We start from the raw sequence: 60948 nt of genomic DNA on the forward strand, positions 1-60948 counted from the left end.
GACGAAAAATTTTAAGGAATTCTGTAAAGTTTTATTCATGACCTCACTAATCCTATATCCTGATTGAAAGCAGGGCAGAACTTAAATTCAAAATTATATATTTCTGCTAATTTTTGAAGTGTCTACGTTCTGTGGACTGGGTGTTTGTCCAGATGAAGGAAACGAAAGGCGCCAAGTCTTAAAATAATTTCTTCCAGTAAGAATTGTTCAATTATATCTGCCTTGATGCTATTAACAGCTTTCGTCACTATATAATGAGTGCTTGTTTCAATGGTAAGTAAAACGTATTTTGGTTTCCCTTCTTCGTGTGGATAAGGTTCTAAACCGTCAAACATCCATCGTTCACCTATAAGGCCTGGCGGGTGATGAAGTTCTCCTTGTGGCTTCTTCGGGAGTTTCTTTAGGATCTGACACTGCAGTTCTTGATTCTAAATGCTAAGTATGATATCACGTTTGGCATGTAGTACTTATTGAGGACGGTCTTATGTCTTCGAAAACCCGAAATTAGGCGCTGACGGGTCGTTGTGAATAGATTCGAACCATAGTCTTGCCAAACTTTTCAGGATACACAAAATATAAATTAATCCAAGTTCTGGATGTTTTTGTGTACGATACAGTAGGTTGTCTTTTAAGCGATAGCTGCTCTCATGGTAGATTTTTTGTCGGTTCTCTTCCAAAACTTCTATTATGTCAGTGTATGCGTCATCTTTGCGCTGTTCTTCCCGTAAGTTCTGCATAGATCTTGGTTGTTGTATTTGAAAAATGGGTTCTTCTAGAGAATTGGATCTGTATGCATGCAAATCCTCGGTTGCCTGACGTGGGTTCGTGGATTCTGGAGTATCATTGCTATTTTGTTCTAAGCGGCTGATGATATCGACCGGGTGCTACTTTCCTTCAATATGGCAGATATCAAAATTATAGCGAGCTAAGAAGTCTATAGCGTGTATATTTTCCTACCCAGTCCGGGTGCGTACGCAGAGAAGTTAGACATTTTGCGTCTGTAAACAATTTAAATTTACGATTAAGTAGGAAATATCTGAGTTTACGCAGAGCATAAATAATAGCGTATAGTTCTTTTTGCCAGACTGAACTTTTGATTTGTCTTTTGTAAGGCGACGACTGCAGTACGAAACAATTCTTTCTTCGTTAGTTTTAGGGTTATAACAGGCCAATAACCCTCCCAATTGATGTGAGCTCGCATCTGTATAGAGCCTTATCTCTAGCTTTTCGTCGAAATGGTAGAGAGATGGAGCATTCAAAATGTCTTCTTTCAGCTTCTCAAATAATTCGTGTTTTTCGGTCCATTTGAATTTAGCATTTTTAGTAAGGAGCTGTTGAAACGGTTCTACCTTGGTCGTGAAGTCCTTAGTATGACTTCGAAGATAAGAGTAAAGGTCTAAAAAGCTCTTGAGTATTCGTTTAGTGGTTGGCTTCTTAAAATTCTTGATTTTATTTGCTATTTTCAGTGAGACGCTTATCTTTTCTCCAGATACAAGGAATCCTAATACTGGGAGTTCTCTGTATAGCAAGTGAGTCTTCTTGGAATTGGCTCTAAAATCATGCTTTCGTAATTTTTGGAATAAAAGCTCCAAATCTGAGAGTTGTTGTTCTCACGTATATGAACCAATCACGATGTCATCTGCAAAATTGGCAATGCGTTTTGGTAAGCCGTCTAATAGCATTTTAATTACGATAGTCAAAGATTGGGAGCTTGAGGAATGGCCCATTACGCATCTAAGGAATTTATAGCTTTTGCGTGTATGGTTCACCTCAAAAGTCATGTATTTAGTGCTTTTCGGATGCAATAAGATTTGGAAGTACGATTGAGAAATGTCCAGGGTTGAAATTAGGGTTTTCCCTTTTAAAACCTGCAAAACGTCTTCTGTAGACTGGAATGGTATGCTTAAATATTTGGTGTAACTATTACATGCGTGGAGATTCAACACAAGTCTGAATTCTGAACTGTTTGGCTTTATAATCGCAATTAGAGGCGAAGAGTAATTACTCGTCTGTGTCTCAGTTATGGTTTTGGCACCTAACAGTTGTTGTATCTGCCTATCAATGTGTTCTCTTATTCCTAATGGAATAGGTGAGGAGCGGTGATGGAATGACGCGCTTTTATCTATGCGTATTTTGTGCTCTTATCCCCTAAAATAACCTATATCCTCTGGATTGTATAAAAAAAACATCTCTGTATTTGTATAGTAAGTTACCTACAGCTATTCGTTGGTATTCCGGTAAATCAGGATTTATATTAAAAAGGTCAATGTTGAAAGTTTTAGCGGTTTTAATCTTTCCTTATCTCTTCTTGTGCTCTAAATTGATGTTTTTTTCTTGTCTTCTATTTTGAAACAAAATTCTTACACGTCCTCCTGTAGACGCCACTGGTGTGCCTTTATTTAAAGTTATTATGCGTGCTGTAGGATTTGAGATTAATAAGGTAAGGTCGTTACTCGGTATTTTCATGGTCATTGCCGCCAATCCATATCGTTCTAACAATGATTCCAGTGGAGTAATGGTGTAAAATGCTGCGTCATGATTTTTTTTCGGGATTGAAATAGGGAAGTAGAAATGTGATTTCGCTGGGATCGTAATCTTACTAGCTGGGATTACGTTTGCATTTCTCTGCAAGTGCAAAGAATGAGTTGTCTCTTGTGACATTTCTTCCGTTTCTTTTTTCATTAGGAAAAGTAGGCTTCCTAGGTTTTCTATATAACATGGAATTATTCTCAAGGTCTATTTAAGAAAAAAGTGTAGTGAGAATGTAATTCCCAAAAATCGGACTGAAGTCCGCATCTATAATGCGAAAATAATGTAAAAAAGTTGTGGTGCCAATTTTAAATCTAATTAGAGCTATTTCTTTCAAAGTCAGAACTTTGTTAACGATGCCTTTGATGCGAGTTTGAAATGGTATTAATTTGCAATTTGGGGGTACGTCTCGTCTAGACCATAAACTAAGGCTGGAGCCAGTGTCTATTATTACTGGTAGACTGCTTCAATTTACACCAGTATTAAGCAATAATTTATTTTCTGGCCCCAGCTTAACATGTTCTTGGTGATCGTTGTAGGTCGCCTGGGCGAAAAAATTGCCGTCCGTCTCCTTAAGTTTCCTCTGTTGGCTGCTCTCCTTGAATGTGATTATTTTTTGATTGTGGTGGTTTCTGTGTGGCCCGCGGCGACTTTTGTAGAATGGCCCGCGAGGCTTGACTTTGGCCTGCGAGCCCATCTATGCGTTTCCCTGGTTGGATTTTTAAAATTATTCCAACACGTAGATGCACCGTGGTACTTATAACATATTGCACACACAGATACTTTATCGCCTTTTACAAAATTTTCATTTTTCCTACCGTGATTCCCTTTGTTGGTATTCTTTGCACCCGCTTTTTCTCCGTTTCTTTGACGATGTCTTTCCTCGTCATTACGTCTAGAATTAGTTTTCGTAGCATTCTGTGCCACCATTAGTGATAATTCGGCCATTTGATTGGCTAGTTTAGTGAGATTCGTGTGGGGGTTTGTGAGGCGGGTTTTGACATTGGTGGGGGTGCGGATTTGAAACTTCAGGTGGAGTGGAAATTGACTGTGGAGGGGAAATATTCTGCGATGGAGGTGCAGAAGGTAACGATTGCGAATAACAAGGAGCAGGTTGGGTGTGATGCACAGTAGAAGTTGGTTGTTGTACATAGTTTGGCAAATATGAATTATGATTCGTTTGGTTATGAAAGTCGTACAAAGGAAATGTTGAGGGGCGGTTAGGTTGGCCGATTAAAGAATGAATTCCCTGTGACAATTACACATAATTCCTCTTCTGCATGAGGTCGTGAGAATTTTCCAATTCATGAATTCGATCCTGCAGCCGCTGGGCTGTTTGAAAGGATTCCAACGCTATCTTCTGTAGTAAATTTTTTTGTAACCCCAATGAAAGAAAATAGATTTTCTGTTCCTCCGAAGCCTCTGGCATTAGCTGTCTAATGGCCTTTAATTTCCTTAATAAATATGAATCGACCGACTCATTTTCGCTTTGCTGTATTTGGAAAAGTTCTAATTCCGCGTTATACGCTGGTAAGTTTGGACGAGACCAAATTAATTTGGTTTTAAGCCGATCGTAATTTAGAGTGTCAAATTGATTTTGATGTTGTAACTGTAAAACTAAATCGAGAGCTACATCCTGTAAATACATCAGGAGAATTTCCTTCTTTTCAGGGGTCCATGTCTGGAGTAAAGCCAAATGAACAAATAACATGAAAAATCGATCCGGGTCGTCTGTACTGTGACCAGAATATCTAGTTAGATGAAGAATATTAACAGGTATACGGGAGCCTGATTCTGCCATATTACTATCACTTTCTTTATACGTATTTTTTCCAGATCTAGTTGTCGGCATAAATACCTGCCAGCTTAAAACGAATCAATTTACCGCTAATACTAATGAGAGTGCATATAACAATATGGATATTATCTTTATATAATCCTCCTTTAGTAACACCAACACTAATACTGTACCTTTAAAAGTTTCCGTTTTTCCATTAATAAAAAGAGCGTTCCATAGGAAAGTCCTTTTAATGTCTGTAAATAGACGCCGACGCATTTACTATGTAAAGTCTTTCAGTCTAAAGAGGTAGAGCAATTACTGTACACGGGAATTTGGACTTTTCCATCACCTTTTATTATAAAATTGTCTTCTTAATACAAAAGGTATACAAAAAGTAGTTCCACTAATAATTTGGGTAAGATAAAGAAAGGAACCCAATGACCAAGAGTCTTAGGGCTTTTGCAGGTGAGGTTCCTCTCGGTGACCAGGCGTCGTGAGAGGGGTTAAGCTTAGGTGTCTCTCTCGGTGACCGGGCGTCGTGAGAGTGGATAGGAACCCAATGACCGTGCGTCTTAGGACTTAAGGATAGGTACCTCTCGGTGACCAAGCGTCGTGAGAGAGGTTTAGGTGGTTTGATCAACCTGGGTAGATTGATGCTTGTTGATGCGTGCTGCTCTCTTTTGTCCTGAAGTGTCGGCTACCCTCGGTGATCTTAGTCTTGCCGACTGCTGGCGAATGTGGGCGACTCCTCTTCGGGTTCGTCGTCTGCGTTGTTTTTGTTTACTATTGGCACGTGTAGTACACATACGGTTATCACATGTTATGGAGACATGCGAAACCTTACAGTATTTAATAACAATGTTGCATGTTCTTATTGGGTTTCATTTACTTTTAATATAGTCAGGAAACGAATAAAGAACACTTATAGTGCTATGTCTTGTATTTGAGAAGAAAATCATCACAAGAATTTTGGAGTGTACAGAGTGGTGCTATTCAGCCGGTTCGCATCGGCTCGTTTCGCAGAACCGTTTGTTATACCCAGGAGTAGTAAAGTTTAAATATTTTTGTTTTTAGAAACTTACAGCTACAGGGTTAAACATGGTCTCTCAGAACAAGATATAAGCGTTTACTTCTTAATCTCAAATGCTCAGATATCAAGAATGAGAACTGGGATCACATTAGTGTAGTGTTGATAATTATTTATATTTGAAACGCATACATACCATTATCAACAACTGCCTAACTATTGCTGTATTAAGGTCTTTCCAATACTTTTTGACAACCATCTATCTTAGATAATTTATTTCGAAGATATTCGCAGTGTTATCTAATTTCGTCACACCACCTTGTATTAGGGTGCTGTGAAGGTCTACTTGTCACTTGTGGTAACCAGTAAAAATTTACTTTTGTCTATCTTGTGTGGTTTGTTTCTTTGTTTCCTAAAGAGAGTTCTATATAGAGAAGTCTCTCTCTCTCTCTCTCTCTCTCTCTCTCTCTATATATATATATATATATATATATATATATATATATATATATATATATATATATATATATATATATATATATATATATATATATTTACAGAGTGTTAATGAACTATACCGACAAACTGTAAGAGGTGATTCCTCATATCAAAATAAGAGAAAAAGTTCATATTGACCTACGGCAAAAAGTGCACAGTTTCAGAGTATGGGCTGTGCAAAATCGAGAAAAACCTGAATTTCAACAGCCCCTATTTCGAATTCGAGAAACTGTGGATGGTGGTCCTTAACACCGTATACGAAGCCATGCATACACAATCTAAAAATGCATATTTCGTAAATTTTCAATAGGTATACAGGGTATTCCTTACAAGGTGTAATTATCAGATATGCTCTGACTAGAGTTTTCAGATGTACCCTGGTTTCAAGGAGGGTCCAAAGTAGGCAGAAGGTAAGCCTTGACAACAATGGATATCCAATGCTTTGGAGGGAAGTCGGAAGTGTTAGGAACCGGCAGCTCCATGTTTTTTTTGTGTTCGGAATATGTGATGCGATGTATTTCGTCACGGTATATTTCATGCTTTCTTCACTTATAAGCGTGAAAGAAAACATTGCAGCATGGGTTTTCCCGAATATGAGAAACCGTGTTGCTGAGGATCCTTAACACTTCCGACATCGCGTCAAAGGATTCTGTATTCACTGCTATCAAGGCTTACTTTGGACCAATCATAAAGTCAGAGCATATCTCAAAATTAGGTTGATGGCAGGTCTGGAAATTTCACCCTGCAAGGAATACTTTGTACACCCATTAAACATCAATGAAATGTGAATTTTTGGATTGCGTATGCATGGGTTCCTTTACCCTGATAAGGACCACCATCCAGTTTCTCGAATTCGAAATAGGGCCTGTTGAAATTTGGCTCTTTCGCGATTTTGGACAGCCCTAGCTCTGAAACTATGCACTTTTCCTCACATGTCCATAGGAACATTTTCTCTTATTTTGATGTAAGGAATAACCTCTCTGTTTGTCGGTTTAGTTCATTAACACCCTGTATTATATATATATATATATATATATATATATATATATATATATATATATATATATATATATATATATATATATATATATATATATATACAGTTATTAGTGTCGAATCCATAGTTTTCGGGGTAGCTGAAATGAAGAACCGATGCTGTCCGTCCTGGATCCGCCCCTGAAGGAAACCTTCACTTTGCTTTCGGGAAAGAACCGTGTCCGCATCAAACTATTGACGATTTCTTCAGGGGCGTCATTTAGGGGGCAATTGCCCCCCCCCCAAACGGTTTGAGGAATACATATACTTTAATCGATTGTCTACTAATATACTAGTACAAAACGTGAAAGTCATATGTCGGTGGTGGTCTTGCCTCCCTCAAGTGAAGCCCCCTGAATCTCGGCCTTAGCAACTTGTCCCTCTTCTTTCGAGGGAGGTATGGGAAAACACACATCGACAGCAGCGCCACAGTTGAAATGAAAAGGCTCTAGCATCAGGCGAGAAAACCATTATATTTTCCAGTTTTTGCCAAAATTTCCGAACAAATCATTTTTTTCTAATGGGTTAAAACTTAACGGAAATTTTCCATAGCACAAGGAATATATCTCTATAAAATATATGTTCGGTTTAACATATTAACTAAAATGATTCTAGCCCCGTTATTTTAACACTTCCCTGCATCAATCGAGAACTTCGTAACATTAAGATAATTTAAATGCGTCTTTATTAATTAAGCAAACTATACGATTATATTTTAGTTTCTTTTGTAACCATAACTCTATTCTATGACGGTGCTAACCTTAAAATGTTTGGATTACTGGTGCACTTGAGCGCCCGAAAGGGAGGGCTGGGTAGGGCCCTCCTCTGGATGCGCACGAGACGAGTCGATACAGAATTTTCCTGACAAAATTGGAGTCGAGACACAGCTCTTCAATAAAAAAAAATATTTTTCGAGTCGAGACATCACTTTTACACATTTTCGAGACGAGACAGTCTCAAATGTTGTCTCGTGTTCATCCATAGGCCCTCCCCCCTTGGCTCACGAAAATATATTTACGTAATATAGCAAACCACGCATACTAATTACCAGAAATTCAAGATGTAATCTAGCATCAATGGAGATGGGTCCCTTCCTAGATAATTTTCTTCGGGCGCCCCTGGTGGTGCACATATGTTTATTTACTACAAAATTCCTCTATTCTAATACAAGAAACGTAAGTACTCAATTATCTTAACTCTAAACTAGTAAATATAAAATAGTTTTCATTTTAAAAGGATAATACAGTAAAATATTCGAAAATTCCCAATTTTTGTTTTTTTCCAAGCTCGGGAAAAACCCCTAAAAAGCTGTTTTTAACCCAAAATTTTCGTTTTTTTTTTTCTAGACCTTCACAACACTACTCATACCTATCCCCAGTTTCGTTTCACATTTTGAAACTATGATAGACTTCTAAACTATGCTCTCTCTTTTTAGTGTAACGACTCAGGGTTATGCAATTTCCGGTTGCAATAAAGGGGATCTTCTCTTCATACGCCCATTGCATACGAAATCAGTTTTTTGCTATCTCTTTCAAAAATGGAATTTCTAGTTTAATATCCCACGATTATGCTTCGCGGGTGAGGGAGACGGTGCTGATGATAATGAATGAAATGTTGTAATGAAGATAGTGGAAGAAAACAAGAGGACCCCGCAAATGGTGTTTGTCCAATACAAAGTTCACTTGATCGGATCGAACCAGGGACTTCATGCATTCGACGTGAGCACTCTACCACTGAGCTACCGCGGTGCCCTATCTCTTAGAGCTATTAATATAAGCGGATATTGTACTATTTTTACTACTTTCTGTTGCAGCAGAGGAATAATAGCTGAGATGAAATCAATTCTTGGAACCCTGATTCCATATATATGAAAAAGAAACGAAATCTTTGTTTTACTTCACACGCATATGCCGGTTAGGCTAAAGGAGACAATGATGATGAGAAATGAATGAAATGGTAGAATGAAGAAAGTGGGAGAAAACCCACGAGCACGGTGCTTGTTCACCAGAAAGTCCACATGGCGCGAGCTGGGATCGAACCAGGGACCCCAAACACTGGGGGTGAACGCTCTAGCATTGAGCCACTGCGCCTTCATACATGAAAAAGAATGTTGATGCCTCTTATTACAGTTCTCACTCTATACGAATCAATATTGAAACCGGAAGTAGTTGTTCATCCCTATCACTTTCGATTCGAATAACAGAATAAATTCGGAGGTGGAACCTATCCGTACAGGGCAGAATTCATAGGGAAAAAAAAAAAAAACTACTTCTCACTATCTGTTACAGCTCTTTTCCTGTCAAAAATGTTGAAGCTAGAAATCGTAAGTTTCCACCACTTCCGTATTGAATACGGCAAAAACTGTAGTGAAGCTTATGTTTGACATTGAATCCATATAAAATGTATATTTCTCGTTGACTTACAGTTTTTGCTCTTTGGTCAACATTGAAACCTGAAGTGATGTTAATTTCTATCGCTCCCGATTGTAATACAGGAACAATCAGAGATGAAAACAATCCACGCAAGACATTGAATCTATAAAAGAGAACTTTTTGCTATCTGTTCGCAGCCCTTCCCTTTGGTCTAGTGGCTAGCGCATGAAGTCCTAACACATTACAAAGATTGAGATTCCGCCTTAAACTGTAGGTTCATGTCTCGTAAAGCCTTGGTACTGAAATAGGACGCTAAACTCCAACTAACCAATTAAAGGGTAACTTTAGATTACTGTTTTTTCTTCTTTATTATTGCGATTGGTGTTAAAACCGACGGTCATTGATTTCTAAAACTCCTCGTTTGAGTAGATATAAAGGTCAAAATATAACTTATTCTTGGGATACTGAAGCCATATACAGATGGTGATCAGAAAAATGGAAATACCTGTAGTTGGCAACACGTCAGATGTATGGGTTGGCAGTGGTGTCCTGGCGCCTGCAGCCGGTGGTGGTGTGTTAGGTCGGTCTCCATACTACGTCAGGCGCAGTGGAACAGCAGTGTCCAGTGGTTGCAGCAGACGGAGGTAGTGTAAAATGGGAGATATCTCAGAGTTTCAAAGAGGGCAAATTGTTGGTGCGCGGTTATGTGGAGTGAGTGTGACGGCAGTGGCTACTGTGTTAGATGTGTCGCGTGGGACAGTGTCGAAGGTGATGACGGCCTACACAACACACTGGAAAACCACATCGGGGAAGTGGAACAGTGGGCGGAAGAAAATCATGAGTGACAGGTCACGCCAGGTATTAAAGCGCATTGTCACGCAGAACCGTCGTGCCACTGCGGAGCAAGTGACGGAGGAACTCAATCAGCACCTCCCCCACCCTGTTTCAACAATCACAGTCCATCGCGAATTACATGACATGAGCTTACGGGGTCGTGTTGCACGGGCCAAACCGCTCATCAGGGACCATAACGCTTTCGCACGCCGCAAATAGTGCCGCGACCATGCAACTTGGAGCGTTGAGGACTGGAAACGTGTGATATGGTCGGATGAGTCATCCTTCACCCTATTCCCAACAACGGGCTGTGTTTATGTGTGGAGAACGGCCAAAGAAGCCTATGATCTGCAGTGTCTCCGCCCAACCGTGAAACATGGCGGCGGCTCGGTGATGCTGTGGGCCGCCATATCATGGTTTTCATTGGGTCCTGTGGTCACACTTAGCGGACGAATCACTGCCAACGATTATGTCGCAATTTTAGGAGACCACTTGCATCCTATGATCCGGATGTTGTTCCCGGACAATGACGCCATCTTCCAAGATGATAATGCACCCATTCACACAGCTGGCGTTGTTGCAGCGTGGTTTGAGGAACATCGGGATGAAGTTCAACACCTCCCCTGGCCCGCCCAATCCCCAGATCTCAACATAATTGAACATATGTGATCCGTCTTGGAAACACGACTCCGGCGACGATTTCCACCTCCATCCTCTCTCACAGAACTGGCCGATGCCCTGCACGAGGAATGGTGTAAAATTCCACTTGCTACCATTTATGACCTCTATGCCTCCATCCCACGTCGCATCAAGGCTGTTCTGAAGGCGAAAGGTGGCCCGACACCATATTAATCTGGTAAGTTGCAATTTCGTTCAGGTGTTTCCATTTTTCTGATCTTCATCTGTATCTCTGGAAGTCCATACTGAAACCGAAAAGATAGATTTCTACTACTTAGGGAAGAGACCAGGATCGTGATCAAGATGTTAGTTTATAGATCGAGACAAGCACTTGTAATACGAGACGAGGCAAAATCCAGTCTTGAAAGTCTTCCATGACCATGGTATCCAACGCTAAGATACTTTCGATGTGCATTACCCTGTCCATCTCCGTTGTGCTGTGTGTTATAATAGAGGCTTCCAAACCTCGGACATTTGTGATACTATAACATGCTTAGTTTGCAACAGTGAATAATAAATGTGGTATATAAGTTTTCGTTTGAAATGTTAACTTGATATATGTAATAATATGACGTAGTGCCATTTGAAAAAGATAGACTAACTTTATATTGGGTTGGCAACACAGTTCATCCAGTGGTTATAAAATACCTAGGGTGTTGTCCCCTCTCTATAGTTTCTTGGAGCAAATTTTCGCTTCTCTGTCTTTTACGATTTCTGAGATATTTACTACTAACCTATATACCGACACTGATCGTTGCATTTAGGGACAATATTAAATCTAATTGTAATGGATTTTTCCAAAGACAAATTTATTTACTAGAAAACGAATGGAAAAAATATACGAAATGATAGCCTGGTTCCTCAAACTGCAATTCTTGTTCCATAAAATAATTTGAATAACATGTAATGAAATATGAAATTACATATCTTCGTTCCTAACTTGAAATATATTTATAAAATTATTACAATTCTCATTATGTTAAAAATATAATGAGTCCTTGAGACGACCATCGACCAAATCAAACAAAATTCAATTCTACAAAAGAAGTACATAATACATTAAAATTACCCAGATGTAGAAACAGTAGATAGACGTCTTCAACATACTACAGTATTGGCTTTTCACCTACGTGTGTATGGGACAAGGTTCCAAATTTCGAAACTAAAAATAAATTTCATACACAAAAACATATATGAACCTTTCGCTAACTTGTTTTATTGCTGTATTCAATTATTTCATATATGCAAAATGGCTTCACTAGGAGAGAGAAAAATTAAAAAAAAAAAAAGAACCTACAAAATTCAGGTCGTCTGTAAATGGCATGTTCCCTGGTATATCCTGTCCTGGGATGAGCAACTTCCTCTATTATATTATTCCTCCTCCTTTTGTAATGTAATTGCAGATATTAGCCACTACAAACTTAAAATGTAAGAAATTACGGACAATTGGCAACATCAAACTATTATTCTCCTTTTTAATACGTTAAAACTAGATAAGTGTAATTCCTTATTTTTAATTTTTCCAAAGTTCATATCTTTAACTTGAGTGAATCTGCACATTCTTGATTTTCTGAAGTACATAAATTTGAATACTATAGAAATGTCTCCCCCAACCACCTCCCGTTTTAATAAAGTTTATATGCCGTGTTTCATCTCTTCAGGGATTTGTGAGGTGCTCAATTCTTGACAAAACTGGAGCCTTCTTTTACCCTCTTTAGAACATGTTTGAAAAAAAAAATCCTTTCTTATCTTTTGTCTCCGTGACAAAGAAGTGTTCTGTCGAAATTTCACGATTCTAGCTGCAGTATTATGGTCTGCGCGATGATGAGTCACTTCTACTTTTCTATATAAGAGTACAGAATTGATATAAATGGTGTAAACCTACGCCTCATATGTTCTAAAAATGTTAATGAATACATGAAATAAGGTAATATACGCATATAAATTAATCTTTTAGAAACCATATTACAGAAATTTCATATTTTGATTTTCATATTTACTCATTTTATTCTTCATAGTCTGCCTCTCTTTATTCATATTAGAAAGGAATCAACATACGAGGTGTGTTCAAAAAAGTATCGAACCTTACTTTTTTCCGCGTAAAGCAATGAAGCACTTTCTTCAAGTGTAGATGTAAAGGGGACCCTCATGCGCAGTCATGATCTTTTCTCCGCCTGTGAAAGCGTCAGTGGTTGGCATTCGGTCAATAAGTGAAAACATGTAGGGAGCGGTCGTCGGATTTGCTTTTGTAAAATAAGAGAATTAGAGCAGTGATATAGTATTAAATTTTGCCAAAAGCTTGGCGATACAAAAGTGGAAAACATTCGCAAGATTCAACAGACTTTCGGAGACGATGCCATGAGCACCTCACGCATGAGAGAGTGGAACAACCACTTTCAACGATGGCCACACATCAGCGGACACTGAACCTGGTTCAGACAGGCCCTCAACAAGCCAGAATGACAATGTCACTGAGCAAGTCGGAATGTGACCTTGCAGGACCGTCCTATAGTCCGAGAAATTGCGAATATAGGGATAAGCATCGGAGCGGTTTATTCAATTTTGAACGGGAATTAGGGCATGAAGAGAGTGTCCGCGAAATTTGTACCGAAGCTGCTAATGGACCTCATTCTGTGCATTTGATTCACGCTTTCATAACTAAACACAACATTCCTTGTGTCGTCAGGCTACCTACTCACTCAACATGGCTCCGAGTGACTTTTGGTTATTGCCACTAAAAGACACCCAATTTGAGTCAAGGGATGACGGCATGGTTACTCACCATTCCAAAAACTGCGCTCCAGAAATGTTTCCAACAATGGTGAGAAATATGGGAGAAATGTGTGCATTACCAAGGAGACTATTTTGAAGGGAATTATTGTTTCGGATTTCTAAAATTAACAAATGTATTTTTCCCCAACCAAAGGTTCGATACTTTTTTAACACACCTTGTATACACATAAGGTTTCATACACAAGCCAGGAAAACAATTCCTTTAAGAAAGAAAAAAAAAAAAAAAAAAAACTAGGCAGTTCACTTAAATGAATTCGTGCGAATCCCCAAACTTGAAGTATAATTTATTAGATGTAGAAAAATTTATTTCGTACTCAAATTCTTTCGTTTATTTCCAGTAATGTGACTGCCGAATCCATTTTAGATTTACTGTTACCTTGTTAAAATTCACTTGCATAGAGAAAAATGTGGTCGTTCCATGCTCCATAATAGTTGTAATGCCTTTTAAACATAGGATGATGTTTAGAAAATTTCACGTTACACAAGTTGTACGGAAACTCTTGGTTTTGAATTTTGACAGAACAAGCTAAGCTTAACAAAGTGTATTATTAATACTATGGATTTTGTATTCGATTAACTTGAAAGAAGTCCGAAATGTATTATTCTTGTAAAAAGTGTATTATTCTTGTCCATGAGAAATCCAGATTTCTTATTCATTTTGAATAAAAATACCTTTTCTACCTACCTAGTTTGCTTCCAATATCATCCAACTTCTATTCCAAGGAATCTGAATAAATCAGGCATTAAAATCTTCAAAGTAAATAAGTATAAAAAAAAGAAAGAAAAGAAAGGAAAATAATGATGTTTGTACCAATTAGATTTATTTCCAAGAGAAAATTAAAATACAACCAATTACGTTTATTTTATTTTATTATGCCATATGAATTGTGCTTAGTCTTCTTTCTATGGAAGGAATAAGTTGTTTTTTTTTTTTTAAAAAAAAAAAGCATAAATATACTATTACTTGTAAATTCTTAACGTAAGTTAAACAGAAGTGATATATGATATATGATTGTAGTACTTCCCACTAGAAAAATCAATTGTTTAGAAAGGATAAAAAAATATTATTTTATTAAGAACATTAAATCGAAGTTAGCCACTTCAACTGACGTGTAAAAGCTATGAAAAAACTTATTTGAAATACAAAAAATATTAGCATCCACGTAGTATACGGAATTAGTTCCTTAGTAATTACTATTTGAACGAAGGAGTCTCTCACTGGAATGTAGAGACAAATATAACAAAACTGGTTCAATAGAACTAGCCTTTAAATGTAGTCATACAAGGAATTCACTAATGTAAAGATTTTTGCTTGAACTAGGAACTTGTCATACAATCTTATATTAACTCATATTTCAGGTTGTTGAAACATCTCTCGTTAGAGGACCTCATATAGAACGGAAATTAGATATAGTTCTTGTATTATTTACAAGACAATGTTGTTGATAGTTTAAAAAAATCGTACAGCCCTATATTACAAATAGCTTTTGAACTATTATCACGTACCAATATTAGTTCAGAGACTTTTTATCTAAACCACAGAACCCCAAAGAAACAACTTCACACCAAAGCTCATCATTATCATGGGCTTGTGCAAAGGCGCAACTGGAACATGGGAAAACAAAGATACAACATATTATTCCTGATCACCAACACACAACGTGCGAATTGATCAGAATTTCATTGACAAATATTAAAAGAAACACACGACAGATAAAAGTAATAACTATATCCGTTGTAAGAATGCGATACGAATTATGCGATAAAAACCAAAAGGAACCTGAATAAACATGGTAACAATAATTACAATCAAGATTTTTCACACTTCAAGTCTATTTGAAGAGTATGTTATTTAAGTATTATATAAAACAAACACTGTTTGAACAGTTACGTTCATAGAGAATTATAACGATCTCTGTATTCCCATGTTCCGTACAAGCTTAAATTTAACAATAAATTAAGTACATTTCATACAATTACACTACGCCAATTTACACAGCACTGATATGTATTAATACAAAATGTTATTGCTGCGTATGTTGAAAAATTACACAATCAAATTTATTTGTTTGATCCCTTATCGTCATAAGAAGCCTTTTGAAGTGTGACCAAGAAGATGAAAGCCTATTTCACGTATGATTTGATAGTCAATATTATTTAAATTTTCTAAGCATTCTCGCTGCCTGGCGGATGAAGGCGCATCTGAAAATAAACGAGACAAACATGACAACATATTTCGATTTGTTTTTCTGAAACCAAATTACTACTACCAACGCTCAATTCCTGAGATGTAATACCCTGCAATTTTTGGTAGGTATATACTATACTGTTTTAAAAAAATATAGCATATACTACCCCTATATAGCTCGTTCTTTCTTAAATTTAAAATGGGTATACGGTCGACTATAAAAATATTAAATAGGTATACACTGTATACTTCCGTATACGCCCCATTACACCCCACTTTTAAAACAACCAGTTATTGAGAAAATACAAAAATGAATATTACACGATTTTCTTCCTCTTCCTAAAGCTTTAAGAATATTAGAAAGAATCATAAAAAGTTAAAATTCCGACGTTTGGTACTTCAAAGAATAAAGGAGTGCTACATGTTCACAACTCAATATATATCCAATAGAGCAATAATAATATCGCTGCCTATTTGTAAGTAAACCAATTAAATTAATATACGATTAATTAAATGTATTTTTAATAAAAATTATTACAAAGCATTATAATGTGAACATAACCACGAATATGAAGATTTCGTAGTGGATGACCCTAATTTCTACATTTAGATACAAGATCTCATGAATTTAATCTATTCATAGTCACTGATATGAACAGTATTGGGGAATGAGGATCAAGGAACTACCTACAAACTCTACGAAGACAGTTGTGTCCTGATAAATGAACCACCCTATTATTAGCTTACAAGAGCATGGTTCAACAACAATACACATACAATATTATTGCCGAACCAAGTGTTTACTGTCAACTGCTATATAAAAAAAATACTATTTGCGCCACTACTATATATATATAAAAAAAAAACAAGGGAAAATATCCATGGTTTAAGAAAACCTGATTTCTTCTGGTAGTACGAGGGTCACTACGAAAGTTTTGAGATACGCATTGTTGTGGCACAGTATTTGAATTCCAACAATTGCGTTCGGTAGTGGTATCCAGAGCGAAGAAGCGAAGCAAGTTTCAATTCGCCTCGCTTATGGGTGTGGCCGTATCGCCTTCCTTTGTTTGTCGATGTGAGCAGTATTCGGCAGTCTAGAATGGAGCTCGAAAGGGAACATTTTCGGGCAATGATCCTTTACGATTTCAAAAGTGGTTTGAACGAGACACAAAGCCTTGACCGTTTGCAGGCGGCATTTGGGAACCTTGCTCCTTCCCGTGTTACAATTTTTCGGTGGTTTGGTGAATTCAGAGAAGGCCGGACATCGCTTAAAGATGAAGAGAGAGCTGCCGCTGTGGAACAAATGATTCGAGGAAATCCTCGAACAAGGACATTGAATCTACAGTGAACATTGGATCGCCAGCAGTAACAAAAATTCTTCATGATCATCTTCGGCTCAGGAAGATTTCATCTCGTTGGGTGTCTCACACTTTGACTGAACAGCAGAAGCGCATGCGTGTGGAATGGTGTGAAGAAATGCTTGCAAGATTTGATGAAGGCAATTCTCGACGCGTCTCTGACATTGTTACTAGTGATGAGATTTGGAACTATCAATTTGACCCTGAAAATAAACGCCAGTCTACAGTTTGGATCTTTCCAGACGAAAATCCACCCACGAAAGTGAAGCGACCGCGAACTGTGGAGAAGATGGTCGCAACTTTCTTCTCCAAATTTGGCCATGTTGCAACTCTTCCACTTGAAGAACAAAGGACTGTTACTGCTCAGTGGTACATTAATGTTTGCCTAACAAAAGTGTTCCAGAAGCTTCGGGAACGGCGTCCAAGAACTGGATTGCGTGGGATCCTGCTTCATCATGACGCGTCCGCACACACGGCTAACATCACAATTCAGTTTTTAGAATCTACGGAGGTCAAACTTATGACTCATCCGCCGTATAGCCCTGACCTGGCCCCGTGTGATTTTTTCTCTTCCCCAGGATCAAAGATCGCATGAGTGGGAAGAGATTTTGCAGTCCTGAAGAAGCTGTAGTGGCTTACAAGAATGAACTTTCAACACTTGAAGAAAAAGACTGGCAACACTGCTTCCAAGTGTTTTTCGAGGATGCAAAAGTGTGTACAGTGTAATGCTGAATACTTTGAGAAAATGTGTTAAATTGATTTTACGTATGTATGTTATTTCACATCTCAAAACTTTCGTAGTGACCGTACATGGGCCAATTTCAGGGTTAAAAAAAAATGAAGCTCTCAGGCTTTAACATTTGACTACAGTTATCTCATGGACATATTAACTTTAAATGTTTTACTCCAATCCAAAAGTAGATTATGAAAGAATTGATGGCATGATAATGTGTAAGCAACCCGGAAACCCTATGCACTGAATGTCGTCCACCACAAACTCACATAGCCAGGGAACGAACAAGAGGGTTGTCCGCCTCAGAGTTGAAGATGAGATAGACGTTTAAGGAGAGAAACAATGTATGTTAAATTAAATGGTGTCCAACTTATAGAAACAAGTACAGTACATGAGGTTTCTTGTTAAACGCTTTAAACACAGACATGCATACTGTGCTTTCACAACACCAATCAACGTCATCTAACATAATTGGTTTTAGCAGAAGCCAATCGGAGCGATTATAATAAATTACAGTTAACAGCTAGCGGAGTTTATGCATATTGTTACTAAATTGATAGTAGTAATCTTTTTCTTCGTTATTCTTCACTTTTTTTTTTCTTAATTATTGTCCTCACATTCACCGCACTACCGATACAATTTTGTTTAAAAAAATCACTCCCAATCACCTTTCTGTAGCAGCCCATAATGTTAGGGACATACACAGGACAATTAATTATATCATATCGTTTCAATTGAGAATATATCTTAGAGACTGCTTTTCAAGTTTACGAATACATTATTGTTCGTTATGGAAGTTGCTAATTAGGAGCAACAACATCTTTTAGGCAGCAGACAAAAACAAAGCACTATTTGTGTTTAAAAACATTAATTCACAGAATCCTTGTTTCTATGACTGACTAGACTGCTGTTATGCAACGCAAAGATTATAAACAACAGGCACTGAAGCTTAGACTTTTATTCGAACAACTATTCTGAGTAATATCTGACTAATTTGTTTTCACAGGGATCGATTCCATAACCAGACCACTAATCTTTGGCTATGATTCTTTCCAATACGTACATATCAATTACGTATTTTATTATACGTACTTCAAGAATTGGTTTAACAATAAGCCATGAATTTCACGCTAAACACATTTTATTAAAACCATCGAGTAATTTGGAACTACTTAAAACTACAAATACGCAAATAGACGGAACATCCGGATTCTTTCGATGGCTCTACGATTTACTTGACGTACAAACTGGATATCTAAGTTTAAAATTTGTAGCCAAAATCCTAGTGGCCCTAACTGTATAGCAATCGAAGTTATGGAAGAAATTAATCAGTTGTCTCCCTGGTCTTCCTTTTCAAAACCTTTACAACGAATGCACAAATTTCAAAACCAACTACTAATACCATAAAACAATGATTACTATATTTTGCAGTGGAATACTGTAGCGCTGTACGAGGAAGAAAAATAACTTATTACAGGGATATGAAATAACTTAAAACGCTTCATCCAGTGCAAACTTTTACTGTTTCAGGAAAGTTTAAATCCTCCCTCTTTTTTTAAAAAAAAAAAAAAATCTTAAAAAATTGGTATGGGTTTGGAATAAAAGCAATAAATGTGCAATTGATATAAGTCTATCTTACTGCTATAGTTTTACTTTTCTTAACGTGTTAGTTGGTATAATTGTCTCTACATAACTTAAAAAAGCTGCCTGCAGAGCAAGTTCTCAAGAAACCTCAGATGCTATAACCTTTACGTTTTTAGTAAGTTGTCCGTTTCTGACGCAAACTATTTAGTTAAGAAATGGGAATTAATTACTCAGTAAATAGATTTACTTTACGAAGTTTAGTTGAAATATAGATTGTTCAAAGCTAGCTTCCTTTTTAGAAACATAGCTGGAGTGTAATATTCTTTCTCCTTTTTCAGTTAATTATTTATGTACGAAATGAATATGACTACTCGTATCATTTGTCTTCTTCATAGGTCACCATCTACTTTCCCATTCTCTGATTTTAGTAGGTTTTGTACCCTTACAGAAAACTCAGATAAATAAAATTTCCTCCAGATAACAAAATGTTTAAGTTATTTATATACTTATTTTCAGGAAAATAATAAAGACACTAGTCCTCCAATACATGATTATGACAAATAGTCTAGTTTCTCAAAGACTTCAGCACCTTGCCGTTTTCCTGACTCTCCATATTTTTTTCGGCACAGTTCTAGAATCGTAGCAGTGCAACAACTGTTGTCCCTACATGACTTTAAAAACTGCTCACAGCATGTTGTTAGGAAAATTCACATGCTATACAGTTTCCAGTTTTTCAGTTAAACAAATCTGGGATTGTTTTGTGTACATACATAAAACAATTTACAAAAGAACATTAGTTATTAAAAAAAAAAAACTACTCAACAAATGTTTCAAGTAGAGTATTTTACAATGTGAAATGAACATTATGCAAACAAAATGTGAAACAAATAGACGCCTTCGAAATGTAGATATGGAGAAGACTGAGAAAGAAAAAGAGTAGAGTGGAAAACCAACGAGCAAATTTAACAAACATTAATTAACAAAAAAATAAATAAATAAATAAACTGCAACTAAACTTTAACATCCTGCATTAAGTTATAATAGGACTAACGAAGACAGATGATAACCGCATTGAATAAAGTCAGAACGGTGAAACTGACAAGTAAACCTTACGTTTGGGTGAATCGAGTTGCTGACGGAGACACATATGAGAAAGTAGTACTAAATGTGGTCAGTATTTCAGTGAAGTTATAGGTGCGAAGCTCCAGGGGTTTAGGAGATATAGCTACCAGAACATTACATGGAAGTACAGAATAGTCTTCATACAGTTGGAGGTAAAAGCTCTATAAGACCTCTTGTAACGACAAAAGATGAATAACAAATATATGGGTACGTATTAGGACTAGGGAGAAGTCATATAGTAAGGGTATACCTGGCGGCGGCCATCTTGAAATCCGCCATTTTGAATTAAGGTTAAGTTTTTAAAATAGGAATAGGGTCATGTGATACATGATTTAAGACTCGAATTTAATCAGAAGAATAATGGTGACGTTAATTTTGGTTTACGCGCAATTGATAAAAAGTTACAGGGAAATTAAATATTGTTGCAGCATATATATTAGTCCTTTACCCCGCCTTGTAAATTTTGTGTTAATGATAATAATTAAATAAAAAGCAGATGGATAAATATTAGGTCTATGGTAAGAGTTGCCTTGATGGCGGCCATGTTCAAATCCGCCATTTTGAATCAGACAAAAGTTTTAAACAAAACGCATAACAGTGACATCTTATTAATAGCAAATTTGCCATAAATCCAACGGTATAACCATTTTTGCTTTATCATTATTCAGCACAAAATTAAATGGGAATAGAGTAATGCAATAGATGACTTCGGGCTAGAAGTTAATCAAAAATAGAATGTTGGCGTTACAATGTTAGTTGTTTGATGCTGTACTTGCACGTCATTTCGTTGTTTTTCTTGTATCCTGTTCACATCTATTTCTCGTTCGCTATTTAAAACTTTGTCTGATTCAAAATGGCGGATTTGAACATGGCCGCCATCAAGGCAACTCTTACCATAGACCTAATATTTATCCACCTGCTTTTTATTTGGTTATTATCATTAACAAAAAAATTTACAAGGTGGGGTAAAGGACTAATACATATGCTGCAACAATATTTAATTTCCCTATAACTTTTTATCAATTGCCCGTAAATCAAAATTAACGTCACCACTGTTCTTCTGATTAAATTTGCGCCTTAAATCATGTATCACATGACCCTATTCCTATTTTAAAAACTTAACCTTAATTCAAAATGGCGGATTTCAAGATGGCCGCCGTCAGATATATCCTTACTATATGACTTCTCTCTAATCCTAATATGTATCCATATATTTGCTATTCACCTTTTGTCGCTACAAGAGGTCTTATAGAGCTTTTACCTCCAACTGTATGAAGACTATTCTGTACTTCCATGTGATGTTCTGGTAGCTGTATCTCCTAAACCCCTGGAGCTTCGCACCTATAACTTCACTGAAATACTGACCACATTTAGTACTACTTTCTCATATGTGTCTCCGTCAGCAACTCGATTCACCCAAACGTAAGGTTTACTTGTGAGATAGTGGGGAAACAAACTAAGAACTCAGAGAAAATGCACAAGCACTCTTGTCATATTATATATAATATACAACATAGTCGGAGCATCGTTTACGAAGAGTACGATAGACAATGGGTAAGAGGAAAAAGAGGGAGAAGACGGCAGTTCACATAATGAAGCAATCGGCGGCGGGTTTTAAAACTTCCAAAGGACCAGTCAATAAAGGCAGAATAATTATGGAGATGGAAGACACAAAAGAAACCAATGCAACTGTGTATCAAACAGATTTGTTTTGATTCTTTGAATGCTCTCAACTTTGATTATTGATGGAGTTGTGGTATTTTTATAGATCATGACTGGTATATACAAACCTATCTACATGATTTATAAAATGTTAATACATTAAAAAACCTAGTAGAACTACATTACACAAATTATTATTTTTAAATAAGAGTTCTTTGAGGCTAAATGATTAGTGTTATCACTGTTGGTAGGAAACGCTCTGGTTCCGTTCTCAGTGGAAGTATATGTAGTACCAATACCATCTTAACCTTAGATCAAAACTCACGCAATCTCGATGGTGAACAGTAGTCGCTAACGCTCTTGCCTTTGGTGCGAGAGGTCCCGGGTTTGATTCCCGGTGAGGCCACTAGGTCGAAAAAGTGTAAAACGCTTTTTCAGGCCAGCCACCCTGAATGACGTTTTTCCTGGGTTTTCCTTATTCACACCAGGCAAATGCCGGGGTGGTACCTAACTTATACGTCCCAGGCCGCTTCCTTCCTTTCCCAATCCTTTCTTCCTTCCCCTTCCCCGGATTGTGTGCTCGTCGAGGGACGTCATCCCTCAAAAACGTGAAGGGCTAAATGGCCTTTGATGCCGAAAGCCCAGAAATCTAAAATCCTATCCTATCTTCGATGATGGACAGGAACGTTATCAAACTAATTAAAAGACTAAAATATATGTATTTTATCCCAATTTTTTTTACATTAAAATAGAATTAAATAAAATTAATCAAATACTTATATCACTGTGAGAAACACAAATAATTTAAACTTAATATTGATAATATATTAATTATCTTGAAAACATGAAAGTTTCTACAGAAATTCACGTGATTTTTAAACTTGATTTTTTTTTTTTTTCAAAAATTCTAACCTTCAGGTTTAAATCAACTTCAAACTCTCAGATAAAGTTTCAGTATAAACTTGTGTACAGTACCAGATGACAAATTAATGAAATATGAAAAATAACTACTAACTACCTGCTATAAACTAAGAATGTCATATGTCATAATAAAACAAAAGCGTCCACAGTCCACATAAAAGGCATAAGCAACATGAAAGACAAAAGAAACAAAACATAAAACATGAAATGCGTCAGAAAAGTCCAACAGTCCGTCGAAAGCTCTGTAAAGAAAACACGTGCTAAGCAATAATACATTTCTAAGTAGACAATATAAAGCAGATAAGAATCCATTCAAAAGTTGCTGATGACAGATTTCTTTCTTTAAACACTAAAAGATCACCAAACATACACTAGCATATAGAAGCACAGTAGAGGTCAGTACAAGAAGTTACCTTTCTTCTGGAATTTCGGATACTCTCATGAAAAAAATTAAACAATAAAACACGTCCTTTCTTTATTTAGGGTAAGATTTACTCGGAGGGTATTTTTACTTATGTATGTTTGTTTTTACTATGATTACTGTGAATCAGCGTAAGAAAACTCATCGTTAAATACACATCTAAGATAATTCTAGAAAATTATTTCCAGGTATCGTTCCATGAGATTCCAGTTTCAGGTATATGGCTATTTTAAATGTGAGAATATAACCTAGTGAACAATGCCACAAGATTAAGTGACAAACTGTCCAGTAAAAATCTTACAGACGCTTCCAACGGAATTAGTGTTTCCACTCATCGTTTTTATAATTTAGTAGCTTACTACATAATCAACCATGAACATAAAAATGCTGATTATGTTCAGTATACCAGATTAACACGTATTACACTAAATAAAATGGTATGTTGTAGAATTATATGAATTAAAGAAGTGATCCGAAATTCCAAGTGAACTTCTGTACTAATATAACCGGACTCCGAAGGAGAAAATACACATATGCAACGGCTGAAACAGAAAAGAGAAAAAGACATAAAGCTATCAGAAATAGATCCAATGGATTTGGAAAACTCCAAATTCACTACACTAAATAACAGAAAAACATTGAAGAATTAACATATGAAAAGAGAGGATGAAGCCTGCAAAAGAAACGCTGAAAAATTAAATATGAGAAAAGAAGTTCCTGACACATAAATGGTATTAAGAATGAAATCTCACTCATACAATACACACACACACAAACACACAGATAAATCTGAAAACATCTCTTTTATGATCCAAACAGTTTTCATTTGAACATTAAAAGTCGTCATATACTCAACCAAAATTTAATGCCGCTCTTTATCTTCTGTAATAAGAAAGAAAAAAATACAGGAGTTCGTAGAGTTGTGGAACATTTACAGAACGTTTATGGATTACTGAAGATTCGCAAGTGGTAATGTTTTCTAAGCACGGACCATGTCATGACTAGCACCTACAATCTTAATCTCGACAAAAGTTATTTAATTTTTAAACAATAATACCGTCTTCAAGATTGCGTTATTTCTTTGGAACATATATAAGTATAAATTTACTTTTTATTTCCGATAGCAGTAGCAAGAATATACCAGGTGTATGCGCAAAAAGGAATACACCGACGATCGACAGGGATGAACATCACCTGATGTTGCTTTAATTCAATGTATTTATTTATTTATTCTTTTTATGTATTTATTTATTTCGGATTCAATGCTAGTGCCGCTTGAGTAAATAGAATATAGCATATATTGGGAGCCAAGGGCTTTGGCTGTTATGTATCACCACTACTGTTAACAGAAAGTAATGCTGTTTACCTGCACTGTGCCATAGAACATCGATATTGTCCCAAAACGGAAAAGGTTTTCAGCTTTATTTCGCAGATAGGAAAGTTCGCGGGAGAAGCAGTTAAATCGAAGCAATGGATTCATTCTGTCAAGTTACGCAAATTCTTGGTGGTTTGTTACGGTTTGAAGGCCTTCTTCCGAGCTTCGAAAAGTTTGACGTACGGATACTTGATCCCCTTTATAGCGTTAACCTTTACCTTAATAGAGACGATATATACCTAGGTACAAGCATGGCAACGCACAAGCAAAACTAATCTGATCCAATGAAAATCGGCACTTGATGTTTTTAAGATCTTAAATATGCACACAAAATCATTCAATATTTTGCAGTTACCACCACCAAATAGCAGATTCAGGACTGACACTGAATGAATATGTGTGCATACCACATAGAATGCATCATATATATTCTGCCACATGAAGTAAGCACTGTTATTTGAACGGAAGAAATTGTGCATTATATTATTTTGACATATCTGTTTATATCACATGAACATGGAGAGTAGCAATCATGAGTACGAATCAATGACAAAAGAAATGCTATCAGACATGCATACAGAAAGGAACATCACAACACACCATACACACAAAAACTAATCTCAGACGCACAATGGAAACTGGGGTTCTCACTTATAAAAGCTCACAAATAAACGAATTACGACTTTTTACTTAGTTTTTTCCGTCAAAGAAATCTTTACGAGGAGCCACAATTGTTTGTAAAACCATCATATTCAGTAAGTTTTAAGTCCATATTTTTCCGACATTGTTTAAATTACAAAATTGCTTTAGCTTCTAATATATTGTCCAAATACTTTTTACAGAAATTTTTTTTTCCACATTCATAACTATTTCTCTTTTTTGCAAATTTTATACTCATAAAAATAACGAAGCTGTAAATCCGACTACTGTCCTAGGAGTATTTTCTCGCAACAGAAACATTTTGAGTAATGTGTTTATGACACGTTCTGTAAAAATCTAATTGATTTATTAACAAACGGAACTAACGAATGATGAGAACCCACGGTAGAAGAGTCAGGATCTAAGGTGACTTGAGATTCTAAAGGAAACATAACGTCTACTGATAACAGAGACATGCAACGCTAGGTTTGGTCAATTGTCAGTGGGTAATGGTTTGATATAGTACGGTATAGCTAACCATTCAAACAGGGTCAAACAAACAAAATTTGAGGTGATGTGGAAGCATCATAAATCCTGGGCGAACATTTCTGTGGTCACATCCGTTTCGTTGTCTGGAACCAGCCTCTTCTGTAAAAAAGAAGGTTATTTCCAAAAATCATAATATGCTCTCTAACAATGACAAATCTATATCAATGACACGAATGATCAAAAGAACGATAGGATTTAAATAATTTTATCCATACAAATTCGAAATGTACAAATACTTTTTTGGCGCTCAAAACATAACCTTATGACGATTATATTAATATAGACGTCCGTATTCTCAAGCCCACAATTTCACGAGGACAGAACATTTTATGCTTATTGTGTGAAGCGCCATTATGTTACTAATCCCATCAAACTACAACAAGCTAGGAACTGAATATATGCATAATATTATCTCTGAAATATGGTGTTTCCGTTTCACTGCTTTCAGCGAACATGTAAACGTTCGCAAAACGGTTCTTTGACTTTAAATATTAAAATTACATCGTTCACACTTCAATCAAAAATATTATAATATATTACTGTTAGTTCTCTGTAATATCTAGCGTTAAAGAAGAAAGGAAAAACTACCTGCAAAAATAATTCTATTCTAATTATACATATACTTGAAACAGTTTAAGTCAAAAGGAGGTATCAAATGTAATTTCAATAATACTGTAAGATACTTAGAAAACCCCAATTCTATCGGTAAAAAGAAATATGTAACTTGCTTTGCTTTCCTTTCATAAAACTATATTTCTTTTCGAAGACTATTCCATCACACAGGTAAGAGACGAACATGTGCTTGTAGAAAGATGCACACAATTTATTTCATTTTCATAAGTTATGTTTGTATTAAGTTGTAAACAAAAGTATAATAAAGATCTGCTCAGTACACAAAATAGCTGATACTCAAAATATGCACAAGAGCTGAAATACTTACCAATATTAGCAGTACCAAACAGCTTCCAAGCAGAGTAATGAGAATAAATGTTATTTATTTCATGAACTATTTCCATTATTTTCCTTTTAAAAACTGAAAACTGTTTGAGACTGATGATGTATTAATTTCACTTCAGTCTTTCTTGTTGTCACAAAGTTTAATTTAATCTCTTCTCTCACACGAATACAGGAAGCAACAACACAAAGTATAAATGTATCTCGCAATGTACTTAATATAATAATAATTTAAAAAATGCACAAAACACCCATAGTGTAGTCTTTTCAATAAGTCACACAAAAATATGAATACGTAACACAATATAGTAACTCCAACCCAAGAAAAGTGTTGCAATGAAGGCTGTCAGACGAATGTACTTGTATAATATTTTCTACATACTGCTATATACCCGGAAGTGGTCTTTCCATGTTTATCCGATATAAATTATTCTTTACATACGAAAGGAAAGCAATACTAATTAATTAAAAGAAAATTAAATGATACTACAGGTGCAAGAATCCTGAGCTGTTCCATTTATAGCGTACATGTTGGTCATAGGTAAATATCTCGAAGAAATAATGCATAAAACAAGGCAAGAATAATAATATTTTGACTGTGCAACCCAACGAATGGGCTTAATAAATTTGGTATTCTCTCTAGGTTAATGACTCCTTCACTTACTACTGAAGAAATGCATACCTGACAAATCAGGACGAAATATATTTTTAACAACAAATACCGAACATCATAAATATATGGATACTACACCACTTGCACTTTAAACTAAAGTTATGGCTTTTGTTTTCAAGGAACATGGGAAGACAGCCACGAAAATCATATAACACTTTCTTTTTCTTCTTTAAACTTACTTTCTCTTTAAAGTAGCATAATATGTTTCATTATTATTAGAGTATTTACCTACTTAGTTATTGTTTTAAAGTCTCCAATTTAATTAAAATAAAGTGGCATAGTTATGTTTATAAAAACACTTCCATTTTGTTACCTAGTAAAATAGAAAATAAACCAATTACATTTTTACTCTGTTATTTCTATCGGATAAACATGGTATAGTGAGTGCCATACGGTTACGATCTGTTGAAAACTTAGGAGGAAGACGGGGACGAAAGCGACATTATGTCCGCTGGAAAAGCGCACTACTTTACTCATTTCCAATATAGAAGCGTAGACCAACTAGGAGTAGGCATACACTTAAAAGTATTTGAATTAAAAGGATTTGCTTTCCACAGTACAACCACAAAAAGCGCAGTTGTTGCTACAAACACTATTACTTTCTTAGGTTTTCCCGAATTCGCAGTTTTCTTAGTCACAATATCTGCAGGTTGAAACATGTTGTTCTTTTCAAGCCTCTTCAAATAAGTATAAAAACACTTTATTTCCTTAAACAGTTTCTCAGCATTCTCTTGAGCTTCTGATGTTAAAGAGCACAAAGAATGGGCATGAGATATCTCCTGCCCCAACTCCAAACACTTCGGATTGTCTTGAATACGATATCTAACATAAGACATGGCTGCCAAAAGCACTCGCAAATGTTTCGCAGTGTTTCCCAGCAACAATGACGCTTCACTGTTAGTTAACGGTGATTCCGAATTTACATCCAGAGGAATTGAGTTCCTACTCCATTTTCTTAAATGGAATTTGCGAATTCCCTTCAGAAGTATTTTCCTTTTAAATTCGGTTAAATGCATGTCTTTTAAGTCATTTTCTGTTAGAGACAAAAATTCTTCTAACTTTATCTTTTTCTGTGCAAACAAAGGTATAAGGTCATTCAAGTTCATTCCCATCAGCATAAGCTGAACATCATTATCTAAATCATTAACACAAACACTAGGTTCATTTACCCCTCCATTTGCATGGTTTTCCTTCGATTTGACTGAATCTGTATCACCCTCAAGAAGAGCAGCAATATCTGGAAAGTCCTTCTGCATAGCCAGATCCCAAGCAGTACGTCCGCTTCTGTCACGTAATTTTAAATTAATACCAGCCTCTTTGAGAAGCATTGCGGTGCGTCCATATCCCTTATTCACAGCCCAAAACAACGCCGTCCAACCCTGACTGTCTTGCTGATTGAGATTGGGAAACGCTGCAAGCAATCTCTCTACTATCTGTTCACGGCCTTCCTTGCAAGCAAACATTAACGCTGAAGTCCTATGTCGTTCAGTGACGCTAACTGTGGCTCCGTATTCTAATAACAGATCAACACACTTCACTAAATCAGATTCTGGTTCCTTTCTAGACGAACAAGCCGCCATTAAAGGAGTGAATAATTCTTTATGAAAATTTGGATTGGCCTTCTGTTCCAAAAGATACTTTACAATTGTATGGTGACCCTCAGAAGCAGCGTACATCAACGCAGTCCAACCACCTTTTAACACCTGATCGACACTTACTCCTTTCTTGAGAACTTCTTTAACCATCTCTAAATTACCTCTAGTAGCACCGAGTTGCAGATTTTCTATGTCTTGTAACCGATCATGTCCGTGCAACGATGACCCTGACGTACTAGACAGCGAATGGTTGGAATTGCTGCTTGAATGGGTTACTGGCTTGGCCCATTGCCTCACTCGCGAACTTGTAGATGATTCCATTTCAAAACAATCATCGTCTGACTCTTCGCTGGACATTCCAGCGGGTCTCATATTCAACATCATGTTGTTCTTAACTTAACTGACGGATCCAAAAATCTTTGCCATCAACGAGGATTCTGAAATAATAACAAAAGTGTATAATTAGAACAAAACTATTACCTGCAATAAAATGTTCATTATATATATACAACTATTATATACAGACAGTTCCCGAGTTACGTAAATACATTGTAAGAAATTTCCGATGTAAGTGAAATTTACGAACGGTACTTACATATGAAGTAAGAAACATTATTAAATTTCCAAATCCTATTTTATGAGGCACCTAGTAAGGATGACATGATTTAAGTGCTAATTTGGTAACGCTGCACTTGTCAAACTGTGCGAAACAAGCTGAACTCCGTATCCCATTTGTAAAGCATACTAGCAGCGTTCACCCCGGAACGCAATAAACTTTGTTACTTAGATAATTTTTACTTTTTCGCTTTCAAGTGATATGATAAAAACCATAGAAGATTGCAGTAAATCTTAACATTATATCGCCTGTCATTTATGTTAACCCGCCCCGCTTCGCTGCGGTCATCCCGGTGCTGGCATATTGTAAAAGTGTCTGTAAAAATAAGCAAATCAATTAAAAAATTTTAAACAGAAGATTCAAGCTATTTTCCGCTGTATATCGCCTGTCATTTATGTTAACCCGCCGAGTGACACGGTCATGCGGGTTGCATATAAATACGTTTATTTTTACCTATGATGAACTAATAACAAAGGATTTGTACGTTATGGACATTTGAATGGTCAATTATCTCAAGACACTGGTAATTAAAAATTAAAGTGATATGATAAAAACCATCTAGGGTCCAAATCCTAATAACCCCCCAAAAATGAAAGAAATTGGTTCAGCCGTATTAGCGTGATGAGCGGACAAAGGATTTTGTACGTTCTCTTTTATATATATAGATTATGTAACTGAGTTTTTGCATTGCAGTGATATTACACAGTAATTTTTCGATTTTTTTCTTGTATTTTTTCAGACGCTTTTGCGACAAATTTTAGGTTATGTTAGAAATTCGACTTGCGTCTGAAGCGAACTATTTACGTAAGACGAGAACTATATATATATATATATATATATATATATATATATATATAATAGATAGAGTTTAACTTAATAAATAAATACCATACAAGTTATTCTCTTCAAAAGTAACACAGTATAACATAAAAATGAAATTATAGTTTTACTTTAACATTCCTGTACGCTGAATGAGAGTGAATAATAAAGTGATTATGATGACTGAGATAAAACGATAACCATGCCTAGTGTGCTGTATGGTGCGAAACATGATCGCTTACTCTGAGAGAAAACGTAGACAAAGCATTTGAGAACAGATTCTGAGGCGAATATTGAGACCCAAGAGAGAGAGAGAGGAATGAGGAATGGCGGAAACTTCATAATGAGGAACTACATAATTTATACCGTTTACCAAACATTGTTAGGGTCGTCAAGTCTAGGAGGCTCAGATAGGCAGGTCATGTAGCCAGAATGAAAGAAAGCAGGTACCCTTTCAAAATTTTAACCGGAAATCCAATCGGAAAACGACCATGAAGAAGACCGAAGCGCAGTTGGGAGGACAATATTAAGTTGAGTTGATTTTAGTTTAGCGTCCCGTTCAGCATCGATGCTATATGAGACGTGGACCTACTGATTAACGTGGAACAGGGTTGATATGTTTAAAACAAAATGTTTAAAACAAGTGTTTAAAACATGTTTAAAACGAGGGCTGTTGTTTTATTCAGTTTGTTTTAAACGTTTTAAACAAAATGTTTTAAACGTGTTTTTTTTCGATGGTGGTTGAACATGTTTAAAACAACTAAAATATCAGATTGAGTAAGCTAATTTAATTTTCTATCAAACAACCCATTCTCCGCAGGATTTGTGCATGGAGTAAATTACAAGCAGAGTTATATTCTTATTATAACAGCAATTACTGAACAAAATTCTGCACATCAATGTGCGTATAACTAAACCAACAGAAATTCAAATGAAGTATTTCAACATTTCTTAATTTCCAAGAATAACGGAGGTTAAACACACTATACACTATTCTAAGATCCAAATTCACAAATTCAAAACTTGTGGTATTTTTTGATCACTATCGTTTCCATAATAATGAAGAGTTCTCACATCATAAGCTAGAAGAAATGCTCTGACAAATACAATACAACTCATAGAAAAGAGCAGTGACTAGCCTACAAGGAGCAAATTACATATTTTAACTAAACAGTTTTCAAGATACATCTCTATTTGCAACATGGATAGGTAACAATGATTAGTGCCTATGGCATAACAACACAATTAACTTTTAGACGCCCCGCCAGGGATTTTAACAAAATGGTAGACTCTCACGTTCGGGGCTCTGGTGACCTCCCTAATTATCACAAAGTCATGAGTTATACACTATTGGAAAGCTTATAGACCACAAATTCCAATTAACATTCGTGAAATTCCCGCCGTATTCGTAGTAAAAAAAAAACAGACATAAAAAACATTAACAATATGAAAATATTGACTTTGCGGGGCCCTGGCAACCCTTGCAGGCCACCCTACGCTGACAAAATGATGAATGCGTAGGCCACATACTTGTGACAATAATGTAAGAAATGGTAGCCATTGCTGCCATTGCGTAATGAATTCGTTTTATGTAGGAAATATTTTCAAAAAAAATATATATATAGGCCTATATATATGCGCAGAAAACATTCATTGAATTAGACATTCTCTCCCCTCCCCCACTAGTACCACGTCCATATGCAAATCATTTTTGCTGCACACATCATGTGTACGAACAAGAATTATGCTTCTAGACCACTTCAGTGAAATATATCTTGTGTTATATGGGACCGTCCCGAAAATAAATGTAAATTAACCAAATTTGACTCCCTCTTCCTCTATAAACAACAAATACACATACAGGTTACTATCATGTAGGGGACTACCTCATTGCTTCACATACCAATTTTTATGGATGTACCACAAAGGGGGAAGGAATACCCGCCAAAACCTGATGAAAAAAAATTTGATGAAAAATTAAAAAACGAACTTAATCCTCCCTTTCACGGCCGTACATACGTACCCCCTATATACATAAAATGCAACTGAATGAAAGCTTCATCCCTCAAAAATACTTTGGTGCCAAATCATCTTTCTAGCTTAATTATAGGCTGAGCTATTGATGTTTGTTTTAAAAATAAATGTAATTTACATAAAAAAACTTAAACTCCAAAAATTGGCTAACTTTGCCCCCTCCCTTCTCCCCCCATATAAGCAAGAAGTACAAATACACGATATTACCATGTAGTGGCCTACTTGATTGCTTCACGTAACAATTTTTATGAATCTATCCCCCAAGAGGGGGAACGGCCCCCCAAAAAACTGTTGAAAAAAACACACAAAAAAACACGATATTTACCCTCCTTTCATATACATAAAATGCACAACAGCAAAGCTGCATTTTACAGGAATAAATTGGTACTAAAACCATCTTCCAGCCTTAATTTGAGGTTTAAGACTGAGCCATTGAGGTTTAAAGCCCTGACATAGCAGTTGCGTCAATGGGCGTTTAAAGATTAAGAATGCAGACGACCAGTAGAACGTAACACAAGGAAACTAAACTACACATTCCGTGAACGGAGATCGGGAAAATCCCGATTTCTTTATCCGGAATTGAACATTTGGGCGGATTGAGATTAGGGAAGTTCCCGAAATTTGATCTAGCGGTTGAATATAGATGGCAAGCAATACGTAAGAGCGTAAAAATGTAATATATATGCATACTTAGATTATTGTTTTAAACAAAATAAACATTTTAAACATGTTTTTTTTTTTGTTTAAAACAAAGTACTTCGTTTTAAACGTTTAAAACGTTTTAAACAAAAAAAACATGTTTTAAACATAAAAAACGTTCTTTTTGATTTTTTCAAAAAAAATCATGTTTTTTTCAACCCTGACGTGGAATCCGAACCACATGAGCTCCCGCCGGGAATCGAACCCGGGTCTCCCACGCCAAAGAGAGGACAATATTAAGATGGATCTTTCAGAAATAGAATACAAAGTAGACACTGGATCCAGTTGGGTAAGGACAAAAGTCAATGGAGAGCTTTTATGAACGCGACATTGAACGTCTGGGTTTTACAGGCCATAGCTAGTTAGTTATGACAAATGCGGAATAAGAACGTGGACGGAAATAGGACACACAAGATGTTGCGCACAACTAGTTCACATAATCCGAGATCGAACTTACATTGCAGTTAAGTAATAGAGTGCTCACTTCTGGTAAAAGAGGTCCGTAAGTCCAATCCAAGGTAAATGGTGAGCATAGTGTTCGCGGATTTTCTCAAGATTCTACTGTTTCCTCCGGCCTTTCACATTCTCATTACACCAATTATTTCATAAACACATATTGATCACATATTAAATTTTACATAATACTAAACTTTTATGTGTTTCTGTAGGGATGATCAATTTACTCTTAACTTCTCATCAATATTTCCAGCATAATGAACGAATGCCCTTTATCAAGATTTTTTCTGAGCTGAGCAACATAGAAAACATCCTGATGGAGGGAATTCGTTCATTATGCCGGAAATATTGATGAGAATATATTGATCATTTCAGGAACACAAAGATTAGTATTGTATAGATATTTTATAATGATTCACTTTCATTAATTATCCGTCTTCTTTAGCCTACAGGGCATAATTGTAAGATGTTAAATTAAAAAATCTTTACTCAACTACACGATCTTACCGTTGCCTAGCAAATGCGCCATTAGAAGAAAAAGTATTCTTCACTAAGCTGTTATAGGGTGTTAATTTTGGATGTTTTAGTTTACAGATGCCCTCCGAAGTACCTAGTCAGTCTCGCACTTAATTATATTATACACATGCATACAAAAGTCGTTACATTAACGATCGTTCTTAACTTTGATATTCCCTCATACTTCTGACGCACTATCAGTACCTATACTTTATCAGCAACTTCGTATCCATCCCTACATTACCTTCCATGAAAATCGAACACTGCTTTTACGCGTTTTGCGAGAGTTAAGGCCATTCACTTAAGTCTTGAAACAATGAAATGGTAATATCAATTAAACTATTGAAAGGTATTAAAAAAAATAACGAAAGATAGCAAGTTTTGTATGGGAGGTTCATTTATCTTAAAAAATGACAACATTCCGGCTCAGAAGACACAACTATTACTTAATCTTTAATATAATAAAATAAGCTTTTGTATAGAAAAGAGCCACCAAATTTTGTACGCAGACACATCTTTACCTGATGTAATTGAGTACGAAGATTATTTCGATTTACATCTTGGGGGACACGCGGGGCGTCAAACTGTATGACTTAAAAGTAGGGCATGAATATCCCGGACGATGGATATTCGTAGTGATAAGTTAGAGTTTAGCTTCTATTTCACACGCGAGACTATATGAGACATGGAGTTACTTCTCAACGGGATCCGAACAACATGAGTATCTCCCGTGAATCGAACCGAGAACTCCCGCGCTGAAGTCGCGTGTGCTAATAGTATAGCTATGAGGGAGCTTCCCATCGATATTAGTGTCAAATCCATAATTTTCAGGGCCGCTGAGATGAATGGAGATACTCCCGAAACCGTGCAAAGCCCAGGCTTAGCTTCCATTGTCATGAAGAGTAAAACAATATGTCTAAAATGACCGACACTAATGTCGAATGCACAGTTTTCGGGATCGTTAAGCTGATTACTGACGCTCCCAATGAAATTTAAGCCCAAGGTTAGGCAAGAAGACACATGCCAGCTGGCCTGGGAATTGACAGGAGCAAGCTGCTCTTCCTTATTTATTTATTTTACTCATTCCTTTACTTTAAAGCATGATATATTACATGAACCTTCTCCCTCCCTTGAGAAGAACGGATGTTTCAGCTAGTATGTAATATTTTCCACCAAGTAATCAATCAGTAACTCCGTAGCTGTAACTTTCTCGTATGAAATGTTGCACGACACAATGAAAGATATCAAATTCCAATGACACTGTACACTCTTCTAGTTAACTGAAATACAATTTCTAACTAGCGAACATGAAAGAAGAAAATTCAGCCAGTGAGTTATGAGACAAGGATCAGTTTATGGGTTCACTTCTTGGCTACAGCATGAACAGTTGTTACTTAAAATAACAGTTGTTACTTGACTGTAGGTGCATTCACCCCACATTCATATTCATATTCATATTTCCTGTTTAAAATTTAGTATATGCACATATAGTAATAATATAGTAATGAACCGTTTTATAAATTCAGTAATATGTAATAATTATTTTTTTTTCTAGAATTCATCTCTCTAATTAGTCCTTTGTACGGGCTTTTCACGACATACATAGCAATGATCTGCTAATCTGTGTATCTCGAATTTCAGAAGGTAAGTATATGAGAAAGGCTCTGAAGTTTTAGTATATACACATAAGAGACGAAAATGAAACACACTTAGTCTTAAAAAAAAAGAAAAAGAAAAAAATGGCACTCTATTGTTTTAAACATTAATGCCATTAAAGTAATGCATGTTACTTTTTTTTCAGCTGTGTGTAAATAATAATAATAAAGGCTGCCTAGGAACAAAGAAGTTAGAGAATGAAACTAGCCATCCAAAGAGAACATACGTGTCTCTGCAGATTGTGAAATAAAAACGCGACTTACAAGGTGCAAGGAAAGAGAGAGCGAGAGCGAGAGAGACTGACTGAGACTGTACATCAGTATCTATGATTTTCAAAGATGAAGTGGCTACGTCTGTACCCTTTGCTCCCTGATAAAACAGAGCACACTTACAGACATCTATTTTCATTAGTGAAAACTTGGTGTGAACAAAATAATCCAATTTTGAAGGTGGATTTTGTAACTGCAGCAGTTAGTGCATTACGTTTTATCTTTCCAAATGCAGGGATTTCAGGATGCAACTAACACTTCAACCAAAGAATCTGGCGGAAAGTAGAGCTAGTCGACGACTATCTTAAGAATGAGGAAGTGCGCCGCCATGTTCGAATGTGTGCAGCATTGGCCCTAATACCAGCAAAATATTATGGTTAATTGATCCTCATCGAGAACTACACAACTGGACCAAAAAAAAAAAAAAAAAAAAAAATCGAGGATTTCAACGATTACTCTACTGATCAATGACTGGAAAACCCAAATCTTTTTATGGAAATCTGGATTGTAGTAATCATAGGCATCGAACAAATAATACCGTAGAAAGTTGGCGTAACCGCTTAAACAAACTGATATCCAGAACCTCTACGCACATTTTTAGTCTTATGAAGGTACTGAAGGAAGGTGCTATGTTGAATTTTAATGTTTGCAGAAGAATAGAAATGCAGAGCATTCATCAGAAGAAAAGGAAAGTAATCTATATGAGACTTTGATGATACGATATAGTCAATACTTGATCATCTGAGATAACAGGTGACCTGAGGAAATATCTCAGATGCTTGAGTTTTGTACATAAATTTCAGTAGTTAATAGCAGCATTTTATTTCGGATTTATATTTTTCTTCATGGACGATGTGTAGTTTGTACAGAATGCAGAGGACAAGGTTCTAATAGGAGCGGCCTAGGAGTATGAGCCAAATATCATATGGTGTTATAGTAATTACTTTGTTTCATGTTTTGGGGCGCATAAATTGTACTCTATAGCATGTTATCTCTATAGAAAGCCTGTTACGGGATATCAGAAATGAGTACGAAATAGAAGAAGGGCTATATGGCATCAACTTTGTGTTTCGTAAGTTTACATATTAGATTTACATTTGACATTTTGTAACTTTTCCTATTCTTAAAACCAACTGAACTAATATATATACACATTTCTTAAGCATGTAGGGGCAAAGGTGGCTCAGTGGTAAAGTATTCATTCTAGTGCTTGGGGTCTCTGGTTAGATTTCAGCTTGCACGAAGTGGGCTTTGTGGTGGGCAAACACAATGTGCGTGAGTTTTCTCGGGGTTCTTTTGTTTCCTCCCACTTTCTTAAATACACTATTTTTTATTCATTCTCATCATCATATCCTTTAGCTTACATAGCATAACGTAGGACGTAAAACGAAAATATTTAATTTCATTGTTCTTAAGTATATAAAATCCAGATCTTTAGTCGCGTAGCATAACAAAACACAGAACATTGTGTAAAATATTAAGAAATCCCTTAAAAGAGAAAATGCAATTAAAGGGCTATCGATTTACTAAGCTATTGTGATATTAATGATGCTTTGTGTTCATTTGTTTGGACCTTAATGTTTTCTCTTTCAGCAGCGAGTCTAGTGAGACCTCTCTCGTTCCAAAGGTGAGAACACTTACCACTTGTTACAGGAAACCAGAAACAAAAGTGCCTGGCAACCATTCCTTTCACTCTTGGAGCTTCCTCGTGGCTAAGCGGTTAGCGTACGCGCCTTTGGCGTGGGAGACCCGGGTTCGATTCCCGGCGGGAGCTCATGTGGTTCGGATTCCACGTTAATCAGTAGGTCCACGTCTCAATAGCCTCGCTGCTGAAAGGGACGCTAAACTAAAATCAACTCAACTCGACTCATTCCTTTCACTCCAAGTGTATGTGTATCTTCAAGATAATCAGATCTGATAAGATCGGAATGCAAAGACTGTAGCAAAATCGTGGCAAACAACGCGTCACCTAATTTTCCCTCTTCTTGAGGAAGGGCGCAAAATTCTCGACACCCTACCACTAACAACTTCGCCAATGCTTTTTTAAAAGAGTCAGTCATATCGACAGACAAGGAGACGGATTAAATAAGCTATAATTGCTGATATACACTGTTTTCAACAACGCAGTTGTAACTGATGAATATTAACATCTATCTTGTAAGATAATTGAAGACTTCATGGTACTACCATTACAGTTTGTTGATTGGTATACTATTTAATGGCTTAATCAGTTTTACTGTTGTATACAGTTATAGAGAAAACTACAAAATTTTGTTCCGCTTTTCTACCTTCATAGTCAACTTTTCCTTGGAGCTCACAGAAACAAGCATCCTTTCTACTTCTGTTAGTTCTGACCAGGATTGTTGGAAATGCCTTCTTTTTCTGTGTGATAACTTTAATGTGATTATAATTATTTTCTTCAATCGTGTTTCTCAGTACATGCCTAATATCACAATTGGCTTAAAATATGTAGGCTTATTTGTCAAGAGAAGGTCAAGAACAAAATACCACTGAAAAAAATTTGGCATTCATTTATAACAAATTTTGTTCGTGCTGGATCAAATTCGATGTAACGGTGTTAAATTGTGGATACTACATTTCTTTTGTTCTTGTAGCACCTATTCGCGTATTAGTAGAAACAAATAATAAAATGCCTTTCTCAATGTGTCAGTTAACTACAAATCGAAAAGGATTCACTTAAAGAAAGATGAAAGAAAAAGGAAATTATTAAACATATCCGTCTATTTTCTCGATACTTCACTTGGATAATTACACACATACAGACGAAAAAGAGTTTCACCATATATCGTATAATTCGGATTTTTTTTTTTCTTGCAGTACAGTAGAACCTGCTTGAAGAACACCTACACTTTTTTTGCCCCGGCAAAAATACATGTAAAGGGGAGACTACCTTCTCTTTTACGGACACCAACAGTCGTTTTTGCTCCCCCACCAAACGTTTCATTAACCTCTTAATAAAGAAGAATTATTGTCTACTCATCCATATTTAGATGAGAAATTACTTAATACAATTTGAAATTACATTTTTAACTGATCCAGCAGTTACAAGCAAATTCCGATTACAAACTAATGTCCAAAAGATTAAACGTTAGAAAACTATCACAGACTTTTTTCCAATAAACTTATAACCCGCCATGATTAGTCAGTAAAGTATATACAGTAGGAAGTTGAAAATCCAAACTTATTGGGACCACAGGTAGTTCAGATTTTCGAAAATGACCAAGAAAATGCCATTTAGGCTCAAATATTCTGTACGCAGTAGAATATTTAGGAGGTGGCTATCGGGCTCAAGCCCCCCCTCCCAATTAAATTTGTTATATCCAAAACTTCATTAAAATTTGTCGGCACCCAAAAGGAAAAATATAAATGCTTATTCACATGTTGTGCAAGCCCCCAAAACAAAATCTTAAATACGCCACTGATTGTACGGTATGCTCTTTTATCGATACAGTGGTTATACAGTACACAAAGTAATTACAATACCGTACGTAAGTCTACTTACATTTAATGTTTCTGGAGAACCTGCTCGTACACTAAATTACATTGTTCTTGTAACTCACACTTAAATTGTATAGGCCTAAGGGAAAATAAAAATGTATGACAAACAATTACATATGAGTGAGCTTTTGTAAAAACACTGACTTCACACAAAGAAAATTGAATTAGTGTACTGTCTCTAGCTTCTACGGACCGCGTTCGGATTTTTGATGTTCGGATCATCGACGTCCTACTGTATGTTCAATATTTAACATTGCATGTTCTTGTTCTTAGTGGTCTACTGTTACTTTCCATATAGTCTGTAAGCGAAATAAGACTACTGTAGAGATACGATATCTACTTAAGAAGAAAATTATGATACAAGCATCTTGCAGTACACAACCGTAAAAGATATACCTCAAATTCCTTACAGAAAGAAACTTTCCTTTATTCCCAGAGTAATTCGAACATGAGATACAGTGTCTCAATATTAGCCTATATTTACATTTATTAACTAATTTGGTTAATGTGTACTGTAAACAATTTTCATATGAACTGTGAGTAATCTAAACTTGTGTAATCTTTCTGTAACGGACGAAATTTTTGCTGCCCCTAAAATTTTCACGGTATGCTTGCAAATGACCTATAATGAAGTTAGATCCCAACCCCCCCTACATTTTTAGGATGACTACCGCCCTGGCAGGGTTGGCAAAAACCATGTTTTTTATTGAAAAAACAAAAAACCCGGTTTTTGGGTTTAAACTCGGTTTTCTTGGTTTAAACCAGGTTTTGATGTCTGATTATTTAAATATGCTTTCTGTATTTATATCACATATGGAAAGAAATAAGTTTGTTTCGTCTTGGTGTTATTATGCAACAACCGGATTACGCTGGAAGGGGTCACGTAAGCTGAAAATGGAATCAAAACAGCTTCTCGGCTTACATCCGTGAGAAATTGTCCTCCATTTGATCTCAAAAACTGGACTGATTGGCCACAAATGCGATACATCTGCCGACTTACTCACGAAGGACTCCTGATAAAAATACGTTTTATTAATCTTTACATACTTGTTAATGTAATTGTCAAGAGTCATTTCAAAAGAACAAAATGATAAGCAGTTGTACAAGTGAAACCATTATACAGAATTACATACGGACAATTTCAAAATACTGCAGAATACAGAAGAAATAATTTACTCGAAGTTAAGAAATACAATGACTTAATTTGCATATCAGTAAGAAAGGTGAACAAAGAAAAGAATTATTTGAGTCCCATTTATACATAAATAGATACCAAAGATACTTCTGACCTCAATAAATGCCTCTCGTGGGGTTGTATGACCCCCCTCGCCCCAAAAAAGTACGGCATTTCGATGTATTTTATCAATAGTAAACATTATTAAAACGAAACAATACTTAGAATTTTTCTTTGATTGCAATTATAACAAACTACAAAAAAGAAAAAGCACAAAAGAAACGTTCATAAACTTACAAAAAAAAAAAAAAAAAAAAAAAAAGTTGCGTTTGTAGTATAACCTCTTTGAATCATGAGTGGGGAATTTAGGTCTGAATATAATATACGGGAATGAAACGTGGTAATCCACAAATGTGTGTTCTTTAAGACTTTACGAACACTTACAATTTTATGAACTTTTTTTCGTCTTTTGGTTTAAACCAGCCAACCTTGCGGCCTGGTAACGGACACTCCTCTTTTGCGGACAAATGATCATGTCACATTGGTGTCGTTACTGAAGGTTTTATTGTACCATAATTTAAATCAAAGAAATTACAAAAACTGAAAGCGTAACTATATTGGTGTTGCTGGTTTCACCGTTTCAGAGGCCAACTCACAGTTTTCTTCCTGAATCGGTACACTTTCACTAATTTTAGTGCTTTTTCCACACACTACCTGTTTCGACGTTTGGACCATACCAGCCGATTATCTTAAGTCAGAAGGGTTCTTTAATCATAAAATCAATTTTAAGAAAGCAAACTAACTGCAGATGATTAAAAAAAAAAGTTTTCAAAAATTTCAATTCTTCCAAAAAAAAAAAAAAAAGACCTTTTTATTCTAAAAATTCCTTTTAATAAAGCATTCTTTTCTGTCGCTGGCTAATGACCTTGAGGTACTATTTCAGTATTTGTCTGGTGTGTTTTGAGACAAAATAATGGAATTTTCAGTCAGGACGGCTGGCTCAGGGATTTCAATCCTGAGTGTTAAAGAGGATTTTTATCCTCTTCTATACTTTATAGAATTACCTACGTATTTATTTTTCTACTCTACAAAATTGTCTACGTTCTTCTTCCCAGAAATCGAAATATAAGCGAGTGCCAATGGTACAAAGTAACAAAACGAAGATGGGGCTTCACGGATTTCCTTTGTGCGACAAGGTAATTAGTTCCACGTCCCCAAAGAACATAAATGCTTAAATATTATTTTAAGTATAAAGTAAATATTTTACCCAATCAAACCCATTGGGGTGCTTTTCTTCTTTTAACCTGGGGTTTTCACAACCCTGGTTCTGACTGTAATATTAAAACTAATAAGGATTCTGCAGTGCTCAGAATACCATCCTTGCCTGACAGAATAAAGCCTACTCCACTCCACAACAACGGTTACTAATACGGAAATAATACTGTGCTTAAAAAAGGTATGCCCACAATTTTCAAGTAATCTTTTAAAATAACACCATGTAAAACTGCTAAAATAGGTAAATCGTTCTAGTAGTTCATATTAGCTTTACAAAGTGTTACAACTGAAAAATACATCTTGCTAAACATTAAGAATGACTTAATATGAAATATCCACGTCAGCTTCTTACAACATCTATATGTAATTAAACGCCCACCATTATACACCAAGAATAAGAGAGATGGTTATGATAACGAAGGAAATAGTGGAATGAAAGAAGCGAGAGAAGCCCGAGAAAACTCAAACACATAGTGTTTGTCCACAAGCCCACTTGATGCCAGCTAGGATCGAACCAGGGATTCCAGAGGTATGTGCTCCACAAATGAGCCACCGTGGCCCTACCGATTCTAATGTCCCGTGAAGGGAACAAAATGTAATACTTTAAACAATTTTCGTAATAACAACAAAATTATTATTTTATCCAATCACTCATGGGTATCTTGAAATTCTTGTGTAGACAGTGTATTTATGAATATTTAGAATTTAATTAGCAGAGCTCAAATCGTGGTTAGAGATCAAGTTTCAAAACTAATAATTCAAGGGATGATACGAATGACGCAAAACACCAGAAACAAACGCACTACCACAGAAGAAAATCAACTAGGTGGTGGAACGTTTTCATTCTAACCAGGGTTGGCTGGTTTAAACCAAAAAAACAAAAATATTTGTACAAATGTAAGTGTAAAATCTTGATGAACACACATTTGTGGGTTATCACGTTTCACTCTCGTATATTATTCGTATTATATTCAGACCTAAATTCCCCATTCATTACTCAAAAAGATTATACTACAAAAGCACCTTTTTTTTAAAGTTTATAAATGTTTGTTTTGTGATTTTTTTGTAGTTGTTATTATTGTTATGTAATTGCAATCAAAGAAAAATTCTAAATATTGTTTCGTTTCAATGTTTACTATTGATAAAATACCGTACATCGAAACACCGCACTTTTTTTGCGGCGGGGGGGGGGGGGGGTCACACAAAACTCACGGGAGGCATTTATTGAAATCAGAAGTATCTTTGGTATCGATTTATGTATAAATGGGTCGGAGCCAAAGTGGACTCAAAATTCTTTTCTTTATTCACTTTTCTTGCTGATATGCAAATTAAGTCGTCGTATTTTTCTTTTTAACTTGAACTAATAAAAGTTGTAGCGAATTAACTAGGAATAAATTAGTTCTTCTGTATTTTGAAATTGTCCATATGTAGAGACGAAACTTTTTCGTTAATGCGATATACGAGAAACGTTATAATAAAATAAAATTAAAAACGTATATGTTTCAGGAAACCTCAAACTTATCATTTCAGACCCAGAAATCACTTTTATATTATCGCGAATTTTTGCGAAATTCGTCATTAATTGCGATAAATGCGAATAAAAGCGAAAAAGTGGAATTCTCGGTAATTATTGCTAATAATAACTAAAAAGCGCATTACCAATATTATTTAACTTAGAAAACGTTGCATTTACGAAAAGGCCCTTCGAGTTATTTGATCCAGAAACTGTTTTACTTCATAAAGATGTAGACATCAACAATACTGATCTGTTGTTCAAGTCCTTGACTGTTTTGTGGTGAAAATGTTCGTGATCTGTTGTTTGCTTACCGTGAATTTAAAAGTAAGTTTATAGAAGTTCTCAACAGTAAGGATAAAGAAGTTGACATTGTATCACTGTTAAACAGGTGTTTTACTGTCAGCTCGTTACGTTCAATATGGTTGCCAGTCTCAAGTGTTGATGCCGAGAGATTCTTTTCCAAGTATAATATGATTACTACTGACAGGAGAACAAACTTAAGGTCATAGAACTAATGTAGTAACCTTCGCCCACAGTATGCAACTACACAAATCGACTTATCTACTCTAGTATACTACTAAGGTAAAATTAACTCAAACTATTTAAATAGATAAAACGTATCTAGCCCTTTCTAAGGTTTAGGCACAGTACTTTGTACCAAAACTAGAAATCTTCGGATTTCTTATTAGGATAATAGATTATTTCTAGTAATGCTTTGAACTTTCAAGTGGAAACCAATTTTGATATAGCATAGTTATTCAGTGAATTATATGTGCACCCTGAAATGCTGATCAAGGGTAGTCAAGACATAAAAATGATAATTTTACTATTAAAATTACGAGTGCACATGAAAAAGGACTATGTACGATATCAAATTCCACTGTCGGAGGAATTGCTCACGATGTAAGAAACCGAATTCCATATTTACAAGTGTAACGTTCAAAGTATGAGACCATTACAAAGGCTATATTGGGATTAAAACGAATGAGTGCGTATCATGGACGAATGTGTAACAATAATTTTCACCGGTGAAGTATTTGTTTCTGCACGATATATGCAACCTGTATTTAATGTTTACAAATATAAAGAGTTACAAGTGCTCTACAGTATGTGATTTTATACGGCAAGTGTTTTTTTGCACTATCCTTATTTATATGCATACTCTCCAGTTCCCTGTGGACACCCACTCGCGCGGCCCTTTCTGCCCTGTCTTGGTTGAATAGCATTCTCATTTTTAGCAGACATCTAGCAGAAGTTGATTGTCCCTGCGCTATCGCTTATCCGCATACACTCATATCACTGACGCGCCTGCTTCCTGTGAATGCGCCTCCCTGCTGCTCTCCTGCCCTAACTCGGTTATAAACCATTCTTACTTTTAGCGACCACTTAGCACTAGTTACTTTGTTTCTTGCACAGTCGCTTTTACAGTATACACCCAGACGTGCATTTATATCCGTAAGGGGGAGTCCTCGTGAAATTAATCTGTACCAATGAATAGAACTTAGCGTACGAAATAATTTCTAAGGCATTGTAAGTGAAATTCATGATGAAATAATTCCTTACAATATGACAGCAAGTAATAGGATATATGTAATCATTTCCAACTTATAACCAACTTATAACAATGCAGAACGTCACCCAGCCGGGTTAGAGTTTAATCTCCACGGTTTGCGAATGTGAACTCCCTCCAAGAACTGAACCCCGGTTTACCGCGCTGAAGGTGTTTGTGCCAATCATAATCATGCTACAGCTCTAGATAAGAAAAAAAGCTTTGAGTTTTACGTCCCACAGTTATGCCGGTTAGGCGAAAGGAGATGGTGATGATGAGTAATGAATAAAATGGTGGAATGAAGAAAGTGGGAGGAAACGGGAGAACCCCGAGAAAACCCACGCACACGGGGTTCGTCCACCACAAAGTTCACTTGGCGGGGGCTGGGATCGAACCCGGGACCCCAAGCACCAGAGGTGAACGCTCTACCACTGAGCCACCGCGGCCCCTCTAGGTAAGAAAGATCGAACTAGGTAACAATAATAATCCTGAAACTTCTCTTCTTTCACCGTACATGTATGAGTGTACACGCAAGGGTAATGCAGAAACGAAATTCATACGAACATATTATAGCATTAATAGATAAAATAGATCCACAGATTGTAAAATGTACAGAAAAAGGTAATAGTATACAACAGTGCCTCATGATCTGTGCGCGTGGATACTTCCTACTGTTGCACTACGTATAAAAATGATTTTATTACATTTAGTAGTAGTAAGAAGCATCCACGTGCACGTGACATGCGATATGTGTTTCAAATCCCCCACATATACTCATACACTACGTACAAGGGCACATTATTATTCTTCGCATACCATAAAACACAACGAAACGCAACGCAAACCGACGTACATTTTATTTTATATTACTCAGTAATTAAATGAAAGTCGCATTTTTACCTTATTTTCAAGTCCCTATATCCTCAATGAATAATCCTTAAAAGACTGCACTTCGTGAGTCCTCGCTAAATGATGAGGCACTCTCGTATACTATATCCCAGAAAAATTTTGGCAAGTCTTTAATTTGCGCATTTTATATCGAGAATAGGACCCAACCAATCCCTGCGAGGCTTCTAACCCGATTCTACTCCTACTCATACTATTACTATTACTACTTATACTATGGATCCATATAGTAAATCTGCACGTAAAATAGTTACAGAAATTTACGGATATAGTATACGTAAGACAGGAGCAGTTCCAGAAGGAGCTGGACGCTCATACTTTTAGGGATTATTCATTGAGTATCTACGAACTTAAAAAGGGGGTAACAAACCCACTTTCATTTACTTCGCGAGTGATACGAAAATAAAAAAGAACGTACCTGTTTGTTGTTCTTCTGCCTTATATTGACACTAGGCGTTTAGTGATGTGCAAATGTTTGAGATATGTATGCAGTAGTAGCAGGTCTAGCGTGATTGCTTTGCGGTTTTTGTGCAAACAATCCGTTCTTTTCGTATTAGGTTGAGGCTTTTTCCGTACAGGTTTGCGTCACTGTGTAAAGGTTTTTGTGAGCTGAACGCAACGGGAAGTTCGTTTTTATGTTTTTTTCTTGTTTACTTTCACTTACTGCTAATTTGCATTTTCGGGAATTTTCTTGCGGGCCGTATAACGTCCTTGCAGCTGTAGGCGGAGGTTCCGACTACGCGCGATGGCATTTTTACATGAACCTGGCAACATTTATAAAAATGCCGATCGAAAATAGGAGAAGAATGGCAGCTGAAGTGGTGAAGACGTAGTTCGATGTGCAAAGTATTCTACTTTATAGAAGAAACTTGAGTAATTATAAATAATACATGAAGCTGGATGAGTTCCCGAAAAAGGAGGACGTTCGAGTAACATGCATTTGGTAATTTTTGTTAGGTATGTGGTAGGGATACGTGATAATGTAGCACACGTGGCCTCCTTTCTTTTGAAGAAAAAGTATCCCCTACAAACGCGGTTTCATAACTTTCTCTTGGAAGTAGCTCGAATATATCCTCCTAGTATTTGATTGTGATTCGATATGATGCTTTGTGCTCCTTATGTCTTTTTACTTTCATTCCTCACATTTGCCCTTGACTTTATATGTGCATGTGTAGTGCCCTTGTACTTTATCTATGAGCGTGTGTATGTGTGTGTGTGGGGGGGGATTTAACGCATATCGCATGTCTTGCGCTCCTTCTGCTCCTTTTTGTCTTTTTAATTTTATTCCTCACATTTGCCCTTGTACTTTCTATGTGCATGTGTAGTGCCCTTGTACTTTATCTATGAGCGTGTGTATGTGTGGGGGAGGGGGATTTAACGCATATCGCATGTCTTGCGCTCCTTCTGCTCCTTATTGTCTTTTTTAATTTTATTCCTCACATTTGCCCTTGTACTTTCTATGTGCATGTGTAGTGCCCTTGTACTTTATATATGACTGTGTGTGTGTGGGGGGGGATTTAACGCATATCGCATGTCTTGTGCTGCAGGATACTTCTTACTCTTGCATTACGTAGGGAAATGGTATTTCATGTGGAAGTGGTAATAGAACACAGAAGAAACGCAGATCAGGGTGTATTCACACTTTATATTGGAGTGTGAATACAAGATGATCTGGGTTTCCTATGTGTTCTGTTACCACTTGCACATGAAATAACATCATTTCCCTATGTAATGCACGAGTAAGAAGTATCCTGGAGCACCGGAAACAAGGGCGGTCTCATGTATACTATTACCAAATTTACAAAGTGAAATGGAACACTTCAAAATAAGCAATTATTTTCATTACAACTTACCTCTAACAAATAATAAGTATCAAAAAAGCGAAAATATTCGCCGTAAAACCTTTGGACACTAGACTTCAGAGCTTATGCGGAAAAAATGTTTAAATGTAATACATTTACACTTGCACTACAAAATACGTGGCTCTTCATTGGTAATACTGTTGACCTTGAATAATCAACTCATACCGTAATATAGCACAAACTAAACCATGATTCAAAGCAATTTCTACATTAAACCGTTTTTATTAAAACAAAATCAACAAAAACCCAACACTCCTTTAATTAAGTTCGCGCACATACACTAGCTCGTTCGTTCAGTCCTTTTACGAGTCACAGGAGAAGCAAACGGTATAACAAATCATAGACACCACCGGCAGATCACGCGCGCCTTCACTGTGCTGAGACAGCCAACAAATAACAGTCGCATCCACTGTTGCCAATTGATAGTAGGAAGTCAAGAGGAACTGGGACTATTACCAAATTTACTTTCGCTTCGCTTCGCCCCGTATTGCTCGACAGCAGTTTTTATCTACATGTTAGCTGAAGAAAAATATTTTACACGTTTCTACCTTAGAGATTTTGCAGGATGAACAAACATCTTCGGTAAAATCGCGAATTTCTTTATCAATAATTAATAATTGATTAGTATTATTCTTTATTTCGGAGTCTTTGCCTTCTTGATTCTCCTTTAAAGAGCTGCCTTGCGGCTAAGCGGTTAGTGTAGGCGCCTTTGGCGTTGAAGATCCGTGTTTGAATTTCCGAAGAAAACTAATGTGATTCGGTTCCTACATTAAGTTGCAGGCCCATGACTCAAATAGCCTCACTGCTGAAAATAATGCTAAGTCCAAATCTATTAGGTAGATCTTTAAGATTTTAGTTTTTCTTTTCGGGCGAAACAATATTTTTTTTAATGCTTTTTACCGAGTTTCTGTGATCTTCAATTCTTATTGAAAATAACTTAACAAGAAATTGTACGATAACATTGAAATAATACTATAATCCACATCTTTTCCACATGAACTTTTTATTAAGTTGATTCCCTACAATAGTTCCTTCCATTTTTACAGTAGTTTCTGTTCTTGTACTTATGTGGATAGCGTATGCACCTTTGGTACGAGAATCCTGGGTTCATTACCAGCGGGAGCGCATGTGGTTCGGGTCCCGCGTAAGCTGTAGGCCTACGTCTTACATAGCCTCGCTACTGAACGGGACGCTAACTCAAATCCAATCAACCAAGCTATTCTTATACAAGGAGCATTTCATGACAAGACAACTATGCAACAGCCCTTTTTTAAAGAAAGCTGCAGCAATGGAAATTCACTACACACGTTTGAAGGTCACTACAAGGTAGTTACTTTTTAATGCCATCAACAGATGGCGCCTATGTGCAGTCGGTAGAGTGCAGTTTGAATTTTTACTAAAGTATGGATTTAATATTTAAATTCAAAAACAAACGTAAAACATTTATATAAAATGTCTTCTAAAATATCTCAATATTTGGAGATATCAAGGAAAGGAATAGCGTCCGGATTCTCTCTCGAAAATTTAAAAAAAAAAAAAAAATTTATTAAGTTGATTGTGAGTTTAACGTCCCTTTTAGTAGCGAGGCTATATGAGACGTCGACCTACTGATTAACGTGGAACCAGAACCGCATGAGCTCCCGCCGCGAATCGAACCCGGTCTCCCACGCCAAAGCTCAATTTTATTGGTCCCCTTCACATATGTTCCTGCAGTCGACGACTCTCTTTGCCAGATAGTACCGGATTGGGCGATTTTTTAAGTGCGCTTGCTACAAAATATCAAATTGAGTGACACGCTAGTTTTGAGCTACTTCTTATTTTCTGCATTTTATAAATCGTAAAAATATGCTACATTTTTATTTCCATTTATAAATTCATAGTACATTACTGTTGAATAATTATTCACAATGAACAACAGTTTTACTAAAATTTTTACGTGTGTGGTACTAGTTCTATTCTTGTTTAATCTTCAGATGTGACAATTTAGATATTTATTTTTGCGCTGTTACAGTATCACTGACCGTGTTGCTGCCTGAGCTATGACTAGCCATAGAGTTGAAAGATATTGTGAAACGTGAGTATTGTAAATTTAATTATGTTCTGCATTATCCATATTGACATAAAGGATAAGGGGAGTGAGTACAAAAAAAACTTCCAAAATTCATGGCTTGCAGCTAAAGACTTTAGCAAATTAATTAAATAAGTTAGGGATAACAGATAAAAGGCATACAGTAAACTTTGTAAGGTGCATATACTCAGAGTAACACAATACAGACTTAAACAAACGTGCACTCCTTGGAAGTCAGGAAGGTCACTCATTTTATAGTATCACCACGGGCGTCTCTGGCGGGGGGACGCGTCCCCCCAATATTTTGAAGTACAATTCAATATTTTATTCTAACTTAATTTATTTACTAACGACAGAATAACGTATGAATGATAATAATTGTACTTATTTGAAATACAATATTCAGGCTGTGAAACGATTATAACAGAGTTCAGAATTCTCAGGGGGTCCGTGGAGGCAAACAGAAAGGTAACAAACGGAATCGAAGAAAGAAAACGGCAACGAAAGAAAGGAATGAACCTACACTTGGTACTATATTTCATGTAGTGTAGGCAGTGGCGTATTTACGATTTTGTTTCGGGGAGGGCTTTGCTAACTTTCGGGGGGGCTTTGCCTGAAAATGTGAAAATTCTGCAAGATATTTCATATAGTTTACTATAGCGAGTAAGATTTCGGGGGGGGGGGGGCTTAAGCCCGGAAGCCTCTCCTAAATACGCCACTGAGTGTAGGCTGGGTTAGATAGTACCATTTAAATCACTTTCTTTGATGTCCCCCTCCCCAAAATTTTACACGCCAGAGACGCCAGTTTACTGTCCACTGGAGCTCTGCTGCTCCTCACGTATTACAGAGTTTTCCCGGAAGAAGAAATATCTACCGGGAGTGGAAGTTCAGAAGATAAGTGGAAGGGAATCCGGAGACCTAAGAAACAAAAAAGCGGAAAAGTAGAAGAAATGCAAGTGTAGAGTACAAAGCAGGAAAAGAAAAAGACAAGAGAGTGGAAGAACGGTGAAATGGAACATGACATATGAGGCATCTGGAAGTAGAAGAAGATGCGTTAAGAATTTTGAGGCATGATGCAATTAAGACATCATACAAAAAGAATATGGTGGAGGAAACACTTCAACTGAAAGTGGGAAGTAAGATTGTGGATTTCAAGGTCGATTTAGAAGCATCTAGGATAACGATTACAGACAAAGAATACAGAGAGAATTTTAGAAAAGATTAAATTTGTCCAAAATTATTCCTAACCTACAGTATGTTAGCCCCTTTAAATAGGAGACGCGTCTTGCTACCGTTGACCTCAAAATTCTAACAATTACGTCTCTAAACGTACAGAGAATGGAGAAATATTTTTTAATACACCACTAATAATATTCTAATACAGATGGTGATCAGAAAAATGGAAACACCTGAACGAAATTGCAACTTACCAGATTAATATGGTGTCGGGCCACCTTTCGCCTTCAGAGCAGCCTTGATGCGACGTGGGATGGAGGCATAGAGGTCCTGAATGGTAGCAGGTGGAATTTTACACCATTCCTCGTGCAGGGCATCGGCCAGTTCTGTGAGAGAGGATGGAGGTGGAAATCGTCGCCGGAGTCGTGTTTCCAAGACGGACCACAGATGTTCAATTATGTTGAGATCTGGGGATTGAGCGGGCCAGGGGAGGTGTTGAACTTCATCTCGATGTTCCTCAAACCACGCTGCAACAACGCCAGCTGTGTGAATGGGTGCATTATCATCCTGGAAGATGGCGTCATTGTCCGGGAACAACATCCGGACCATAGGATGCAAGTGGTCTCCTAAAATTGCGATATAATCGTTGGCAGTGATTCGTCCGCTAAGTGTGACCACAGGACCCAATGAAATCCATGATATGGCGGCCCACAGCATCACCGAGCCGCCGCCATGTTTCACAGTTGGGCGGAGACACTGCAGATCATAGGCTTCTTTGGCCGTTCTCCACACATAAACATTGCCCGTGGTTGGGAATAGGGTGAAGGATGACTCATCCGACCATATCACACGTTTCCAGTCCTCAACGCTCCAAGTTGCATGGTCGCGGCACCATTTCCGGCGTGCGAAAGTGTTATGGTCCCTGATGAACGGTTTGACCCGTGCAACACGACCCCGTAAGTTCATGTCATGTAATTCGCTTCGGACTGTGATTGTCGAAACAGGGTGGGGGAAGTGTTGATTGAGTTCCTCCGTCACTTGCTCCGCAGTGGCACGACGGTTCTGCGTGACAATGCGCTTGAATACCCGGCGTGACCTGTTAATCATGATTTTCTTCCGCCCACTGTTCCGCTTCCCCGATGTGGTTTTCCCGTGTGTTGTGTATTCCGTCATCACCTTCGACACTGTCCCACGCGACACACCTAACACAGTAGCCACGGCCGTTAGACTCACTCCACATAACCGCTCACCAACAATTTGCCCTCTTTGAAAATCTGAGAGGTCTCCCATTTTACACTACCTCCGTCTGCTGCAGCCACTGGACACTGCTGTTCCACTGCGCCTGACGTAGCATGGAAACGGACCTAACACACCACCACCAGTGGTCCGGCGCTGCGGGCGCCACGACACCACTGCCAACCCATACATCTGACGTGTTGCCAACTACAGGTGTTTCCATTTTTCTGATCACCATCTGTATATATATATATATATATATATATATATATATATATATATATATATATATATATATATATATATATATATATATATATATATATATATATATATATATATATATATATATATATATATATAAATTTATTTTTAAGTTTGGGCTACAAATAGTCCAAATCCGCTATTATTGGAACACACCCTCACTACTTTTTAATTGTCAGGTCTGGAAACACTGCATCTGCTTTCTCAATAAATCCACTTTATAATTTATCACAATTATTAGTATCGTTTATATCAAGTATAGTTATATCAAAATAAAACTCATAGTACAATTCATTTCAATCCAAACTTATTTCAACTTTTTGTTGCGTGATAACAGAGACGCAATAATGAGAATAATTTAAAACTCCCCTTTGCTTGTAATACAAAATATAGAACTTGATAATAACATAGTACAACACATTAAAAGGCATAAATAACATAAATATTTAATTATGGTCATTTAATTTTTAAGCTCGCAGATTCAGGGGCGGATCCACGACGAACTTCCGGGGGGAGGCGGTGGGTTGTAATACTGCTACTTAGAACTACTATTAAGAGCTCCAAGCTCTGGGATAAGTTTTATTTATATATAAAATAAGAAAGTTTGTTCTGGAAGGGGTGATCGCCCCGATTGTCGACCCTGCGTAGATTTAGCTCTAGTGTTCCTTCTAGACATGTTTTTGAGGGGTACTGCCCTCCGGAGCTCTGACAGGTCCCCCGGAGGAGACCAAAATATGTTTATAGTAAAATACTAAATAAAATAGTACCCTATGAAAATAAAATGTGCCCCTCCGCCCGGAATATTTCTTCTGAAAGAAACACTTCATTGGCCCGTAAAATGTTATTTGAACTAGGGATGGCCACATTTTCCGGAAAAACGGAAAATATATTTTCCGGAAACCGGAAAATTGAAAACGGAAAATTTTCCGGAAAAACGGAAAACGGAAAATTTTCCGGAAAAGCGGAAACGGAAAATTTTCCGGAAAAACGGAAACGGAAAATTTTCCGGAAAAACGGAAGACGGAGAATTTTCCTGAAAACCGGAAAATGTGATTTCCGGAAACCGGAAAACTCTTTTTCCGGAAATGGCCATCCCTAATTTGAACACAGGCACTCCGGGCTGCGCCTCTATTATATTTGTACTCAGTTGCCACTAGAGGTCTGCTCGAGCCGGAATTTTTAGTCCGGGCACAGCCCGGCCCGGCCCGTGAATTTATAATGTGAGGCCCGACCCGAGTCCGAAATATGTTTTAGGCTTTAAGCCCGAACCCGGCCCAAACTCATGTGATAATCAAATGAGTTCGAAATAAGCCCGAATTACAAAAACTTAATAATTAACGCAAAATTGTATTTCATTTAAGTAGAGATTTAATTTTGCATTTCAAAAGCTTGCATGATTAAGAGAAAACAACGAAATAAAAGTTACCATTTACACTTACAACGGTAACTATATGAATTCTCTAAAGAAAATGGTAATTTATATAAATTCCGTCTCTCTTAGCCTCGGTGCATAATTGTGGGACGTTAAACTAAATATTTAATTTCATGTCATTTATATAAATTTTCATGGAATGGAAACATGAATATTACAAATCTGTAAAAGAAAATGTCAATATGTGTAAATTCTTATGCAAATAGATGTGTACTTGACTTACCCAGACGGAGAGTCCGGACCCCCGCCCCTTCGAAACCAGAAATTAAAAAATTAAGGAAGAATGATTCAAAAAGAAAAGAGAAAAAGAATCAGCTTAAAAAATATATAGCTATAACAAGCGATTGGTAACTCTTTCTTATGAGGAGCTTTGTGTGGAGGAAATGGGGGGGGGCTCAATTTAAAAATGGATATTATTTTAACAGAGCACTCCGAATTCCATCTAGTTCCATGCTAATCCTATGGACTACAAATAACTAACGATAAACCGGTTCAATCAGATAGACTCTCAAGTAGAACTTTAGAAATGCCCACAATCACGAATAATAAGAGCCTGGCAACATAGCTATCAGTTATACTTGATAAAGAAATTTTGAATTTCGCGGCAACACTAATCCATCTTACAGGCGTCTTTACTGCCGAAAGAAAAAAAATTAAATGAAATGAAATCTTTGAGTTTTACGTCCCATGCTTATGCCAGTTAGGCTAGAGGAGACGGTGATGATGAGTGATGAATGAAATGGTGGAATGAAGAAAGTGGGAGGAAACGGGAGAACCCCAAGAAAACCCACGCACACGGTGTTTGTCCAGCACAAAGTTCACTTGGCGGGGCCTGGGATCGAACCCGAGACCCCAAGCGCCAGAGGTGAACGCTCTACTACTGAGCCACCGCGGCCCCCTTACTGCCTAAAGAGATCTCGATGCTATCCTTGACAGCATTAAACAAAGATAAGAAAAAGAAGAAGAAAGAAAACAAGAAGAACCAGTTCAAATGACTTAGGAAGACTGTATCTTTTTCCATACTTTTTAAAAATATTCTTTTACTCGAGACTTCTTCATAGTTTGTTATTAAAATACTTACTAACATATCCTCATTTTATTATTCTAACAAGCCGATATATGTAGCCAGTAAAATAGTTTAGATTGATAGAGCTCCTGGTGTGATAACCACAATATTTCATGCCACTTCTCCCCCCCCCCTCCGGACATTACGAAATCCTGGCTAAACGAACCCATATATGTTGCCAGTAAAATAGTTTACAATGATCGAGCCCCTGGTGTGAATGCTACAGTATTTCGTCACGGACCTCCTTCCCCTCTTATTACGAAATCCTGGCTACGTGCCTGCTACACAGTTAGTTTTACTCTCAATTGCACAATAATTAGATTTTTAGTGTAGGCGTCTCAAGTTACAAATTTAGATGTGTTTTTAAAATTCTCCAAAAAGAAGGGTCCGATAAATATCGTTGTCCACTATATTTACAAAGACCCGACAAAGTCCGAGAAATGTGGTTGTGTATTTACAAATTTATGGCCCGAACCCAGCCCGACCCCGAAGTGATCAATGCTTTGTAGGCCCGGTTGGGCCTAAGCCCGCGGGCTTAGCTCGAACCCGTGCAGACCTCTAGTTGCCACAAACGTGATTTAAATTTGGCATATCTATTTTGCCCCTTCCTTATAGATAAATGTTTGGTTAGTAGGTATTTTCTTTTCCAATAATTTTACATACAGAATATGTTTTGTACGATGTTGTTACGTGGAGTTTCTATTGAAAATATTTTTATAAGCTCTTGAATCATATCATAAATACAGAAATAGCATTACGTCATGTATTAGGCGTTTTACTGCCCACTCTGAACACGAAAGAAGTCCAAGCGCACTCATTTATCATTTCCTTAATGGTTTGGGTGTATGCCAGGGGATAACCTACAACTGCTTCATACCTTCACTCATTAATGTTGGCTAAAGTAACGCCTCGACAAAATCAGCGCTGCCAGTTAACAAACTGAAGTTTTTTTTTTTTTCTGCTATTCATTGAATCAAAACGGGGGCGCTTCCAGAATCTATCGTAGAACTGACAATTTAGTTCGTGACGAATAGCAATGTTGCCGGGTGCATGTAAGTAAAAGATTTATCATGATAATTTCAAAGTTGCTTTATCATTGTTTTCAGGAATTGCATAATGTAGACAGATCCTTAACACACATTTTGATGCACTGAAACATCAGCACTGTTGCACGTTCAGAATGTTAATTTATGAAAATCACGTTTCCCCTAGTAACCCCTTACAGAGGCCTCATCCGATTAATTATCGGCGGTAATGAAAAATTATTTTTTCCATTCCATAGTTTCTAAGCTAGTCCAACTATACAAACTGAAAATTAAAGACAGAATATCCATAGGTATGAGTAATGAGTCAATTTACGTGACTTGTAAAAATTAAAAAAAAAAAAAAAAATGATTTACACCTTCCGTTACATCTGGCAACTCTGTATGGTTCCTAGTGTACTTCAATCGTTACTTCATAGTTTAAAAATATATGCATGAACAAGGCTTGATTTTGGTATAACCATTATTTGTGTACCGCTTCCGGTTCAAAAGTTCTACTATCCCAAGCTCCGGGTTGCATTGTATATTGGACACCCTGCATTTTAATAGTCAGTTAACTATATAATAAAAAGTAATTTTAAAACTCAATGTTTAATAGTTTATACCGGATGGTGTTAATTATTCTTGCTTTGTGCAATATAAAATAAAATATTAAGTGCCCTTTTTACATGATAGCAGACCTCAACGTTGAAGAAATTTCATTTCAGAATCCTGGGAAACCATTTACATATTTTCATTAATTTTCTTTTCCTCCTTAATATCGGACAAACTAAATTTTAAATTCTCTAACCTGAATCTAACATATCCAATTTTCAGATATAATCAATTTCTGCTTCTGAATCCTTTACCAAAACTTCTAATTAAGGTTAAGAACTAGGGTTACGACTTTAAGTCAAAGCATTCTGAAGATGTGAACATGAACCTTATTGGAGAACTCAAACATTTTTATCAATATGTTGGACATAGTTAAAGCCATGAACATGAGAATTCGCCACATTAATCTGTATCAAGTAATATTTAATTAACATGTCCGATCAGCATTCCCTAATGTTGAAGCAATTCTGAGAATGTTACATGTAATTATAGAATATTGTTATACAGAGGTTGTTCAGTCTACATTTGGCCAATTTCGATTTACCTAAACATTTAGAACAGTCCATGGCGCCAGGTCCGTAAGATCTCGATGTGTTTCCCTTAGTCCCTAACAATAGCCCGACAGCATAATTTCTACTGTAATAGGCTTCTCTGAAGAACGGGGAGGGGAATCTTGTCCCATTCCCTTTGCACAGCTTTCCAAAGTCCTTCCACAGTTGTCACACGCCGTTTTCCCAAAGCCCGCTTCAGCAATCCAAATCCACAATAGTCCATAGGACTTGCATCTAGAGATTTAACAGGTACCTCATTGAAAGGTATCACCTGTACAATGCCGTGCCGTGGAAAATCAGCGCCCGGGGCGAGAGTATACGACGGCGCCCCCATACTTATATTCAAAAGTAATTTTTCCTTTCTTTTGCCCCTTTCTTCCCAATTTTTTCGCCCCCTTACTTCGGTACCCGGGACCATCGCCCCGCTCGCCCCCCACGGCACGGCCCTGCACCTGTATACAACTTGCCTCCTCCATCCCCCTGTAGAATGCGAGGGACGATCGTGAGGTATATGATGAGGCCTTGTCCATGTGAATGCGCACCAGATTGGCGTCATTTCCGTACATTGTTGTAATATCATGCTCGTAGATCGGCCGCATGATCTGCTCCTGAAAATACTGCGAATTTATTTTGCAGTTCTTCGCCACCCTACGAATCTTCAGTTTACCTCGGTAACAGTAGCCAGTACCGACCATGAACCCTTTTGGGAAGGATTCTTTGCAAACACTGACCCACCTTCTGAAGTTCTTGGCGCCTTTCTCTCGGTACATGATGGCTCTCGGTTTTCCGCAGTCGGAAAGGTAAATCCATGCTTCATCGAGCGTTACGACGTACATCCACCTTTGATTTGCCAGATGCCGTTCGTACAGCTTCCGGGGATTACCCTTTTGTTCCTCTTGGTGGGCATCCGTGGGAAGATGGCCGCGAAATTTCATAACTTTTTCCAGCTTGAGTTGATGGTTTAAGGTCCGGCTCACAGTCACCAAAGACACGTCAAGACGATTAGCCATACACCTTTGTGTTGGCGGATTTTCTTGCATTGCCATTTTGCGACGTTTTCTCAGCATGGTAGAGGTGGCTCTGGTGCATTCCTGCTTCCTAGGCAACTTCATTGGTGATCCAAATGGTGGAGCTTCGTTGGCCTTGTACTTTTTAATAACATTTTTTATTCCACTTAAACTGATGTTGCAGCCATTCTTCTTGCACTGTTTTCTAATGATAGAAACACTAAAGTGGGCGTCATAAAGAGCCGCAACATAGCCTTCCCAAAACCGGCTTAGTTTGGGCGGCTTTTTGTCACAGAGCAGAAACCCACACACTTGGAAACAAATTTAACACAACCCTCACAACAATGCTCCTGTTTTGTGTGTTATTGTCGTCCGCGCGGAAAAACAACTCCGTTCTCAGGAAGCCACTGCACAACACTACAGGACGCCACGAGCCAGGTCGGGTGAGTCCATTTTGCCCGGGAGGGTAAGGAACGAAATCGGGCAAACGTAGGCTGAACAACCTCTGTATATAATTATTAGTAGTTTGTGTAATATATATATATAATTTCACATTATAGTAAGCTTTGTGTTTCTAAAGAACTTCGCAATGTGTTGTGAATGTGGTAGGATTATAAAATGTTGTAAGTTGATCAGTATATGTTAATAAAATACATCTTGTGTGTGTAAATGTATTTAGACACTTATTAGGACCATGAATTACCATATAGTTTATATTCATCAACTCCCCCCCCCAAAAAAAAAAAACGGCGACATTTTGTCGCTGAAAAAGGCTAAACATATAAAGGGCCCCATTACCTTCAACAGCTTATGGCACCATCAAACCTAAATCCCTGTAGTTGCTCACTTACAGTGCATATATATAGAAGCAGACGTATTATTAGGATCTATACATATTTCTTATGCAGTAAATGATCATTATTTACGTATTAGTTTGTATTTTCTATAAATGTATTTCTGATGTGTATAAACGTTTATGTAATAAATATCTATATCAGGGTTGTTAAGGCTAACAGAACGACAGGCGTAAATAGTAGTGGCGTATATTGGCTACTACTATTTATTGATTTGATGGCTTGGGCTACCACTAACCTTTATAACAAATGTACATTATTATTATTATTATTATTATTATTATTATTATTATTATTATTATTATTATTAATAATAATAATAATAATAGCTCTCCCTCTTTGGAGTAATGAGTAATTGCTAGTTGGGCCTAGTTTCTCATTAGTAACGCCTATACCCTTATTGCTGGTCTAATCGCTAGGATGAAATCCCGGGACGATTTTCGGTGGGAGGGTGTTGAACGCATTACGATTATTTAGATTCTACCTTAGCCTGTCGGTCCATGTCTCATGTAGCCTCGGTGTTGCAAAGAAACACTTCTATCGAACAAACAAGCAAACAAACAATAATAATAGAGAAAGAAAAAAATGAAATGAAATCTTTCAGTTTTACGTCCTTCGATTTTGCCGGTTAGGCTAAAGAAGACGGTGATGATGATGAGAAATGAATGAAATGAAATGAAGAAAGTGGGAGGAAACAGGAGAACCTCGAGAAAACCCGTGTTTGTCCAACACAAAGTTCACTTTACATAGCGGGGATTGAACCATGGACCCCATGCTTGAACCAGAAGTGAATGCTCTACCACTGAGCCACCGCACCCTCTTGTTAGAGAAAGGATACAGATGAAGTGAAAGATCAAATTTTCATGCTACCCTAGGTACTGTACATCAATCATTTCCCTGTTAAACAAGTATAGTTTTATTGAGAAAGTGTACAAATATATGTAGAGTTAGGATGTTCTGAGGGGGTCCATATCTGTTGGACTCCTCGTGAGTGCGCCACTGTGTGCAAGTTATAAAGAACGCTGAAATAAGTGATTGGCAACAAAAGAGCCTCAGTCTGTAAGAGCCTTCGCAACGTAACGCAAATAATGAAACAAATTATTATAACTTTGTCGATTATCTAAAAACACTGTTAAACACAAAGCGCCTTATGGACAATAGTTCTGACGCGTGATTAGTGCCGTACTAAAGAGTTCTACTAACATATGTTTCCTGCAGTAGTCAGACCTTTAGTACAGCGTTTCCCAACCTTTTTTAACTTGCGGCACACTATGGGTGTAACTTGAATTCTCGCGGCACACTCATAGTTATTATTATTTGTAAATATGTATAATACCGTGGTATTTTTTTTTCTGTGATTACTGATCTCCTTCTCACAGAGAAGAAAGCTCAATCACTGGTTCTTCCCCGTGGTAAATCATTATGCTTATTTTTAATTCTAATTTAAAAATAGAAAACAATTGCAATGAAA

The 60948-nt window shown here is 36.8% G+C and overlaps 1 protein-coding gene across 1 annotated transcript; it reads right to left on the reverse strand.

The window, feature by feature from the left end:
- Positions 1 to 14345: 14345 nt before the first annotated feature.
- On the reverse strand, positions 14346 to 48583 carry LOC145686247 (uncharacterized). Its single transcript, XM_081759356.1, has 3 exons — positions 48178 to 48583; positions 27039 to 29757; positions 14346 to 15748 (listed from the first exon to the last, which is right to left on the reverse strand). Exon 2 carries the CDS (start codon positions 29702 to 29704, stop codon positions 28199 to 28201), a length of 1506 nt encoding a protein of 501 aa, XP_081615482.1. The 5' UTR covers positions 29705 to 29757; positions 48178 to 48583; the 3' UTR covers positions 14346 to 15748; positions 27039 to 28198.
- Positions 48584 to 60948: the final 12365 nt, after the last annotated feature.

This window comes from Thermobia domestica, chromosome 5 (genome assembly GCF_964235325.1).
Source record: "Thermobia domestica chromosome 5, izTheDome1.hap1.1, whole genome shotgun sequence".
In the NCBI taxonomy this organism is placed as follows: Eukaryota; Metazoa; Arthropoda; class Insecta; order Zygentoma; family Lepismatidae; genus Thermobia; species Thermobia domestica.

What these genes read in the sequence shown, in the direction of transcription:
- LOC145686247 (XM_081759356.1), bottom strand. Translation starts at nt 29,704, where the DNA reads ATGATGTTGAATATGAGACCCGCTGGAATGTCCAGCGAAGAGTCAGAC.